We start from the raw sequence: 72,089 nt of genomic DNA, 5'->3' as shown, positions 1-72,089 counted from the left end.
ATAAATCCGAACGTCTCTTTCAAATGGAGGCTCACCATCTACATTCTTAAAGACCACAGCTATTTCATTTGCTTGTGGAGCATTGTATCTTCTTTGATCTTGTTTAGGATTTTTTCTAAAGGACAACATTAAATTTATGGTTTTATTTCCTATCGGATTAAGATCTTTTTCAACTTGACGCATCATCTTGAATGTTTTTGCAAATTCATTGCATTGAACCATAAAACTTGACAACTCTTTCATTATTTCTGAATCACACTCCTTATTAGTTTTGTTATTCATTCTATGATTTACAGCTTCTTCTGTATCTAAAAAGTAAAGCTGTGCAAATCGCGGAGCTTGCCCATCCGCTGGGCGCATTGCTGTTGAAGTTAAATGATGATATTGCCCATGAATCTTTAAGCAATAAGGAGCATTGTTCACAACATCCAATGGATTTCTATTTCCCGGCGCACCCATTGAAGCCGTAGCTAAAGCGCTGTTATATGAACGAATATTATTCATAAAATTTTTTGATTTATAATCATTTCCATTATATGATTTTTTAAGAAAATCAGGACAATTTATTGGCTTTAATTGAAGCTTGCCTTTTTGACAACAATATGTAAATTTTCCATCTTTAGATTTTTCACATGCAAAGTTTAACGATTTGCAAAATTGGCATTCTACATTCATTTGGCCAAGTGTATAAACTGGCACATTTATTTCATGGTCCTTGGCAATTAGCGCAATGTAATGATTTAATTGTTTAGCTTTTTGTCTTCCTTGAGCATGTCTCTGGGCATCAGCTTCAAGTCGTTGTGACCTTACATCATCATTTTCGTCGGCCCTCTGCTGAGCATGTCTCTGGGCATCAGCTTCGAGTCGTTGAGACTTTGCGTCATCATTTTCGTGGGTCCTTTGCTGAGCATGTCTCTGAGCATCAGCTTCGAGTCGTTTAGACCTTGCGTTATCATTTTCATTGATCCTCTCCTGAGAATTTCTTTGAACATTAGCTTCAAGTCTTTGAGATCTTTCCTCAAAACTCTCAATTATTCGTATTTTTCGTAAGCGCTTACTTTCGCGACTCACTTTATACAAATTTCCGCCTTTTCTCTTTTGAGGCATACTTCCGATTTTCAATAAATTCGTAAAAAAATTCAGCAAATTTTTCGGTGATGGCTACTATATGTGATTTTTTTAACCCACCCTCGCAACCACCCACGCACCCACCTACGCACTCATACATTTGTTAACCGATTTTCAATAAATTGGTCCCAAAATTTCGCTAATTATTCGGGGATGGCTACTATATGTGATTTTTTTTGTTTTACATCTTCACCCACGCACCCACCCAAGCAATCACATATTTGTTAACCGATATTTTCGAAATTGGTAATAAAATTTTCGATATTTTTAAGGGATGACCATTATGGTTATTTTAAAGTTTTGCCCACCCACGCAACCACCCACATACAATGTTTTGGAACACCCTAAACACATTGGCGTAAATGGCGTAAAAATCTGTGAAAAAATTATTTTCAGGAAAACATACCCTCCTCTATGAGAAAAAAAAATTTTTTTTAAAAATTAAAATAAACCCCACAGCAGCCACCCCCGAAAAATTTGCAACATTTTGGTACTTGTTTCACAAAAATCGGTCCACAAATGTGGAAGGAGTTCGCGTACATACAGACAGACAGACAGACAGACGGACGGCACTTATATATATAGATGTTGCAAATTTTTCGAAGATGACTACTATTATTTTTTTTTCACTCCCTGATATTGTATTTTGCGTCTTGTTTTGCATAAACTTAAATATTTATAATTAAAATTTTGTTTGCTTATATTAATTTTTTTTGTTATTTTAATTTCCACACAATTTAATATGTTTTAAATCTGAAACATTAGTTTAGTAACTCTCTCTCTCTCTCTCTCTCTCTCTCTCTCTCTCTCTCTCTCTCTCTCTCTCTCTCTCTCTCTCTCTCTCTCTCTCTCTCTCTCTCTCTCTCTCTCTCTCTCTCTCTCTCTCTCTCTCTCTCTCTCTCTCTCTCTCTCTCTCTCTCTCTCTCTCTCTCTCTCTCTCTCTATATATATATATATATATATATATATATATATATATATAAAAGATTAATAATCTAAATTTCTCTCTCTCTCTTTCTCTCTCTATCTTTAATAAACAAATACAAAAATTTCTATCTTTCTCTCTGTATCTTAACAATATTTTAAAGACCGAAGTGCAGGAGTTACAACGGCAATTGGCCGCAGCTTTGGCCAAACAACAACCACAGCCAGTAATGGTGTTGACTGAGACTGATGAAAATACACAACCTGCATTGGTTGGCTGCTAAAGATAATACACAGCCTGCAATGGTGGTGCGTGGGTGGTTGCGAGGGTGGGTTAAAAAAATCACATATATAGTAGCCATCACCGAAAAATTTGCTGAATTTTTTTACGAATTTATTGAAAATCGGTGAACAAATGTATAAGTGCGTTGGTTGGTTATTTGGGTGGTTGCGTGGGTGGGCTAAACCCACGCAACCACCCACATACAATGTTTTGGAACACCCTAAACACATTGGCGTAAATGGCGTAAAAATGTGTAAAAAAATTATTTTCAGGAAAACATACCCTCCTTTTTGAGAAAAAAAAAATTTTTTTAAAAATTAAAATAAACCCCACAGCAGCCACCCCCGAAAAATTTGCAACATTTTGGTACTTGTTTCACAAAAATCGGTCCACAAATGTGGAAGGAGTTCGCGTACATACAGACAGACAGACAGACGGACGGCACTTATATATATAGATATAAAAATGTAATATATAAGTTATATATGGGAAAAAAACTAATTATTTGTTTTTACAGATGCTTGCATTATTTCGGTTCGGAAGACAAGTTGCAGTCACATACAGTAGACTGCGGAGAGATGAATACTGCGCTATCCGGTTACCGAGCGATAAGGACAAGTGGCTCAGCTGCACCAACTACACTAGGAAAGAACGGCTTCCTTTTGTCGTATACGCTGACCTCGAATGCATACTGACAAAGACGGAAGAAGAAAAAAACTTTCAACATCACCAAGTATTTAGTATAGCATATTATGTACATTGCTCATATGACGATTCATTATCCGAGTATTATTCTCGTCGTAGTGTAGATTGCGTTTCGTGGTTTTCCAAACAACTACAAAATTTAGCGATACGCGTAAAGAATATTTTGGCAACTAACGTCCTTATGGTAAATTTAACATCAGACGAGTGGGAAAAATTTCATAGCGCGACACATTGTCATATATGTGAGAAACCATTCACGCAAGATGACGATACACGCGTACGCGATCATTGCCATCTGACCGGGCGGTACAGAGGTCCAGCACATTCAAATTGCAACTTAAATTATAAAAACTTTTTTTGTATTCCAATAGTATTTCATAATTTATCCGGTTACGACTCACATTTCATAATTAAGGAAATAGCTACAGCTTTCGAAGGGGGAATCGATTCACTTCCAATAACTAAGGAAAAATATATATCATTTACAAAAACTGTCAATAGTACCAACGATGACAAAGATTGGAAAGCTTGCATAAAATTACGATTTTATCGATTCATATAAATTTCTCAATACTAGTCTCGACAAATTGGCATCATTTCTAAGTAAAGAAAAACTCAAAATTTTACATTCGGAATTTCAAAATTTATCAACCGAAAATTTCAATCTATTAACACGGAAGGGCGTCTTTCCATACGAATATATCAACTGTTTTGAAAGGTTGCAAGATACGTGTTTACCGCCCCGCGAATCATTCTACAGTTCCTTGACCGGCGACACAGTATCCGAGAGCGATTACGCGCACGCCGAAAACGTGGGAGCGGTTCTCCATTCAAACGCTGGGCGAATATAGCGACTTATATTTAAAAACTGATGTCTTGTTATTAGCTGACATTTTTGAAAATTTCCGGGATAAATGTATCGAGAGTTATGGGCGCGACCCCGCGTATTATTATACTCTCCCCGGGTATACGTGGGACGCCATGTTAAAGCATACAAAAATTACGTTGGAATTACTTACAGACGTTGACATGATAATGTTTATCGAACGGGGTATAACGGCGGTCTGAGTCAATGTTCAAACAGATATGCACACGCTAATAACAAGTACATGCAGTCGTACGATCCATTGAAACCATCTTCGTATCTAATGTATTTCGATGTAAATAATTTGTATGGATGGGCAATGTGTCAACCATTGCCTTATGCTGATTTTCAATGGGTCGACGATGTATCTAATTTCGACACATCATATATCGCGCTCGATTCACCCACAGGCTACATCCTCGAGGTAGATTTAGAATATCCACGACATCTTCACGACACGCACACTGACCTACCGTTTTGCCCGACACGCGACAAGCTGTCAGGCAAGCGGGAAGATAAGCTTCTCGCAACGCTATATGATAAGAAGCGATATGTGATACACTACCGACCCTAGCAATGTACGCGTCACGGCCTTCGCGTTGCAAAAATACATCGCATATTACAATTCGCGCAATCTCCATGGCTTCGAAATTATATCGAACTTAATACGCAATTTAGAACACACGCGAAAAATAATTTTGAAAAAAATTTATATAAATTTATGAATAATGCAGTATTCGGCAAAACGATGGAAAATGTGCGTAATCGGGTTGATGTAAACCTTACACATTGGGAAGGAAGATACGGTGCAGAGGCAATGATTGCGAAATCAAATTTCCACAGTAAACGAGAGCGAAACATTTTTCTTAATATTTTTTAAGGAAGAATGCAACGTATCGGCGCCAACGTTCGGCTGCTTTGTACCCTCGCAGAAAATCGGTCGTAAACGAGAGCGAAACATCTTCCTAAATATTTTTTTAAGGAAGAATTGCGATAATTTTGAGAGGGATGGGGGTTGAAACTTATGAAGAGAGTCTGTCTCCGCGTCAAAAAGTCTTTAGCATTCGTATAGCACAGATCAGAGTAAAAGAAATGGATGAAGATATTATTATGATTAAGGATAGTGATAATGACGAGGAAGTAATGATAGTCGAAGAAATTAATAATAGAATTGTAAATGTGATAAATGAATCTGATGATGAAGAAGTGATAAATGAATCTGATGATGAAGAAGTGATAGAGCCTCTTGAAGACTCTGATTATAATAGTGATGATTGTGAAGACTTTGCCGAAACAACTATACAATTTGTGGCACCGGTTGAGATGCTTACTATAAATGCATCGTTGAAAATGTGCGTTTTAAATTTGTTTTATGTACCTTGGGATAATATTAAACTGTGCACTAGCTGCTTTATAAGAATGTGGAACTATTTCCAAACATTTGTGTTGTACGACAACATTATACGAGAATGTTTAACATAATAGAACAAGAATTGTGCAGCGTTTGTCGTGCCCCGCTATGTATGATATTTAGCCGGAACATGTGCTCGGTGTGTACGCATTGTAAGTATCAGTTTCTTATTTTTTTGAAATATATTCTAAAATAAATTATAAATTATTAAAATAATTAATAAAAATTTTCTGTTATGCAGGAGTCCCCCGTCGCCTCCGCTTCTCACAGCACCTAGCATTCAGCCGCCTCACCGCCTCGCATCCACAATCGTCGGCTTTACCATAGCCACCTCCACCACCGACAATTTTTATATATTATGATATTCATTTATATTTTCATCTTTATATTTTCATCTTTATATTGTTATCTTTATATTCATTTATATATATTTTTAAAAATTTTATATCCATTTTATATAAACATTTATATATTCACATTTATATACATTTATATCCATTTATATTCTTTTAAACACACACACACACACACACACACACACACACACACACACACACACACACACAAATGTATAATACACATTTATTCATAATTAAAAATAATTAATATTAAATTAATATATTCATTTAAAAAATTCCTCTTCTTTTCCTTCACTGCGTCATCTCTCGAATGCGCCTCTCGCTATCTCTGTCTCTCGCGTTCACCTCGCGCTCTCTCTTTCTCTCCTAAGCGCTATCTCTCTAGCAGTCCCTAACCTCGCGTCATCTCTCTCTCTCTCTCTCTCTCTCTTCTTCTCTCGGTGAGTAGTCGTAAACAGACGTGTTTTATTTCGCTCCGCGGCTATTACCGATTTTTCTGCTGTTTCGTGCCCTCCGGGGCCTTTTTCTTTCTTATAGGACAGTGTGTCAAGGGCTCTTTTACTTGATTTTCGATACTTGTCTCACCCCTGCTTTGGTCAGTCTCGGCTGCTTGCGAATTTCCGGACTTGTGGAAGGATTTTCGACTCGCTCCTTGTACATCTTGTAATCGATCGAGGCATTGTTTACTGGGAATCAAAATAAGGTCGTTTGAGATGGATTCTGGTGTGGGCGCCGGCGGGCATGCCGACAGTGGCGTAGGAGGAAAGGGGCTTTCAAGGCAGTCATCCGCCGCATCTATGAACTTATCAGGTATGTCAGAGAGAAATTTGGATGTGATAAATGCCTCTAGAGTAAATGCGCTTAGGGCAATGATAAATAGACATAGCGATAGTGTGTCCAAGATTTTGCTTGGCGGAAAGGAGACGCTGGAGAGGCGTGCGACTATCGAGGCCGCGTGTCGGGCGTGTAGAGATGCTTTTACGGAGGTATCGGTGGTTCTTATAAACCTTTTAGATGAAAAGTCGGCATGCACGGAACTGTCGGCGGGAAACATGAAAAGGATGGTGGAGGAGGCGTTGGATGTTTTCGTAAATCGCGACGAAACTTCAGGGGGCGGGGGCGTCTGCAGAGCGGGAGCGTTGCATGGTGGCGCATCCTACGCGTCGGTGGCTGGCTCTTCAGGATCAGAGGTTCGGGTTTCGGGTGGACCCACCATTGAATTGTCGGGCACCTCTAGCTTCCTGGTACTGCCGGGGAAGAGCAGAATGGATGAATTCGGATCTTCCAGTAGAACTAAGGAGACCTTGTACAAGGTCCTCAAACCTGCTGAATGCGGTCTCAGAGTGAAGAGGGTGACATACGCGCGAGACAACGGCGTCAGGATCGAGGCGTTCTCTCCAGACATTGAGAGAATTAGGGCACATCCGGGCCTCACGGGAGCAGGACTCACAGTGTGTGATAATGTGAAATTGAATCCTAGATTGATTGTGCATGGGATTCCTGCAGAAATGTCAGCGGTAGAAATAAGGGATGAGCTCATAGCACAGAATTTGAAGGATGAAGTAGATGGCAATCTTAAGGTCGTTTATTTATTTAAGCCAAAACTAAATAGAAGCACCACGAGTTGCATCCTTGAGGTATCACCTGAAGTGCGGAAGACCTTGCTGAGATATGGGAAGATTTACTTGCGCTTTACTGTCTGCCATTTTGCTGATTACGTGAGGGTCATACAATGCTATAGATGCCTTAAGTTCGGGCACATAGCTAAGGATTGCAATGGGGAACCTGCGTGTGGTCACTGCGCTGGACTGCATGATATGAAAGATTGTAAGAACAAGGATCAACCCCCTAAATGTTATAACTGCGAGCGTTTGCACGGATCAATTAAAAATCAAAAGCATACGGCCATGGATGCGGCTAAGTGTCCGATTCTTGGCAGGAAAATTAAGGACAGAATTTTAAACATTAATTATGATTGATTCGTCAAATGACCTTGAGGATCTTAATATATGCCATGTAAACTGCCAGTCCCTCTTCGCGCACTTCGATGAGTTTCGGCATTTCTTTAGCAAAGCGGATTTTCACATTATATGCATGTCGGAAACGTGGCTGCGACCGGAGATCTCGGACGATATGGTCAGGTTGCCGGGTTTCTCCCTTTTTAGGTGGGACAGGGTCAGCAGGCATGGCGGCGGAGTGGCATTCTATCTGGCGGACTATCTTCGTGCGTCAATCCTTGACGTCTCTGCAATGCCTCTGGCTCCTAGACCGGAGTTCATGATAGCTGAAGCCATTTTCAAGGACTTATCTAAGCTTCTGCTGGCGGTGGTTTACCGGCCGCCGAACACGGGATATCTGAACGAGTTTTTTTATATGTTCTTAGAGCATCAGGTGAACTACAGATACTCGGTCATTCTCGGCGATTTTAATGCCGATATGAATCTGACTACCTTCGATAGTCAACAGTTGACCACTTTCATTTCGTCTTCAAGCCTATATCTGGTTCCGTACCGGCCAACTCATCATCTCAGAAATTCCAGCACGCTGCTTGACCTATGTATTATCGACGATGTAGACAAGCTTAAAGGATATGAACAGCATGAAGTGGCATTTTTGTCAGCGCATGACCTTATATCTGTGAAATACGCGATCAAACTGCAGCGTCGCCGGGGAAGATTGGTTGTCTGCAGGGACTGGAGCAACTTTAATGCAGCTTCCTTTAGTGACGATGTTGGCGGTATTGACTGGACTGATCTGCTGGTTTCCGATGACATGGACGACAAGATCACCGTTTTCAATACAAAATTACTGCAAGTTTTTGACTTACATGTACCTTTGAAGAGACGGTACTTCAGAAGTCTGCCTGCTCCCTGGCTCACGGATGTTATACGCTCGGCGATGCGAGTCAGAGATCGTGCTAGAAGAATTTGGCGCAATCACAGGCGTGAGGCAGACTACAACCGTTTCAAGGCGCAACAGTGTACAGAATCTTGTGCGCTCCGCGAAACGTGCTTATTACATCGAGGCTTTCAGCCGCGCCGGCAGCGCCGATGAGGTGTGGAGCAGACTGAGAAATTTGGGACTGATCAAGGCAAGAGGCACCGGAGTTCATCTATCGCATGGGGTTGACGAGCTGAATGAGTTTTTCAGTCGTAGTGAAGAGCATTCTAATGATGGAGGAACGCTTGAAGATATACTTGAAGGGACCTATAACGACGAAAGTTTCCATTGGAGCTATGTAACACCATTGATGGTTAGGAAAATGATTGTCAGAATCAAATCTAATGCGGAGGGACTGGACGGCATTTCCATGAAACTCTTGAAGCTCACAATGAATTGTCTAATGCCGATCTTGGAGCACCTATTCAACTTCTCTCTCATGACTGGAGCCTACCCTACGCAGTGGAAGTCAGCTCTCATCTGTCCGATGCCGAAAACTAAGCATCCTACTTCGGTACTACATTATCGCCCGATTTCGATTCTTCCGGCGCTGTCGAAGGCTCTTGAGCGGATTGCCAGCGAGCAGATACGCCAGTATTTGGAGGATTGTGGCTTGTATGATCCTTGTCAGGCCGCCTATCGGGGCGACCACTCAACACAGACATGCATGATACGGATGCTGGATGAGATCAGACAAGCGGGGGACCGAAGAATGGTCACCATCTCAGCATTTTTTGATTTCTCGAAGGCCTTTGATAGGGTAGATCATTTAAGGCTGATCAGGAAGTTAAAGAAATTAAATTTTTCGGATAGTGTTTTGAAATGGATGCATTCTTATCTTGTGGGACGAAGCCAGGCAGTTAAGGACAATATAGAAGGCACTATCTCATCTCTGTCTCTGGTCGGCTCAGGAGTACCTCAGGGCTCAGTCCTGGGGCCGATATTATTTACGCTCTATCTGTCGGATTTTAGACAGGTTCTAAAGCATTGCAAATACAACTTATATGCCGACGACCTTCAGGTATACATGCATTGTGAGCCCCGAAATTTGGCGCAGACCGTCCGAGAGATCAATAACGATGTTGAAGCCATCCTGGACTGGACCACGGAGAACAATCTCGTCTTAAACGCTGATAAGACTCAGGCCATCATCATGGGTACCCAGAGATACGTTAAGGTTATCGACCTGACCACTATACCCAGTATTAGGGTTGATGGAATCGAGATCGAATACTCAACATCTGTTAAGTATCTCGGAGTAATTATCACCAACACTTTGTCTTGGGAGAGACAAGTTACTGGCATAACAAAGAAGATCCACACGGTTTTATACCAACTAAAACTCTGTCGACAACTCTTCCCAGAAGCCCTCAAAGCTAAATTGGTAATCACACTTATTCATCCTCACATCGACTACTGCTGTGCAGCATTCACGGATATGACAGCTGAACAGAACTTGAGAATTCATAGAGCTCTAAATTCGTGCATAAGGTTCATTTTCAATGCAAAAAGGGATGAACATATAACACCATACTACCAAAGGCTCCGCTGGCTTAAGGTCGATATGCGCAGACACTATCTGGTTGGATGTCTACTATTTGGTATCTTGAAGAAAAAGAAACCGTGTCTTCTCTATTCAAATTTTGAGCGTAGGGTTCTGACATCGGATAGGGCTACCAGAGCACCGAGTGACACGCTAGTTCTACCGCACTGTAGAACTGAGCTGTTCAAACGATCGTTCCGGCTCACGTCAATCAGGTTATGGAATGAGCTTCCTCCTAGTATTCGTAATGTGGACACACTATCGGAATTTAGGCGTGGTTTCTATGCACGCTTGTTGGGGGGTCCGTGATTAGTTGAAGGGGATATACATGTCGAGGCTTTCTTTTTCTCTCTGACATACCTATACTATTCTGTCACTTCTCTACCGGCTGTATATGTATATGTAAATATTTCTATTCGTTTCTTCATTATAATCAATTACTGCTTGCGCGGGCGCTCGCGGACGCGTCATTTCTATACTTTCACTTACTCATACTCAAACACACACACACACACATATATCACCTCATGTACATACACTTACATGCGTAATACATACATGTTAACATGCTTCAATGCATTCACATATAAGAAATTGTCACACGACTAATCGGCGAGAATTTAAATTTATGTATTGTTTTTATGCGCTTGAGGGGATTTATCCCAGAGCGCTCAATAAATATAACTTTCTCTCTCTCTCTCTCTCTCTCTCTCTCTCTCTCTCTCTCTCTCTCTCTCCTCGCCGCAACATCTCTCTCCTTCACGTTCGCCTCACGCCCTCTCTTTCTCTCGCGTTCACCTCGCGCTCTCTCTTTCTCTCCTAAGCGCTACCTCTCTCGCAGTCCCAAACCTCGCGCTGTCTCTCTTTCATGTACCTCGCCGCAACATCTCGCTCCTTCACATTCGCCTCGCGCTATCTCTATCTTCTCTCGCGCTACCTCTCTCGCGATCCCTAGGATCACGTTCCCCTTCCCCGCATGACGTTATCCCCCGCAAGGATCGCTACAAGCTTCGTATGAGAGCTAGGGAACTGTTTACGGGTGAGAGAGTGCGGATTGGAAATGCGTGCAAAGAAATTACATCATAATTTAAACTTAAAATCTCTTTATTCTTCTCTCTTTTACATTTTTTTTTCATGCATATTATGGAGTAAAAACTAAAGTACCACCTCGCAATCGATGAGCTGATGCTTAGTGAAGGCGTCGCTAGCGCGTATTATATTTGGTATTTTTTTTATTATCCGTTACATTAGACGCGATATTTGAAAATTGTGTAAATTTAACATCGACTGTCTCGGTAATTTTAACCAATCGATCAAAAGATACATCAATGCATGGATCGAGATCGAACATACGGTGTAACGTCGATTCGATCATCATCATGCATACATTTGAAGATTCGAGACATGAGTTTGACGTTGTTAATCGTATGAACTCGCATTGTTAGCGGTACAACGATTATAAAACTGTGGACATCATTAGAGTCATTCCGAAGAAAATTTTAAAGTATCATCGAATATGAAATTCTTATGCTTTTATTCCATATATTTCTACAATTTTTGAAGATCTTACATTGAAAATTATTGTACGGAATTCACAAATTTGACATAATAACTTTATAAAAGCGTATTTATTTCGTTCTTAAATCGGATTTTTTTTTTATGCAAAGAATAATATAAAATCGTAAATCCCCTTACTAATCTTGATCATTGAATAAATCTCACCATTTATCTACATTTCCCTTCAATCAGAAATTTATATAAATTTAAAATCATACTATATTATCGTATGCAATTAATTACAACTGCGATTTAGTGCGATTATATATATATTTATAATAAAAATGGAAAAATGTTTATATTTGTTTTATTTGAATATAAATGCATAACGAGAAGACTAGAGGAGACCGGGGCTAGTAGCCTCAGTTCAAAGATATTATAAAATACCTCTTTTGTTATAAAATATATTTTTTTTTGTTTTGAACACGCGTTTAGATTGGTCATCACTAATTAAATAAAAATATATTATATAACTAATTTTTATCACATCTATATTGATGTTTTATTTCTTCTAATATAACAATATTGATATGTGTGCAATTGAAAACTATTAAAATCATCAAAAAAGATCTCTAAAAGTTAATAAATTATATAATTTTTTCCGTGATTCACGTATATGGCACCACTGTGCGACATCTCTCTCGCGCTATCTCTCGTAAACACCTCACGCTCTCTCTCTCTCTTTTAAGCGTTCTCATGGTCCTTTCCGCAGGTATAAACAAAACATCGTATTGCGTATAGCATTACGATGAGCGCTGATGTCCAACCGCTCGAATTTATAAACAGATATTTATTACTACGATTTATCTGAGGGGATGGGGCTGAAGTTTATGGAGAGAGGATCTGTCTCTGCGATGTTCATCACAAAGTTTAAAGCAGTCGCCGAGCTAAGTATCGCTAAGTGTCGTCGAGCTAAGTTATTAAGTGCAGTGCAAAATGCCTTTTGGATCGGCAGACATTTTGGGCCCAAATTTTTTTTTTTAACAAGAATGTCCTTAGGACTTCATGAAATAATAGACATAATATCTTGGAAGACCCACCTGCTAGAAAATTTATTGAGGACTCTGTTCCTTATATTCACAATGCCGGTAAGTTTTTATTATTATATAATAAATTTGTTTATTAATATTATCTACCAAATTTGTCGATTTTCAGAAAATAACCGAGGAATCCATCCAAATCGGATACCTTAATCATCGGCATATAGAACAAGTACGAAATTATCGGTGGTGCGATCGGCGGGAATTGACCGAGCTATGGGACGACGCGGAGGGGATCGTGGAATGGGCACAGGATTACTAGTGAGATGACGTCTTCTGCCTCAGAAAATTGTTCGGCGAGGAATTATATCCTTCCGAACCTGTCAGGGAGGAATTATGGGTCTAGTATCTCTTTTTAATTTTAAATTACCTCATGATTTAGTTGCTCAATTTTTTCAATTTAATAATCAAAGATTAAATAATTTTAACTTCAGAACAAAAAGTAATATTATTAAAAAATTCAATAATCTTAAACAGAAACAACATATTGGTTCGAACCCGTTTGAAAATAAAGATAGTTCGAAATGGTTACTAAATATTAGTTCAAAGAAGATTCCCGAGATTGTTTCCGGATTTTTGAGCTTGGGTGACGGTTTTGCTTTACCGTTACAATCGTCTGATAAGAGGGACCGACTCAATTACACTCTTGAAGTCGTAAAGAATTTTGAGTCTAATTTTCAGTGCGTCCCGGCAGATTCATTGGAGACCACTAGAATCGCTATAGCCAATTCATTACAAAAATTTTTATCGAAAAAGAAACATATAAGTTATCTTGATAGATTTATCCATAATGCATTTTCTTTATCTAATAAATATTTACAAAATAATAAAGACTTAATTGTCACAAAAGCTGACAAAGGTCAGACTACAGTTGTTATGAATAGGAATGAATACTTGCAAAATATGGAACTCTTGTTGCACGATTCCGCTACATATAAAAAATTAAATAAAAATCCTATTAAGAAACTGACTAACAAAATAAATACACTAATTAAGTCTTGGCAAAAAAACGACATCATTGACGACTCCACATATAAGTATTTGAACTGTACTAACGGGAATTTACCGCGTTGCTACGGACTTCCAAAAATACACAAGATTGGTTATCCATTACGAATCATTGTGTCATCATTGGGCAGTCCACTATACAACATTTCTAGTTACATTCACAACATATTACTTAATTCTGTTAAAAAACCAAATTCCTATGTAAAAGACGGGTGGACCTTTGTAAAAAACATCAAAAATATAACTATCATTGATGATGATACAATGATCTCGCTTGATGTCAGTTCTTTGTTTACCAATATTCCTAGAGAATTGGTGTTCACTGCTATCAAAAACCGCTGGAGTGATATTGGTGAAGCAACTAAATTAAACCTTCAACAGTTCTTATATGCGGTTGAAATGATATTGAGCTCAACCAGTTTTCAGTTTAATGGACAATTTTACGAACAGATTTATGGCAGTCCTATGGGGTCCCCACTATCACCTATTTTAGCTGATTTAGTAATGGACGATTTAGAGACAAATTGTTTAAGTTCATTAAGTTTTAAAGTTCGGATTTTTTACAGATACGTGGACGACATTTTTGTTATTTTACCAGGTTTCAAAATTAATGAAATTTTAACAACGTTTAATAACTATCATGAGCGCTTGAATTTCACTCACGAAGTTGAAATTGATTCTTCTATCAACTTTTTAAACTCCACAGTCATTCGTAGAGGGAATAAACTTATAACTAATTGGTATAGGAAACCTACATGTTCAGGCAGATACATAAACTTTTTTTCGGGTCACCCAATATAATATTAATACCATCTATAATTTAATAGACCACGCAATTTTACTATCTGATGATCAATTTCACCGGACTAATATTGAGACTGTCAAAAATATTTTAATCAATAATAGTTTTCCTAAACACCTTATCAATAAATATATAAATAGAAGAATCAATTTTTTAAAAAATGACGGCAACGATAGTTTTCTTGAATCTGCTAATAATGTTGGTTCTAACTTGCATCAAAAAAAAAAGCACGTGTTATTCCGCTTCCATACGTTGAAGGTGTTAGTGATGATATTAAACGTTCACTTAAAAAAGTGAACATAAATGTCGTCTACAGCCTACCTAAGAAATTAAATACGTTAATCAAGCGCGGAAAAGACAAATTAAGTAACGAGGTTCGAACTAATGTAGTTTATAAGATTGATTGCAAGGATTGTGATGCGTCTTATATTGGCCAAACAAAGAGGCATTTATGCACGAGAGTTAAAGAACATTTTAATAACATAAAATTGCATGTGACTAATCACTCCGCAATCAGTAAACATAAATGTGAATTTGGACATGAATTCAACTGGACATCACCGATCATCTTGCATAACGAAAAACATATAAGAAAGAGAGAGATCGCTGAAATGTTTTTGATTAAGAAGCATGACAATACAATTAATTTGCAACAAGACACAGAAAATCTGACAAATATTTATGATAAAATTATAAAGGTCGTATAAACATCTTTTTGACTGTTAATTTAGTTGACTGATCATCATAGCTATGAGACGTGTTTTCTTTGATTGTCTCTATTTACATTTTATTACTTAGATGATTTAGATTTATATATTTATAATTTAACCACCACATCGTTTATTAATTAAGTAAGTTCTTTTGTAATTTCAGTTTTATTTTATTTTTTATATGCGTTTTAAATGTAAAAATTACTTGTCAATCCTTTGTTATAGTGTTTTTCATTTGATAAGGACCACAACCAAATGGTCGAAACGTTGTGAATATAATTGAATAAACCTTTGCTAGTTACGTCGAATTTAAGTCTACCAATTTATATTTACCACTAGCGATATATACTATTCCTGAATTATTTAATTTTAAATATTATTAAAATAATAAAATAATAATAAAAATTTTAAATTTTTTAAGTTGTTTTTATATCGCTAGTACAATAATCAAAGGGGTAGTTGTAAATTAATCGACCAAACTAGCCAAAATTTGTTTATTTAATAGAAGTTACAACGCTTCGACCATATGGTTGTGGTCCTTTTCAAGTATAAACTGAAATAATAATTAATTTAAAAAAAACGGTTTGAATTCAAAAAGCAGTAATATACATAAATGGATTTGCTATAAAATTTTGAGTACACATGTTCTTATTGAAACACTTCACAAATTTGAGTTAAAACAAATCGTTAACATCTTGTTGAATTTTAAAGAGAGAGAAACATTGTATCAGTATGAAACTTTGTCAGTGAGTGAAATATAAAAATAGGAAACCAAGCTAAACGACCTTTATTATTTTGTCATAGATTTTATTTAAGCTATCTGTGTCCTTTGTAAGTTGATTGTATTATTGAATTTTTTAATATACATTTCCGCGATTTCTCTCTTTTTCACATATTTCTCATTATGTAATATATTAGGTTTTGTCCAAATCAAATTCATGTCCGAATTCCAACTTATGTTTACTTATAGCGGAATGATTGGTTTCATGCAATTTTATATTGTTAAAATGCTCTTTCACTCGAGTACGTAAGCGCCTTTTTGTTCGGCCGATATATGACGCATTACAGTTTTTGCAATCTAATTTATATACAACATTAGTTCTCTGATCATTATGTAAACTATCTTTACCACGTTTAATCAATGTATTTAGTTTTTTTTTTTTGTTATTTTATAGACGTTGAATGCCACGCATAACACGACATAGATCATAACTCACATCTTTAGCATATGGCAATGAAATAAAAGATGTTCTGTCAGATTGTCCACGATTCATATCACAATCATTATTGTGATTACGATTTTTTTAATACATTAATTCTTTTTTTGTATATGTCGTTTGATGATGGGTTTAGGGAAACAATTATTAAGTAAGATATCATTCACCATCTCAATGCTTTTATGATGGAAAATGTCATTGGATAGTAGAATGACATGATCAACCAGATTATAAATAGTATTAATTTGATATTTTAAAGGGTGGTTAGAAAAAAAAAAGTTTATATATCTTCCTGAAAATGTAGGTTTCCTGTACCAATTAGTAATGAGTCTATTGTCAGAACGAATGATCGTTGTATAATGGAAGAACTGACTTCAATTTCATATGTGAAATTCAAGCGTTGGTGGTAATTATTAAAAGTCATTAATATCTCATCTATTTTTGTACGTGGCAATATAGCAAAAACGTCGTCTACATATCTATAGTATATGGATACAGTGACACTTAACTAACATAAACATTGTGTCTCCAAATCATCCATCACAATATCTGCTAGGATAGGAAAGAGAACCCATCGGGCTGCCAAATATTTGTTCATAAAACTGACCAAATTTTCACAGTAGAAGCATCTTTTCGGAAAATTTAATTGCCGTAGAATTACGTAAACTCGAAGTAAAATTTAACAAACCAATCTATGTTGGTATGTGTATACTCGACATATCGAAAGTGTGTCTGTACGAATTTCACTACGAGTACATGTCACCGCTCTATCGTGAAAGATGCCGGATAATGTACACTGACACCGACAGTTTAATATACCATATTAAATGCGAAGACGTGTATGAAAATATGAAACGCGATATCGCTAGATTCGATACGAGCGATTATCCAATTGACAACGCGTACGGTATAGCGCATGCAAACAAAAAGGTGCCAGGCTTGATGAAAGACGAGAATAACGGCGCGATAATGACCGAATTCGTCGGGCTCAGAGCAAAAATATACGCTTTGCGAGTGGATGGCAAAAAGGACACTAAAAAAGCAAAAGTAACGTTGTTGCGAGAACGATAACATTCGACGATTATACGCGGTGTTTGAATGACGAGATTGAAATGACACGTCAGCAGTCATGTATAAGATCGAAATTGCATGAAGTGTATACCATCTGCGAGACAAAAATTGCTCTAAGTCCGTACGACGATAAGCGGTATATCATACCTGATTCGACCGACACATTACCATGGGGACATTACCAGATACCCTTATAAAATATAATGTAATATAATGTTATGTAACATATGTGTATGTATTTCATATATTGGAACGGAAAGGATGTATTAATAAAGATTTTGTATTTCACATATTTCATGTATATTGTAATATTTCAAATACTTTTATATGTTGTACACATTATATATTTTTTAATTTTTGAGTAATTAATAAATACAATTTGTATGAATTAAATTGCATTGTCCTTATGTATCCAAGAGTTGTGCGAATTGTCAAATCCCAGCCATTTTACGTAAACCTCGTCACCCCTCCTGCGCAGTACTTTCTCCACGAGATATACGTCCGGATAATTCGCGCTATGCAACTCGTGCTCGTAAAACGCTCCAGCGACAGATGTTTTGCGATAGTCCTCGAGTAGATAGGTTACGGGATTAGTACGCTGCACTTTAACAATTTTAAATACTTCGGTTGTCCAATTTGATGTGTAACCCTTCTCAAAAAGTTTCTTGTACTTGCTAACGCGTACCGGGTCACCTACTTTGAACTTTGCCGGAGTGGCAATCTTTATGTTACTATATACTGTTTTTAAAAGTTTATCAGCGATCGCGGGGGTGACGTCGGCGGGTCGCATGCCGATCGTTCTATGCTTGCGCGCGTTGTAATCCGATACGAGTTCCGCCAACGCGTCGATCCACTTGTAAGTTCCGTTCAGCGTAAACATCTTCCACATGTCGTTCTTCAGCGTGCGATTGAATCGCTCTACAACCGATGCCTTCAATACCGAATATGTAGAATAGTGATTGATGTTATGTTTCCGTATAAGCCGTTGCACGTCGGCGTTATAAAATTCTTTCCCTATATCGGTTTGCATGTTTCTCGGGCATCTCTTGCTATCTCGAATTATCTCGGCGATAGCGTCAGCCGCCTCGCTTCCACCTTTACTCTTGAGTGGTATGGCCCACGCGTACTTGCTCGATGACGGTGAGTATGTAGTGGTAACCTCTGTTGAAACGAGAGTACGGACGCATCTCGACGATGTCAGCTTGCCACAGGTCATCGTATCCCCGCACTATGACGTGTCTTCGGGGAAAATTTTTCCTTGCCGGCGCGTGCAGTTCGTTCACCAACTGCCGTTTCTCCAAACTATGTTGTTTCATCGCTTCGTCGGTTTTTCTCGATCGCCGTTTGTCGCTCGTTTTATGATTTATTTTCGTTTGTCGTTCTTCAATAGCCGTTCGTAGCCGTTCCTGACCCGTTTTTGAGCCGTTCGTAGCCGTTCCTGACCCGTTCTTGAGCCGATCCTGACCCGTTCGTAGCCGTTCCTGACCCGTTCGTAGCCGTTCCTGACCCATTCTTGAGCCGTTCCTGACCCGTTCGTAGCCGTTCCTGACCCGTTCGTAGCCGTTCCTGACCCGTTCGTAGCCGTTCCTGACCCGTTCTTGAGCCGTTCTTGAGCTGTTCTTGACCCATTCGAAAATCGTTCTTGATTCGTTCGCTGCCTTGTTCACAGTCGTTTCTAACCCGTTCGTAGCCTCTCCTGACCCGTTCGCAGCCGTTACTGACCCGTTCGCAGCCCTGCTTGAGTTGTTGGTAGCCTCGTTCGCTGTTGCTAGGCCGTTCATAGCCTCGTTCGCAGCTGTTGCTAGGCCGTTCACTACCACTCATTGTAGTTAGATAGTAGTTCGATAATCCTTCGTAGCTGTTCGATAATTGTTCGTAGCCGTTCGATAATCCTTCGTAGATGTTCGATAACCGTTCGATAGCCGCTCCTAACCCGTTCACTGCTGCTCATTCAGGTTGATAGCCGTTTCTGAGTTAGCGTTAGCCGCGCGTTGAAGTTCGTTTATCACAATCTGTATTGCCCGCACATCCTTCTCGAACGAAGTCAGCTTCTCATCTGATTCTTTCTGTTGATTCATCAATCTTTTAACGCAGGATTCCACATACAGTTTGTTGACGGCATCGGTGTCAGCCTCAGGTTGCGCTACACGACGAATCTTCCTCGACCTTGCGTCATAGTCCGTAACGACGCGACACAGAGCGTTTTCGTGCACATAACTTTTCACCAATCTATCCCAAGAACCGCTTGTGCCGGTTGCATCATTTCTTGGTTCGAATAATCCAAATTTGTTGATAGGCATTTTTTTTCGCCGATACGAGTGACGCTGATCGACTGATTAGATTTGTCGAGACACCATTCAATTTATAATAATGCCTGCTTCGCGAAGTTCCTCGATGATCGACAGGATCTCATTGTCGTGAGCGTTGTGGCCAGCTCGGCGCGAAGCGTCCAGCAATCGTACCCGATCCACTAGCTCGTTGGGGTCATCCCAGTGTATGTAATCGATATTATTGTCGGTTAGCGCCATCGCGTGAGGCATGAATACTCCCTTTCCAGATTTTTTCTTTTCAATCGATATCAATGGTGCGATTATATGTTTGTACTTGTATCCCCTGTTGCTTCGTAATTGGCCTTGTGTGTCATAATTGCGTTTATGCGCGTTCGTCGCCAATAATATGCTCTTGTATTTACGCATATCATCCTCCGTGTAAATGTCATCATCGGGAATTCTCTTGAAGATCAATTCGTATAATCCTAGTGTACCAATGTACCTCACTTTGTCTATAATTATAGAGTCATATTTGTCAATGTCGAATCGTTTGTTACCGAGACGCATTTCATCCTTGTCGAAATAGACACCGTATACGTGATCGATTTTCCTTTTTTTGTCGCCACCGAGGAGAGTGCTCATGTACTCTTGTCCCAGTGGTCCCAAGTGCTTTCGCAACATTTCTTGACCTTCCAGCGTTTGTAATGTGTTTCGAACAAACGATGTTTCGAGCGTGCTGCCCGAGGTTTCGAAAACATTTTCGTTTGCGAGTGTTTCGGGTATAGGTTGTACGATTCTCGTTGTCGCGAACGGTGTAGAGGTTATCATCGGTTCATCCAGTAAAGCATCCGATGTACGCTGTGTCGATGAGCGATTCGGGTTTGACCGTTTCCTCTTTTTCGGTGTCGCATCATCCTTCTCCTCTTCCTCTTCCTCCCCCTCCTCTTCCTCCTTGTACCGCTTGATGGGTAAGATTTTAATCTTTGCGGTACTTTCCGGCTCGTTTTTCACCGCGATCGAGTTGTCGACAATCTTTTGTAGCGGCTCAATAATAGGTCTAAAATGGGTCTTGATCGCGATATCGTCATCGATCTTACCAGTCTTCAAAGCGCGATGTTTCTTGCGGATTGATTCACTAGTTTTCGCAATCTCCTTCGCTATCTTTTCACGCTCGTGAATATTATCGTTCTCAGCCATGTCGGTAGAGTGTCGAACGCTCGTGTTTCATCTCTCTCGACAGAACATCGGCAACGACTAATTGTTTTGCGGTATCGCGAACACGTTAAATCCGTTTCTGTATCGGCCATTCGTAAGCGAGCTATCCTTATTTATCACGAAATCCATACTTTTGCTGCCAACAAGTACGACATAATTCACTGAAATCCTCGTATGACATGTCAGTATTCACGTGATCATTGTACACATGTTTCAAGTTGGTACCATCCTGTTTAAACAAGATTAGCAGGTTTGCGTAGTCGCGTATAAGATGTTTCGGTATTCTTGCGTATGTTTGACAGATATAGAAGCAGTCGACGTTCGAGTGGCGTCCCATTGAAAAGTATTCTCTTATCGTATTTTGTTTGTCGCACGCCACGTCATCGAAAACGAAAATCGAGTTTGGACATGCTTCGCTCGGTGGAATGACGTCACTGTTATTGGAGAATGTAAAATAGCCGATTTCATCGATCGACGTCAACAAATTCTCCAGATACTGATATTTTGGCTGTTGCAGTGACTTTGAGTACACGTACACGTTTTCAAAGCGGACCACGAATCGCTCAGTAACGAAAAATGTTTGTCTTGCTATCAAGTCCTTACGATATTTGTAATTTGAGCGCCGAACAGCTACAATTTGTGTCGAAAACAGTTTTATTGCGAATGTGTGGCAATTACGTCCACTGCGTGTGAGACAAGCTTCCGGAACATATAAAGGCGGATTTGGAGGTTCAAACTTATCGCCGCTGTTTCGAACATTACAATCGACCGTGGCAGCAGACGCACATCGACGGTCCAGCGCCGATGATAAAGGATTGCAGCGAATGTCAACGAAAATAGTAGAGGCCTATTAAATCTCGCGATAAACGCACTTCCGATCGAATTCCATATCCCCGGCTATCAGTTTTGCGGTCCGGGCACGCGACTACAAAAGCGATTAGCCAGAGGCGATCGAGGTATCAACCCATTGGACGCAGCGTGCCGTGAACACTATATAGCGTACTCTCGAAGCAACGATCTCATCGAGAGACACGCGGCAGATAGGATACTCGCCAAGGAAGCGCAAACTCGCATCGTTGCGAGAGATTCGACTCTCGGTGAGAGAGCCGCCGCCACAGCTGTCTGGGCAGCGATGAAAGCCAAGACGAAGTTCGGTATGGGCCTGAAGACGACAAAGACGAAGACGAAGAAAAAGATGGCGAAGAAGCGAATACTTCCGGTAGCGAAACGTGGGGGTGTATTGCCGATTCTACCAATGTTGGGCACGCTCGGATCTCTGGTCGGTGGAGCGGCTGGTGTAGCAAAGATGGTAAACGACGGAAAAGCCACACAACGTCAGTTGCAAGAGATGCTACGTCACAATCGCGCCATGGAAGGTCACGGATTGTATCTCGCTCCATACAAACGCGGACGAGGAGTTTCAACGAGAAAAAAGGGGAAAAAAAACGTCAAAGAGACGCTAAAAATGCCACAGGGCGTAACTACCAACATACAATTGCTACAACTGGCAAAACGTATGCACATTCCGTATTTTAGAGGTGTTTTCATGCGTGATTCATTACCGATCGGTGGTATATATCGAAACGAGAGCGGCATCGTAAATTTGGATAACGCTAAAGGATCGAGTACTCATTGGGTAGCGTATGCAAAGAGGGGGGATCGCGCTATATATTTTGACAGTTTCGGCAATCTTCGACCGCCGAATGAATTGGTGCGATATTTAAATGTGACAAAGATACAATACAATTACACACCTGTTCAAACTTACAATCAAAGCATCTGTGGACAATTGTGCTTACAGTTTCTCCGAGCGGTCGATGCATGTGAATTTAAAGACTGACATTGCGCTATTTAACTCAGTATTCGTTAAACAGTTTTGCCGATATGTCTATGACATTCACACTGACCGGGAAGAGTAGTGTTCTCGCGGCAAACTACTTTCCCGCCGTAGATTTGAGCGACGATGAATACGAGCTAGGTCTAGCGGATTTTGAGACTTATCACACGATATCGAACGTGAATTCCTCGAATAATAAATTTTACTTTGGCAAAGATGACGCGGAAATTACGATTCCCGAGGGATCGTACGAGCTGCAAGCGATACATGAGTTTTTGAAACATGCAATTTTACGAAAACGTCCGCGACACGCTGTTCATGACGATGATAAAAAACACGCTGACCCCACGCATATTCGGACGAATGACGACGGTGACTTTGAAGATGGAGCGCCGACGATCGACAATTTTGTACCCACGTTAGTATAATTTTATTACGGAAGCGCCGATGTCCGGCTGCTCGAACTTGTCAACGGAGCGTTCTAGAATCCATAAAACTATGTTTTTCATTTTATGGACATTTTATCATTAGGAAAGAAATGAAGATTTTAGGGCCGACGCTGCGACGAACATGTTGAAACGTGATTAGGTGCAAAAGCGTTGACGTTCGGCAGCTTTGTACACTCGCGGAAAATCTCCCATAAAAACGAGAGCGAAACATTTTTTCTTAATATTTTTAAGGAAGAATACAACGTATCGGCGCCAACGTTCGGCTGCTTTGTACCCTCGCAGAAAATCAGTCGTAAACAGATAGCGCTCGATTTTATTACTATGATATTCCTTTGCGATAATTTTGAGAGGGATGGGGGTTGAAACTTATGGAGAGCGGGTCTGTATCCACGATGTTCATCACAAAGTATTCAGTATTCATATAGTAAAGAGCTAAGTGTCCTGTGCGAAGTGTTAGTGGCATAGTAGTGAGAAAAAAAATGGAAAATGATAATAATTTCGAAGCGATATTAGACGAGTCGTCTGACGAAGATCATGCGCTGTCGGATGACAGTAATTATATTAGTAATTGCAGTGAGAACCTTATGGATATTGACGACAAGGTAGTGGACAATTCACAAATCCTTGCGCTAAACGGACGTACAAAAGTTTGTACAATATACTTTTATTATTCAACGGGTACTGATCAAGCTCTATGTATTACATGTATGATCTCTATTCAAGACTTCGGGCACATGTATGCTGTTCGGAAGCATGTGATTCAATTACACGACGCAGTGGAGAGTCGATCGTGCTGCAATTGTATAAATCCATTGTATATAATAATTCCGTGCAATATGTGCCCTATTTGCACACAATAAACTTTGGGAGATTGTGCTGGGACACTTAAAGTGAGAATTCTGAAAGTGAAGATGGCGTCTCAGGAAAGATTGAAGAACATTCCAGTGACTTCGATGGTGCATTATTTAAGAAATCGCGAACTTGATGTGCAAAAACCTCAAGCAAGAGATGTGACCCATTTTCTGCAATTTCATGAAAGGAAATTAATGGGAACTACCGTATGTAACTGCGTCACATCATCTAAACACAATCGAATCGCATGTTTTCAGCGTCGATATCAAAAGGTATTGCATTTTTTAAGTGGACAACCGAAAGTTTGGAGGAACCCAATGAATATGACATTGCCATCATGGCCATTATTGCTATTACCATCCAACTCAGATGTGTTGCCATCCGAATCGGAGGAGTCGCCAGAACATAATATTCTGAACTCAGACTTAGAAATCGATGAGTCGGATGTGAGGGGCGAAGATTGAGAGTGTGTTGTAAGTATTTCTTTTTAATTTAAAAATTAAAATAATTAATAAAAATTTTTTTTTCTGTCACAGAAGGGACCCCTCGCAGTAGTTCCACGGCCGTCGTCTTGCCACCCCCACCATCGTCGGCACAGCCGCCCGACCGCCTCACCACCGTTGCCGCCACCACTGCCCAGCCGCTGCTCCTCCGCTTGCCGCCGACGCATTAAAAATTTTTATATATTATAATATTTATATTCTTATCTTTATATTCTTATCTTTATATTCTTATCTTTATATTCTTAGTGTTTATACTCTTATCTTTATATTCATATTATATTATTATATTCTTATATATTCTTATATTTTAAATTTTAAATTCACATTCATACGCACGCACACACACACACACACACACACACACACACATACAATTATAAATATTACGCATACTCATTTTAAGAATAAAAAATTATTTTAAATATTAAAAAATATATAGTTTAGAATAATTCCTCTTTCCATCTATATTAAGAATATTATTATAAAAGAATTATTATATATTAATATTATTATAAAATAATTATATATTAAAATATTATTAAAAATTCTCTCGCGTGCGCCTCACGCTATCTCTCTCTCTCCTCGCTGCGCCTCACGCTATCTCTCTCTCTCTCTCCTCGCTGCGCCTCGCGTCATCTCTCTCTCCTCGCTGCGCCTCACGTCATCTCTCTCTCTCTCTCTCCTCGCTACGCCTCGCGTCATCTCTCTCATGGTCCCTAGCCTCTCGGTCCCTAGCCTCGCGATCCCTAACCTCTCGGTCCCTAGCCTCTCAGTCCCTAGCCTCTCGGTCTCTAGCCTGGCGTTCCCCCTTCCCCGCATGACGTCATCCCCCGCAAGGACCATGCAACGAGCTACGTATGAGAGCTGGGACTGCTTACGGGTGGGAGAAAGATGGAGAATGGAAATGCATGCAAAGAAATTACATCATAATTTAGACCAGTGCTGGGATTTACTTGCCATTTACGGCGAGATTTCGAGACGCACGCCTCTTGCCCCCCACTCCTCGCTCGCGCCGTAACAACGCAGCGCCGGCCGCTCGTAACTATGGAGCGCGGCACATAGTCTCAGGAACGTGCGTATCAAACGCAATAGCACAATTAGCATTCTAATAGCAAAAGAACACATATACGTGATTAATAATAGAATAATAACTATTTGTATTATTAATACAAAATAAAAGATTGAATAGAAAATTTTAATAATAACTTTTGCTATTAGAATGCTAATTGTGCTATTACGTTTGATACGCACGTTCCTGAGACTATGTGCCGCGCTCCTTAGTTACGAGCGGCCGGCGCTGCGTTGCTATGGCGCGAGCGAGGAGTGGGGGGCAAGAAGCGTGCGTCTCGAAATCTCGCCGTAAATGGCAAGTAAATCCCAGCACTGATTTAGACTTAAAAACTTTTTATTCTTCTTTTAAATATTTTTTTTTTTCTTACATATTATGGACTAAAAACTAAAGCTGCCAGCTCGCAATCGATGAGCTGATGCTTGTTGAAGGCGTCGCTAGCGCGTATTACATTTGATACTTCTTTAGGATTCGTTACATTGGACGCGATATTTGAAAATTGCGTAAACTTGATATCGACTGTATTGGTAATTTTAACCAATCGGTCAAAAGTTACATCAATGCATGGATCGAGATCGAACATACGGTGTAATGTCGATTCGATCATCATCATGCATACATTTGAAGATTCAAGACTTATTAACTTGGCGTCGTTAATCGTACGAACTCGCACTGTTAACGGTCCAACGCTTATAAAACTGTAGGCATCTTTAAAATCGTTTCGAAGCAGATTCTGAATATTGTGACGTTGCTCGTAGAGTCCTTTCCACGCTTCGAGAGATAGTATCAGTTCCTTTCCTCGATGATCTCCTCTGGCGATTTCCAACTCGGTGGATCCACTTTGATACCAATTTCGAGGAATTTAAATTCCGTAGCTGTCAATGCGTATCGTCTGCCTAGTATACGAACCGCACGATGCTCCAACGAAATACTGTAAAAATGAATATACTGTAAAAATGAAATTAGTTTGAAAATAATACAATTTGTAAAAAAATATAAAGATAGAAAGAAGTTAAACTTACTCGTCACATTTATTCTCAAACGATGGAGTGTCATCACGACTCGGGACGTAATTATTCACACGTCTGCCGGAGCCACTGCTTCTTTTAGCGTAGTACATATTTCCAGATTTTAAAAGTGAACCACCAGTATGAACGGTTAACGCTACACTGATCGTATAAAATTAAGACTATACGTGACGCTTATTTTTAAAAGTAGTGGGGTAAATGTGGTGGGAGATTCTAGAATACTATTGGCGCTATGAAATTTAGGAGAAGGGGAAACGGCACTCGGATAAAAAGAATTCTTAGAAACGATTCGTGAGGAAAGGATTGGGGAAGGGGAATAAGAGATAAAACACATTAATGGTTAAATATTTTATTTTTCCAAATCTTGCAATTCTTTCTGGCGTTGCGACCACCAGTTAAATATTTTGAATACATTTTGTAATGCGCAATTCTTAACATGTTTTCCACATCGCATAGTGTTTTTAACATCTAGATTATTTAGAGACTCGATATCATCGTAATCAGCATCCAAGGTCTCAATAATGAAACCGTTTCCCGCATCATCCAATATATCGGCTAACCATTCTCGCTTCTCAAGTCCTTTTACATATACGAGAATGGATTCTTCTTCTTCTTCATGTGGTCCACCAATGATAGCTGTTGTAATCAAACGCTGAGCCATGCTGTATGGAACGTTTCCATCTTCCCATTGCAATCCATGATGATTTCGAATCAACCATGAGGCTTGGTGTCTCTCCGATTTTATGAGTACACTCCATGGTACAGGACATGCGAAAAAATAATGTGACAAAATAAATCCTCTTCTCAGGATTGCCGCTTCCTTTACAATGAATTGTTTATTGAGGATAAACCCCTGTAGATCCACAAACGTTGGTACGGACATGAAGAGATCTCTCTCTTCTCTTTAACTCTCTTCTCTTTAACTGTATCAGTTAAAAAGAAGAATGGCAACTATCTCATAACACTTTGATTTATATTCTGCTATGCTTCCCCCTCTCTCTAAATTGTTGGTGTGTTTAGGTGATTTTGCGCACAACGTTGGTCAACGGGTTGTACTGGATCACGCGATCATGTATGATGAGACAGTACGCAGTGGTATTCATCGGCACATTCTCCTTACACTCGAATTCCAATCTCACATCCACGGTTGCGCTCTTGACCGATTCGTTTTGTCGAGAACAATCGATGATCACGAACGGACCGTTACGTAGAAACATTGAGACGGTGAGACTCGGCTCGAGATACTCGTATCCATAATAGTTCTTGCAGAAACGCGCATACGTATCGTACAGAATCGACCATCTGTTTTTATCGAAATCCAGATTCATATCGTCGTACGGATAACATTCCGAGTTCATATAGCGTTTCACATTGGTCATCTTGCAATCGTCGAATCGACTCATATCCTCAGACATGATGTTTTTCCGACCTGTCTGCAGAGCGAAGATAACATATCGTGGCTTCTCCAGCTGAGTCGCTGTCTTAATGGCCCATGAATGCTTGGTTGTACGCTGCAATAGCGGATACTCATACAGATCCCACGAGCGAAAACCCATGCTGAGGTAATGTCCGCTTTCCAGAGCGCGCAGCGTCGACAGCTTCTTAATCTCGCTCAACAACACATGCGGCATTCGCCATTGTATCTTGAATATGTTGATCATAGGCTCCAGCGTCGAATCTCCAATCAGACAATTGTTGTCGTTGCGCGATCGTATTAAGATTAACTCATGACGAGCGTTCATCACCACTCGTCTGTAATCCTCGCAAAATCCCAATAACATGTAGAGCGGTACGCAAAAATTGAAGTTTCCATTCGCAGTAGTCGGATCAGTCCAGCCGGCGTTTCTCATAATCACGCTTCTATCGGATGATATCGTTACATAGTTTTTGAGCAAACTTGTTATTCCCACGTTTCTATTGCGATCAATCTCCACGCCATCGAGTTCGTATCGAATCTCATCGAACATGAATGCGACACAATTATTTCCCAGTATCACAGCAGATCCTTCGGCTGGTTTATTTATCTTTAGTTCTCCCTCGATGTATAGGAAACTTTCATACGGCAACATATACAGATCCTGTTGTTGTATGGGTATTCTTATCTCATCACTGTGACCGAATGTTGTGTTAGCGAACGGGTTGTACGTGTGAGTCTCGATCTTGACGATGCGATCGTCGAAGATTGGCTCGTCTCCAATGTTGAGGATGTCGGTCATTGTTCAGATGTTTCGCACCGCGAATCCCAAAGATTGTAAAAACGCAACGTTTGATGCGCTCAGTTTCTTTTTCTTACTGCAACCGGATGATTGGATATTAGTGAATGTCGACGTTGTTGTTGTCGCTGGCTCCGTAAAGATTGTGTTATCTCTCGTATCTTTCGATCCGTTCAACACGAGCATCTCATACGCCGCACACGTACGTTATCGCTGTCGTACGTGCAATCTAATGGTGATCTCTTCTCCTCGAAAATCGAGCAATCGTCTGTCCTGGTCGACAACGCGTAACGTTAAATCCGTAATGCTCCGCACGATGATCGGCAGGTAAATGATGTGCGCCGGTGTTTCCGATATCTTATATCCTGGTGGTACCCTCGATGAAAATTCATGTATCGTATGAACGAGTTTGCCGTTGCTGTACGCGCCCGCGGTCACATTACATTCTACGCGGATAATGTTCACGTTGATAATATTAATCGGCATGTCCGACTTATACCATTTTCGCGGCTGCAGTATACGGTTCGAGAATCCCAGCAGCGATCCAATGTTGTTAGGCTTGCTAAAATTCATTCTGTAGGCGCATTTGATCTCGCTCCTCATCGTATTATAATTAGCGCGGAGCACTATCGGATATTCTCCATCTTCAAAGTCACCGTCGTCATTCGTCCGAATATGCGTGGGGTCAGCGTGTTTTTTATCATCGTCATGAACAGCGTGTCGCGGACGTTTTCGTAAAATTGCATGTTTCAAAAACTCATGTATCGCTTGCAGCTCGTACGATCCCTCGGGAATCGTAATTTCCGCGTCATCTTTGCCAAAGTAAAATTTATTATTCGAGGAATTCACGTTCGATATCGTGTGATAAGTCTCAAAATCCGCTAGACCTAGCTCGTATTCATCGTCGCTCAAATCTACGGCGGGAAAGTAGTTTGCCGCGAGAACACTACTCTTCCCGGTCAGTGTGAATGTCATAGACATATCGGCAAAACTGTTTAACGAATACTGAGTTAAATAGCGCAATGTCAGTCTTTAAATTCACATGCATCGACCGCTCGGAGAAACTGTAAGCACAATTGTCCACAGATGCTTTGATTGTAAGTTTGAACAGGTGTGTAATTGTATTGTATCTTTGTCACATTTAAATATCGCACCAATTCATTCGGCGGTCGAAGATTGCCGAAACTGTCAAAATATATATAGCGATCCCCCCTCTTTGCATACGCTACCCAATGAGTACTCGATCCTTTAGCGTTATCCAAATTTACGATGCCGCTCTCGTTTCGATATATACCACCGATCGGTAATGAATCACGCATGAAAACACCTCTAAAATACGGAATGTGCATACGTTTTGCCAGTTGTAGCAATTGTATGTTGGTAGTTACGCCCTGTGGCATTTTTAGCGTCTCTTTGACGTTTTTTTTCCCCTTTTTTCTCGTTGAAACTCCTCGTCCGCGTTTGTATGGAGCGAGATACAATCCGTGACCTTCCATGGCGCGATTGTGACGTAGCATCTCTTGCAACTGACGTTGTGTGGCTTTTCCGTCGTTTACCATCTTTGCTACACCAGCCGCTCCACCGACCAGAGATCCGAGCGTGCCCAACATTGGTAGAATCGGCAATACACCCCCACGTTTCGCTACCGGAAGTATTCGCTTCTTCGCCATCTTTTTCTTCGTCTTCGTCTTTGTCGTCTTCAGGCCCATACCGAACTTCGTCTTGGCTTTCATCGCTGCCCAGACAGCTGTGGCGGCGGCTCTCTCACCGAGAGTCGAATCTCTCGCAACGATGCGAGTTTGCGCTTCCTTGGCGAGTATCCTATCTGCCGCGTGTCTCTCGATGAGATCGTTGCTTCGAGAGTACGCTATATCGTGTTCACGGCACGCTGCGTCCAATGGGTTGATACCTCGATCGCCTCTGGCTAATCGCTTTTGTAGTCGCGTGCCCGGACCGCAAAACTGATAGCCGGGGATATGGAATTCGATCGGAAGTGCGTTTATCGCGAGATTTAATAGGCCTCTACCTATTTTCGTTGACATTCGCTGCAATCCTTTGTCATCGGCGCTGGACCGTCGATGTGCGTCTGCTGCCACGGTCGATTGTAATGTTCGAAACAGCGGCGATAAGTTTGAACCTCCAAATCCGCCTTTATATGTTCCGGAAGCTTGTCCCACACGCAGTGGACGTAATTGCCACACATTCGCAATAAAACTGTTTTCGACACAAATTGTAGCTGTTCGGCGCTCAAATTACAAATATCGTAAGGACTTGATAGCAAGACAAACATTTTTTCGTTACTGAGCGATTCGTGGTTCCGCGCAGCTATAAATAGGCAAGCGTTCGATTCAATCGGGGAGTGGGAAAATGAGATTCGTGCGACAACCTTTCGCGATACGCGTGACGAATTACGACGCCAGATTACGATCGATGGGGGACAACGCGGAGATGCGTAGACACGGTACGATACTGCCGACTACTATACGCGCGATCGTTTGCGGCCCCTCGAATTGCGGTAAAACTAACGTGTTGATTAGTTTGATAGAAAGTCCGCACGGCGTCCGCTTTGAAAACGTGTACGTGTACTCAAAGTCACTGCAACAGCCAAAATATCAGTATCTGGAGAATTTGTTGACGTCGATCGATGAAATCGGCTATTTTACATTCTCCAATAACAGTGACGTCATTCCACCGAGCGAAGCATGTCCAAACTCGATTTTCGTTTTCGATGACGTGGCGTGTGACAAACAAAATACGATAAGAGAATACTTTTCAATGGGACGCCACTCGAACGTCGACTGCTTCTATCTCTGTCAAACATACGCAAGAATACCGAAACATCTTATACGCGACAACGCAAACCTGCTAATCTTGTTTAAACAGGATGGTACCAACTTGAAATATGTGTACAATGATCACGTGAATACTGACATGTCATACGAGGATTTCAGTGAATTATGTCGTACTTGTTGGCAGCAAAAGTATAGATTTCTAGTGATAGATAAGGATAGCTCGCTTACGAATGGCCGATACAGATTGATATCGATTGAAAAGAAAAAATCTGGAAAGGGAGTATTCATGCCTCACGCGATGGCGCTAACCGACAATAAGATCGATTACATACACTGGGATGACCCCAACGAGCTAGTGGATCGGGTACGATTGCTGGACGCTTCGCGCCGAGCTGGCCACAACGCTCACGACAATGAGATCCTGTCGATCATCGAGGAACTTCGCGAAGCAGGCATTATTATAAATTGAATGGTGTCTCGACAAATCTAATCAGTCGATCAGCGTCACTCATCGGTGGAAAAAAAAAATGCCTATCAACAAATTTGGATTATTCGAACCAAGAAATGATGCAACTGGCACAAGCGGTTCTTGGGATAGATTGGTGAAAAGTTATGTGCACGAAAACGCTCTGTGTCGCGTCGTTACGGACTATGACGCAAGGTCGAGGAAGATTCGTCGTGTAGCGCAACCTGAGGCTGACACCGATGCCGTCAACAAACTGTATGTGGAATCCTGCGTTAAAAGATTGATGAATCAACAGAAAGAATCAGATGAGAAGCTGACTTCGTTCGAGAAGGATGTGCGGGCAATACAGATTGTGATAAACGAACTTCAACGCGCGGCTAACGCTAACTCAGAAACGGCTATCAACCTGAATGAGCAGCAGTGAACGGGTTAGGAGCGGCTATCGAACGGTTATCGAACATCTACGAAGGGTTATCGAACGGCTACGAACAATTATCGAACAGCTACGAAGGATTATCGAACTACTATCTAACTACAATGAGTGGTAGTGAACGGCCTAGCAACAGCTGCGAACGAGGCTATGAACGGCCTAGCAACAGCGAACGAGGCTACCAACAACTCAAGCAGGGCTGCGAACGAGGCTACGAACAAGTCTTTAAAGGCTACATGCCAGGCTACAAACAACTCAAACAGGGCTGCGAACGGGTCAGTAACGGCTGCGAACGGGTCAGGAGAGGCTACGAACGGATTAGAAACGACTGTGAACAAGGCAGCGAACGAATCAAGAACGATTTTCGAATGGGTCAAGAACGGAAGTAAACAACACAAGAACGGCTCAAGAACGGCTCAAGAACGGGTCAGGAACGGCTACGAACGGGTCAGGAACGGCTACGAACCGGTCAGGAACGGCTCAAGAACGGGTCAGGAACGGCTACGAACGGCTCAAGAACGGGTCAGGAACGGCTATTGAAGAACGACAAACGAAAATGAATCATAAAACGAGCGACAAACGGCGATCGAAAAAAACCGACGAAGCGATGAAACAACATAGTTTGGAGAAACGGCAGTTGGTGAACGAACTGCACGCGCCGGCAAGGAAAAATTTTCCCCGAAGACACGTCATAGTGCGGGGATACGATGACCTGTGGCAAGCTGACATCGTCGAGATACGTCCGTACTCTCGTTTCAACAGAGGTTACCACTACATACTCACCGTCATCGATGTGTTGAGCAAGTACGCGTGGGCCATACCACTCAAGAGTAAAGCTGGAAGCGAGACGGCTGACGCTATCGCCGAGATAATTCGAGATAGCAAGAGATGCCCGAGAAACATGCAAACCGACATGGGGAAAGAATTTTATAACGCCGACGTGCAACGGCTTATACGGAAACATAACATCAATCACTATTCTACATATTCGGTATTGAAGGCATCGGTTGTGGAGCGATTCAATCGCACGCTGAAGAACGATATGTGGAAGATGTTTACGCTGAACGGAACTTACAAGTGGATCGACGCGTTGGCGGAACTCGTATCGGATTACAACGCGCGCAAGCATCGAATGATCGGCATGCGACCCGTCGACGTCACCCCCGCGATCGCTGATAAACTTTTAAAAACGGTATATAGTAACATAAAGATTGCCGCTCCGACAAAGTTCAAAGTAGGTGACCCGGTACGCGTTAGCAAGTACAAGAAACTTTTTGAGAAGGGTTACACACCAAATTGGACAACCGAAGTGTTTAAAATTGTTAAAGTGCAGCGTACTAATCCCGTAACCTATCTACTCGAGGACTATCGCAAAACATCTGTCGCTGGAGCGTTTTACGAGCACGAGTTGCATAGCGCGAATTATCCGGACGTATATCTCGTAGAAAAAGTACTGCGCAGGAGGGGTGCCGAGGTTTACGTAAAATGCGATTTGACAATTCGCACAACTCTTGGATACATAAGGACAATGCAATTTAATTCATACAAATTGTATTTATTAATTACTCAAAAATTAAAAAATATATAATGTGTACAACAAATAAAAGTATTTGAAATATTACAATATACATGAAATATGTGAAATATAAAATCTTTATTAATACATCCTTTCCGTTCCAATATATGAAATACATACACATATGTTACATAACATATCGCACATACATTATATTACATTATATTTTATAAGGGTATCTGATAATGTCCCCATGGTAATGTGTCGGTCGAATCAGGTATGATATACCGCTTATCGTCGTACGGACTTAGAGCAATTTTTGTCTCGCAGATGGTGTATACTTCATGCAATTTCGACCTAATACATGACTGACTACGTGTCATTTCAATCTCGTCGTTCAGGCACCGCGTATAATCGTCGAATGTTATCGTTCTCGCGACAACGTTACTTTTGACACCTTTAACCTTTTTTGTATCTTTCTTCCCATCTACTCGCAAAGCGTACATTTTTGCTCTAAGTCCTACAAATTCAGTCATTATCGCGCCATTATTTTCATCCTTCATTAGACCTGGCACCTTTTTATTCACAAGCGGTATACTGTACGCGTTGTCAATTGGATAATCGCTCGTATCGAATCTAGCGATATCGCGTTTCATATTTTCATACACGTCTTCGCATTTAATATGATATATTAAACTATCTGTATCGGTGTACATTACCCGACATCTGTCACGATAGAGCGGTGACATGTACTCGTGATGAAATTCGTACAGACACACTTTCGATATGTCGAGTAGACACATACCAACATAGATTGGTTTGTTAAATTTTACTTCTAGTTTACGTAATTCTACGGCAATTAAATTTTCTGAAAAGACGCTCCTGCTATGGAAATTTGGTTTCGCTATCATCGCCTCTGCTCCGTATCGTCCGTCCCACTTTGTCAATAATTTTACATCTACATGATTACGCACATTTTCCATCGTTTTGCCAAATACCGCGTTGTTCATCAATTTGTACAAATTTTTCTCAAAATCATTTTTCGCTTGTGTTCTAAATTTTGTATTTAGTTCAATGTAATCGCGGAGCCATGCGGATTGAGTGAATTGTAATACGCGATGTATTTTTGTAACGCGAAGGCCGTGACGCGTGCACTGCTGCAGGTTGCGGTAGTGTATGACGTAACGCTTCTTATCATATAGCGTTGCGAGAAGCTTATCTTCCCGCTTGTCGGGCGGTTTGTCACGTGTCGGGCAAAACGGTAGGTCAGTGTGCATGTCGTGAAGATGTTGCGGATATTCTAAATCTACTTCGAGGATATAGAATGTAGGTGAATCGAGCGCTATTGACGAGATGTCAAAATTAGATACATCGTCGACCCATCGAAAATCGGCATAAGGCAGTGGTTGACACATTGCCCATCCATACAAATTATTTACATCTAAATACATTAAATATGATGATGGTTTCGATGGATCATATGACTGCATGTACTTGTTATTAGCATGCGCGTATCTTCCTGAACATTGACTTACAAGGGGAGGTCGCGGTTGACTCTTCACCGATTTTGTTCTCCTTTGGTATGGTGAATCTACATTGAAAAAAGTTGCTCCGTGTTCAAGCTTTTCGTCCAATGCGCCTTGTAAAAAAAATTTGTTTTTTCCCGAAGTTTAGAGAAATTGTCAGGTTCGTTACGAAGCCTAAAGAAAGACACACTTTCGATCGGTGCCGCTAGTGCAGCGGCAGAGAACAAGAATAGTAATCCCGGGATCCCAGGTTCAGAACTTTGGGCTGTCATAATTTTTTTTTAACGTATTATTTATTATGATAAATAAATATTCGACATATTTTTATCGTTAGTTATGTATATATCTTTTTATATATTTAAAATTAATAAAATGATCGTAATATAAGTAAAATATTTTTATAGAGAAATATTTTTAGAAATATTTTTACTTTTTAAAGATTTATACATTTTTTCAAATTTTCTTTAATCTAATAATGTTAGAATACACACTTTTCACAGCTTTACAAAATTCGGATTTTCTACTTGCTGTGAACCGCTGGACAACCAGCGGTTGCATCCAGCAGTTCACAGTAGGTAGAAAATCCGAATTTTGTAAAGCTATGAAAAGTGCGTATTCTAACATTATTAGATTAAAGAAAATTTGAAAAAATGTATAAATCTTTAAAAAGTAAAAATATTTCTAAAAATATTTCTCTATAAAAATATTTTATTTATATTACGATCATTTTATTAATTTTAAATATATAAAGAGATATATGCATAACTAACTAGATATATGCATAACTAACTAGATGAAAATATGGCGAATATTTATTTATCATAATAAATAATACGTTATTAAAAAAAAAAAAAAAAAAAAATTATGACAGCCCAAAGTTCTGAACCTGGGGATCCCGGCATTACTATTCTTGTGCTCTGCTGCTGCACTAGCGGCACCGATCGAAAGTGAGTCTTTCTTTAGGCCTCGTAACGAACCTGACAATTTCTCTAAACTTCGGGAAAAAAAAAATTTTTTTTACAAGGCGCATTGGACGAAAAGCTCGAACACGGAGCAACTTTTTTCAATGTAGATTCACCATACCAAAGGAAATCAAAATCGGTGAAGAGTCAACCGCGACCTCCCCTTGTTAGACCGCCGCGTATACCCCGTTCAATAAACATAACCATATCGATATCGGTAAGCAGTTCGAAATTTACGCATGTATGTTTTAACATGGCGTCCCATGTATACCCAGGGAGAGTATAATAATACGTAGGGTCGAGTCCGTAACTCGCGAGTGTCGCGAAAGTTTTCAAATATATCTGCCAACAACAAGACATCAGTTTTTAAGTACAGATCGCTGTATTCACCCAAGGTTTGAATGGAGAACTGCTGCCACACGTTGACGGCGTGTGCGTAGTCGCTCTCGGATACAGTGTCACTGGTTAAAGAACTGTAAAACGATTCGCGTGGTGGTAAACGCGTGTCCTGCAGCCTGTCCACGCAGTCAATGTACTCGTACGGAAAGACACCTTTTCGCGTTAATAATTCAAAATTGTTAGCGGATAATGCGGAAAAATTGGAACGCAAAATTTTTAACTTATCCTTATTCAAAAAAGATGCCAATTTGTCAAGACTAGCATTGAGAAATTTGTATGAATCGATGAATCGTAATTTCATGCAAGCTTTCCGATCTTTATCGTCGTCGGTACTATTGACAGTCTTCGTAAATGAAATGTATTTTTCTTTTGTTATTGGAAGCACATCTACGCGTCCTTCATACGCGGTAGCTATTTCTTTTATGATAAAATGTGCGTCATAGCCGAATAGATTATGGAAAACTACAGGAATGACATAAGAGTCTTTGTAGTTTAGATTACAGTTTGAGTGCGCGGGACCCCTGTATCGCCCGGTCAGATGACAATGATCGCGTACGCGTGTATCATCCGGCGCAAACGGTTTTTCGCAAATGTGATATTGCGTGACGCTATGAAATTTTTCCCATTCATCTTGCGTTAATTTTGTCATGTGGACATTATCAGACAAAATACCCTTTACGCGATGCGCTAAATTTTTAAGTTCTTCGGCGAACCATGAAACGCAATCGATACTACGGCGAGAATTATACGTGGATAACGAGTTGTCGTACGAACATTGCACGTAATACCCAACGCTAAATACCTCGTGATGTTGGGAGTATGACGCATGTTCCGGCGTCTTCTTCAGCACACACTCCAAGTCGGCGTACACCACGAAGGGAAATCGCTCCTTTCTGTTGTAGTTGTCGAAGTCGAGCCACTTGTCTTTATCGCTTGGTAATCGGATAGCGCAGTCGTTCATTTCTCGACAGTCCGCAATGTGAGCCTCCAATTTTTCGCTCAAATTAAAGAAGTGCAAGCATCTGTGAAAAAAAAAAAATTACAATTTTATTTACAATTTTATTTAAAATTATTATATAATTTGCAATAAATATACATACCGATCGCAGATATATTTCTTGTGGTCATGTTTGCTCAGTTGCGTGCTGACAAGCCGGGATAGATTTTTTATATACGCGAAATGTCCAACGTTGTCGTCCTCCTCCACATACAGCATATTTACATGTTTTTCTCTCTTCCGATCAGTGAGCTGTATCGGAAGAATAGATAATTCCTTCTTCCTCTCGATGCCGTAGACGTTGATTGAGATGTTATTTGCCAGTTCAAACTTTTTAATTTGGTTTAACGTCATCGGAAACTCAATGTCCTGAAGATTTAACACTGTCGTGTAATGGGGATATGAAAATTCTCGTTCCACATGTCTTTCTGCGGGGTACAGAGCGGCCACCACTGACCATGCGAAACATGCATTGTCCGTTGATCGCACGTTCACCACTGCTCTCTTCGTCATAATTTCTCGCGGTAAGTTTAGATAACACCCCGCGCGCATAGGATTGCACTTGTTGACGTTGACCGTAAGATCAAGGATTCGTGACAATGCCCATCCGCTATCACGTTCCTGAAACTCTTCGAGAGACGCCAATGTGGATTCGATGACATGCCGCTCATACCACTCGTGTAAATCGGACGTGCGAAAGAGTTCATAATTTCGCGTGTTAATGCTTTTGTTGGAGCGCATATCACCTGTCACAAACTCACCGTTGAACACGGTATTTACTTTTGCACAGTTGTGTATTTTTATAACATCTTGCACTTGCTCGAGAACTACACTACTAGCGTCTTCCAAAAATTGTCGCGGTTCGATATAGTCTGCGTTAATCACCGCACCTGTCAGTATCCGATTTTCGAACGCGATATCGATCTCTCGCCAAACGAGTCTTCCCGTGTTATTATCGCCACTGTAATTACCGCCACTGTAATTACCACCACTGGGTATAAACTGTCTCTGCAATCGAGTCTTTGCACCCTCGAGTCGCGCGATTCTAGCAACCAAAGATTGTCTATATCCAATGGAGAGTCGCGGACGCTTGACACGACTGTGTTCTTCGAGCAGTTTGATAAAGTCCTCGCAGCGCAGCGCCCATTCAAAATATTCGCCCAAGGTGGTGATTTGATGGGACCGCTCCAACAGGTCGCGTTCGTTCTGCTCGATGTTTTCCATTATTTCTTTTATTCACTATTATACCACTAACACTTCTAATACAAGAAAGTAACCACTAAACTTTTTTCACCGCTGCATCTATGCGCTTTCAAATCGTACTATGGTTTGACGCGCTCTCATCCTCCTTATATATATTTCACCTAATTCTATCTTCTTTTCTAACATTTGGCGTATCTCAAAAGATAGTTTCCCGAGATATCGGTTTTATGGATAGAGGAGTAAGGACACAAGCTGCCGAACGTTGGCGCCGATACGTTGCATTCTTCCTTAAAAAATATTAAGAAAAATGTTTCGCTCTCGTTTTATGGGAGATTTTCCGCGAGGATACAAAGCTGCCGAACGTCAACGCAAATAGGTAGAGGTCTATTAAATCACGTTTAGACATGTTCGTCGCAGCGTCGGCCCTAAAATCTTCATTCCTTTCGTAATGATAAAATGTCCATAAAATGAGAAACATAGTTTTAATGAACTCTAGAACGCTCCGTTGACGAGCAGCCGGACATCGGCGCTTCCGTAATAAAATTATATTAACGAGGGTACAAAATTGTTAATCATCGGCGGAAGTTACACTCGCCCAAACAGACCGTTGTTTCAATCAATTACCCGTACTCCGGGAAAATCGAACATATTATTTAACACCACAAACTCACATATTATTACGACAAGGTACACAAACAACATGTAATACGTTAGCACCCGCCATGTATCAGTTGGGAGATTCCTGGTATAAATTTATGCCGAGACCGGTGGATACCATACCGCCCATTATCATGAAACCTTTAACCAAACCGGTATGGAAATACATCAGCCCGGGATCATTGGCTACTAGCGGCATATACTCAGAAACGGACTTAAAGGACCTAAGAGACCATATAATGTTCCCAGCTGAACGACCTGCAGTTCTTAACTCTTTGGCAAGAGGAATAATGGGCAGAACAATCTCTCTAGAAGAAGGGTCGATTTCCAACTTATTAGACGCAAAAACCATAGAAAAAATAGCAATATCCGCTTGGCAAAAATTCTGGAGTAAATTTTTAATTTTTGGAAATTTTAGCGCGGGACTGTTAGGAATATACATGGCCATTAGGGTCGTGAAATTAAGAGCCCATAATTAGATACCATAGTCCATGGCTACGCCCTACACACCGTATATGGGTGGTCCTTATACCTGATAGGGGCCCTATGGGACTCCCTGACCAACCTATTATTGCACTTAAAAATGAGACGACCAATGAAATCGAAACCAACCGCCCCAGACAGTGAAACGCTTGAACTCCATAATGGTGAAGATAATACAACGACAACAGTCTATCCCCTCCTCCCCAGAAGAGAAGATAACACTTACTCCTTCGAACTCAAGGAAACCAAATATTGAACCACTAATACCTTACATCTTATCAGCTTTATAAAAAAAAAATAAAAAAATAATAACAATCAACACCGTACAACTGTTGGAAAAACCAATGTTAATATAATTAAAATTTTTCTTTTCTACAGAGAAAAATGGATATTCAATTTTTAAGAACCGATCTCCTCACACGCAACCGCCTAGAAGCGACTGTAATAAAAGTAAAGTCACCACACCTCTTTTGGATACAACTCCAAAACAGCGCAAAGGACCTAGAGGACTTAGAAGAAGAATTAAAATTCAGAATGGACAGAAAATCCTCATACCTCCATTTATGGCCGAATGCCATGCAAATAAACCTAGACGTCGCAATTAAAGAAGGCGACAGTTGGAAACGAGGATTTATTAAAACAATAAACGAAGATACCCTAACAATTAAAGTCATCCTAGGAGATTGGGGACGACTCGTACAGCGACGCATGTGCGACGTATTCATACTCGAGGACAGATTCAAAGAATTGACTTGGCATCTCTGTGGATTAGCACACACAGAACCCGTCGAAGAAACCAAAACATGGCCAATACTAACTCGAAAAATATGTCAGACAATGCTCGAAGGCAATAAAGGATGGATAAACATAATTAACCCCCCACGGGATGGAGTGGCCTTCGTAAAATTAGAAATACAATCAAGAAACAACATCTTTCCCAATTCTGTATACAACGTCCGGGACACACTGATTCAAATGGGACTCGCAAAAATCAGCGCTCAAGCCGATGCTAATATTAATCCATCCATATAAATAAATATATATATATCCTATAAAATTACAACATAATATAATCCACTCTTACTATCAATTATATATTTAAAATCATAAGGCATACCGCCGGATTTCTCTATACATAGACAACAATTTCATTACCACTTTAACATATTAAATATAATATCTACTACAGAAATGGAGATCCAGTACATCGAAACGGAGTTCCTGACTCGCAGCCGCCTAGAAGTGACAATACTGAGAGCGGATTCACCACTCCTCTTCTGGGCACAATTAAAAAACGGCGAAGCAAACCTCCAAGAGATGGAAGAGGAGCTCAAGTTTCGAATGGACAGGAGAGCAAAATCGTTATATATTTTACCCGAAAACCTGAAAGCAGAAATGGAGGTCGCAATCAAAGAAAAAGAAACGCTGAAACGCGGCTTCATCAGAAGCATCAACAAAACTACCTGGATGGTCCAGGTAGTACTAGGCGACTGGGGCAGGACAACCTGGTACCACGCGAACGATGTCTACATCCTAGAAGATAGATTCAAAGAATTGCCATGGCAGGCCATTATCTGCGGGTTAGCCTATACCAAGGCCCCCACCAACAAAACCACTTGGCCCAGGAGGACACGCCACTTATGTCAACTCCTTCTAGAAAAACAACAAGGATGGATTAACATCATACATCCCTTGAGACAAGGAGCGGCACTCGTAAAACTACATATGAAAACCGACAGCGAATTCAACAGAGCATACAACGTTAGAGACGTGCTTGTCAAACTAGGACATGCAGAGCTGCACACAAAAATCACAGCCGACGTCGAACCCGCCGTATAAATAAAAACATATATATATACGCATATATATACGCAAATATATTCATCCGTAATCTTAAATTAAACTATTGTATTTTCTTTATAACCTCGTATACTCTATATTACTATTCATATATTATATTTCGTTAAATACCTTCTCTTTATACATATATATTGTGCAGTTTAAGTGTGCGAATTGCGGTGTAGTGCGCGGACGCGAGTGCGAGAGAGACAGTACGAGAGAGACAGAACGAGAGAGACAGAATCGAACGACACAAAAGAATGTTTGACACGGCACTATATTTACAGTTAATGTACAGAGATTTATACAAGGCGATTGCGAGAAGTGCAATCGCTGCGCGAAGCTTGTTTATCAGCCGGAAGTGCGATATAACAAAGGAAACTTGTTTGCGAACTGCGATCTATCGGTACGAACGACGTCAAGACGAGTGAGAGCGATCGGCGCTAAACGGGCAGCTTTATCCTTTTCGACCTTCGAGAAAGTACCAAAAATGAGATCATCAATTTTTGGTCTCGTGACGGAGCGATAAAGGACTCTCTCGCAAGCCGGAGGACAAAGCTGTTTGTTTTCCGCGCGTTTGTTTTCTCGCGATGATTCGAGCGGCCGGTGTTTCGAACGAGCGATGTTTGACGACGCGCTAGAGCGAGAGCGCGCGATGTTTGACGACGCGCTAGAGCGAGCGCGCGCGGGCTTGCGCCGACGCACCGGCCGGCAGCTCGGATTTATTAGCCGTCGCGTTATAGATGATCGCCAGAATTGCATATTTCTTTAAATAGCACATTATGCTCGCCTACCCACACACACACACACACACACACACACACACACACACATATTTGCGACATCCCGCCCGCCTCGTCGAGATGCGAACGACGACCAACCTCGCGATTCCTTTCTCATAAATGCATTCTTCGCGGCGATATGTCTCGAATTGATCGTATCGATGTTGCGATCGAAATCAAGGGGCGTGCAGTCGCGCGTTTGACAGGTGAGGTTATGTGCCCCATGTGCACCGTTGCGACGTGATACGAGAAACGGGCGAGTGTTCGAGCTGACAAGTTCGGGACCGGACAACGCGACAATTATGCAAGTGAGTGAACGTACGACTTACAATGTTACTGAGCGGAAACGAATACGTGTGTAATTGAGTGTGCATCTTTTTTCAGGCGCGATTGTACGCGTGGCGCGGAGGAGATCGAAGCGCGATGAATTACGCGGACGATTCCGGATCCGCGGCGTCTGTCGTCGGCAGTGGCACAATCTTGACCACTGGGCGGGTCAGCTCGCCGACGGCGGTCCGGACATCCACCACGCGCACGTGGCCGTCCTGTCCCGGGTGCAGGCGAGTGACTCGCGCGAGCGGCCAGCGGCACGGCGGGGTGTTCTCGCCCTTGATGAGGCAGAGCTGGCCTTCCCTCAGGTTCCCTCGCGTGGCCCACCACTTGGGCCTTGGCGTAAGTCCCTGGAGGTATTCGCTGGTCCAACGTTGCCACAGGTGGTCGCGCATCTGCTGAAGGAGGCGCCAACGACTCAACCGACCTGGCCGCGCGTCCAGGAGCGAGGGCTCTGGGACTGCGTTGAGCGGACCGCCAACCAGGAAGTGTCCAGGCGTCAGGGAGTCGAGATCCTCCGGGTCATCGGACAAGGCCTGAAGTGGTCTTGAATTGAGACATGCTTCGACCTCGGCGAGGAGTGTTGTGAGCTCCTCGAACGTGAGCTTTGTCTCTCCGATGGTCCGTCGCAAATGGTGTTTCACCGCTTTGACCGCCGCCTCCCAGAGTCCTCCGAAGTGGGGGGCAGCCGGCGGATTGAAACTCCACTTGATGCCGTCGTCTGCCAGGTGTCCGGCGATCGACCTCATCTCTCGGCCAGCGGCCTTGAAGAGCTCCCTGAGTTGGTTGTCGGCGCCGACGAAATTAGTCCCACGGTCACTGTAAATGGTCTCGCACAGCCCTCGGCGCGACACGAAGCGACGGAAGGCAGCTAGGAAGGCGTCGGCCGAGTAATCGCTTGCGACCTCCAGGTGGACAGCGCGGGAGCTGAAACATATGAAGACGACCAGAAACCCCTTATATGACTTCTGGCCGCGACCCTTCGAAGTCCGAAGCCAAACGGGGCCCGCGAGGTCCACCCCGGTATGCATGAAAGGCCTGCTTGGAGTGACACGTGCCCGTGGTAGAGCACCCATCATCGGCTGTGGAGTTGCCGCCCGTCATCGCACGCAAGTAAAGCAGCGATGGATATGTCGGCGAACCAGCTGACGTCCCCGCGGGATCCAGAACTGCTGCCGGATGCTAGCCAAGGTGGCCTGGACTCCCCCGTGCAGCGTGCGTCGGTGACAGGCGTCTATCACCAGGTGAGTTAACCGGGACTCCGGTGGTAGTATTGTAGGGTGGCGTTGATCGTTGTCTAAAACGGAATGTTTCAGCCTTCCTTGTACCCGCAGGATCCCTTCGTGGTCGAGCGTCGGAGCCAGCTTACGGAGTGGACTTCGTCGAGGCATGGCTCTCCCGGCGCGGGCATCCTCCAGTTCCGGATGAAAGTGCACTAACTGCACCACCCGGATCCAGCGGCGCATTGCCGCTTCCAGCTCTCGTGGCTCCAAGAGTGCCGGACGCGCCGTGCCCATTTTGATCTCTGCAGATTGGTGGTATCGGCTCCGCCAGCGCCACATCCAGGCGGAGACGCGGAGTAGATGACGGAGACTCGAGAAACGGCAGAGTTCTTCGGGTTCCCGAACGTCGGCAACCACGAGACATCGCAGCGGTCGCTGCTCCGGGATGTCATCGGCGGCTTCCAGACTGGCGTCCTTTGGCCAGGCTTCCGGGCTTTCGCAGAGATAGTTCGGCCCCCTCCACCAGAGAGGGTGTGAGAGAAGCTCCCTCGGTGATACTCCTCGGGATGCGCAGTCGGCTGGATTTTCTCGGCCAGGTACGTGTCGCCATTTTGCTTCTGGATTTGCTCGCTGTATTTCGCTCACACGATTTGCTACGTATGTGGTCCATTTTGTAGGGTGTCCACGTACCCAGCCGAGCGTAACTGTGGAGTCCGTCCAGAGGTTCACCGCCGACACTTTCAGGCCCAGCGTAACCCGTATGTGCTCGGCTAGTTTGGCTAGCAAGGTCGCAGCGCACAACTCCAGGCGAGGGAGCGATATTCTTTTCAACGGGGCGACCTTTGACCTGGCAGCAACCAGGGAGATGCTAGGTGTATCGTCGGCAGTGGATCGCAGGTATACCACGGCGGCGTAGGCGCGCTCGGAGGCATCCGAGAAGCCGTGGAGCTCCCAGGCACTCGCGGAGACGTCGCTGCCAAACCAACGCGGTAGTCGAACTCCTTCTAGCAGCGGCAGCTCTTCCTCCAGCATGGTCCACGACGAAGCTTCTTCTTTGGCCAACGGTGCGTCCCAATCGAGCTGCTGCAACCATGCAGTTTGGACGAGCAGCTTCGCTCGCACGATGAGTGGCGCCATCCAGCCTAGCGGATCGAACAGTCTAGCGGTTTGAGATAACACCGATCTCTTTGTAGGCGTGGTGTGGGGTGTTCTCCGCACTATTAACGCGAAGTCGTCACTGTCCGGATTCCATCGGAGGCCCAGCACGGAGTGGTCGTCCGTCGGCAGGCTGGCGTCGGCTGAAGACGTCAAGCGGTGTTCGAGCGGGACTTCCTCCAGGAGGGCCCGATGATTTGCGGCCCACTTTCGCAGAGGGAAACCGCCCGCCCTGCAGAGAGCTGACACCTGCATCAGACGCTGACGTCCCTCCTCCAAATCACCCGCTCCGGTGAGTATGTCGTCGACATAAATGTCTCCTCTCAACACGTCGGCGCCCAACGGGAAGCGGCTCTCCTCGTCCGCGGCTAGCTGGCGCAGCACGCGGATGGCGAGGTACGGTGCGCTTGCCAAGCCGTAGGTGACGGTGTTGAGCTGATAATCTAACGGCTTGTCTTTCTCTCCCCACAGAACCCGCTGCAGGTCTCGGTCGTCCTGGTGCACCAGGATCTGCCTGTACATTTTTTCCACGTCTGCCACGAAGACGTAGCGGTGACGTCGCCAACGGATCAGAACGTCCGCGAGCGCCGGCAGCAAATTCGGTCCGGTGTGAAGAAAGGCGTTGATTGAAGCGCCGGCCGCGTTGCGTGAAGAGCGTTGAAGACCACGCGGATCTTGGCTTCGGGCCCGGAGCCCCGCAGCACTCCGTGATGCGGCAGGTAGCAAAGCGGAGTCTTCGACGCAGGCGACGGTCCGACGGCTTGCGACATGTGACCGAGTGACAGGTATTCGGCCATGAAGAGGTGGTACCGCTCACTGAAGTCGCTGTCGCGCACGAATTTTCGCGACATGACGTCCAGCATACGGTAAGCGGCGCGACGTGTGAACGAAAGGTCAGGCAGATCCGAGCGCACGGGCAATCGCACTTGATAGCGACCGTCGCTAAGTCTCTCGTGCGTGTGCGCGAAGTGCTCCTCGCACGCGAGTTCGTCGGCGGTCAACGGCAGCGCGACCCGAGGAAGCTCTTCTGCTTCCCAGAAGCGTCGCACCAGCCTGGTGAGCTCTTCCACAGCGGAGCACTGCAAAGACGACACTTGAGTTGCAACGTGACCGACGCCTGCGGCTCCCAGCAGCACCCAACCTAGCTGAGTCCGCTGCGCGATTGGTTCAGAGGGTTCTCCCCGTCGGAGGTCGGGCATCACGATGCTGGCGTAGGCGTCCGCTCCCAACAGCAGTTCCACGGGATCCTGGCGGTGGAACTCGGGATCAGCGAGCTCGAGCCCGTGAACATGAGACCACGACCGAGTCACGCCGTCTGACGCGCCGTTGTAGATCGTCAGCCGCGGCAACACCAAGGATGACACGGTGAGCGAGAAGTGTCCAGTTAACGAAGACACGGTGACCGCGACTCGACCTCGTGAAGAGCCCGTCTGAACACCTCCGACCCCGAAGATGGCCACTGACGACGGGGTTCGCGAGAGGCGTAGTCTCTGCGCGAGAGACTCGGCCATTAGTGAGGTTTCGGATCCCGGGTCCACGAGCACGCGGACGATGTGACGGACTCCGACGCGATCCGTTACCCGCACACGAGCTGTCGCGAGTAAAACCGGTCCGCACTCCGCAGGTGGCTGCTTGGCGACGTGCACTGTAGCCGACGCGGATGGCCCGGCGGTGGGCACAGCGGTGAAGGCATCGTGCAAAGATGTGTGGTGACGAGCTGAGCACTTGACACATACCTTGGCGGAGTTGCACTCTCCAAGTAAGTGGCGGCCCAAGCAGTTCCAACATCGTTGGTGAGTAGTGACGGCCTCGCGTTTCTCCTGTGCCTCTTCCTCTTGTATAGGTCACAATAAGCCAAAAAGTGTTCCCTTTTGCACAGGGGGCAGCTGCGGTTCGAGTCCGGCCCTTTACCTCCTACTAGACTGGAGCGAGCAGGTTTCCCGGATTTCTCCATTGACTTGCCGGACGACTCGGCGCTGATCGTCTGCAGCACCTCCTGCGTCATCAGTTGCTCCTGCAGGAACGTGCGAAGCTCCTCATAGGTCGGTGGCTCAGATGATTTTCCAAGAGAGCTCTCCCACTCGCGCCGAGTCTTCGGATCGAGAAGCTCGACCACTAGGTGGACGAAAAGATCCGAGGAGGCTCCGATCGGACGCCCGATGCCCTCCAGAGCGCCGACGGTGGAGAGCACACCGTGAAAAATGCGACGAAGACCTGACGCGGAAGCAGTCTTCATTCGCGGCAGTGATGTGAAGGCCGACAGGTAGGATCTCACCAAGAGTCTCTTGTTCTCATAATGATCGTTTAGCGTGGCCCAGGCGCGCTCAAAGTTGTCTTCTGTTGTCGGCAGGTTCCGGATCAACTGCTCGGCGTCGCCCTTCACGCTTGTCTTCAAATAGTGTATCTTCTCTACTTTGGACAAGGACGGCTCCTCGACGACGATCGACCGGAACAGGTCGCGAAAGGCTGGCCACTCCTCGAACCGGCCGGAGAATTGAGGCAGCTGGATCCGAGGCAGAGTCTTGCGCGACAATGTAGACTCGATTCGCGCGGGCTCCGACGTCGTTGCGGCGGAGAGCGACCTTTCGAGGTCCAACAGCGCGGCGCGTTGCCGTATGTACGCGTCTTCGACGAAACCCGCCAAGTCTGAGGTGATGTAATCGTCGCCTTTTAGCTCATCGCTGTATTCGGAGTACAAGTGTTCATGCTGCTCCTCAAATTTCGTCCATTTTGTTTCTAGGACCTTCCTCGCAGATTCCGCCAAGGAGGCGGTCAGCTTGGCGGAACCCATCTTCTTCAAGTTCTCATAGATGCGGGCGATGCGCCTGTGGAACTCGCGCTGAGAGTTGATTAAACCCTCCATTCTGTTTCAGAATGCACGAACACTTCACCACTGCGTCACTGGTTCACCGAAGTCGCGACAACTGCGGGTGCCGGGTACCACTAGGACGCGAGAATCCGGCTCGAAGGACCAGAAAATGTGCAGTTTAAGTGTGCGAATTGCGGTGTAGTGCGCGGACGCGAGTGCGAGAGAGACAGTACGAGAGAGACAGAACGAGAGAGACAGAATCGAACGACACAAAAGAATGTTTGACACGGCACTATATTTACAGTTAATGTACAGAGATTTATACAAGGCGATTGCGAGAAGTGCAATCGCTGCGCGAAGCTTGTTTATCAGCCGGAAGTGCGATATAACAAAGGAAACTTGTTTGCGAACTGCGATCTATCGGTACGAACGACGTCAAGACGAGTGAGAGCGATCGGCGCTAAACGGGCAGCTTTATCCTTTTCGACCTTCGAGAAAGTACCAAAAATGAGATCATCAATTTTTGGTCTCGTGACGGAGCGATAAAGGACTCTCTCGCAAGCCGGAGGACAAAGCTGTTTGTTTTCCGCGCGTTTGTTTTCTCGCGATGATTCGAGCGGCCGGTGTTTCGAACGAGCGATGTTTGACGACGCGCTAGAGCGAGAGCGCGCGATGTTTGACGACGCGCTAGAGCGAGCGCGCGCGGGCTTGCGCCGACGCACCGGCCGGCAGCTCGGATTTATTAGCCGTCGCGTTATAGATGATCGCCAGAATTGCATATTTCTTTAAATAGCACATTATGCTCGCCTACCCACACACACACACACACACACACACACACACATATTTGCGACATATATATATATAAAAAATTTTTTATATAGTCTCAAATACATAAAATATTGTCTTTTTATCTCTAGATTAAAATAAGTTATATTTTGTAACTTCAGTAGTAAGAAGAGAGAAGGAATTTACCTATATACATATATATATCTATAACCAACACGTATACACCAATATTTTAGTTTAATATTCTTCGTAATCGTGAACGTGGAATCATTTTCCATTCTATAGAAAAACTACCTGATCGTCAGTTCCAGTATAACAATGCCAATATATCATCAACTCCAATGGACTCCTGAAATAACAGAAGAAATACGGCAAGGACCCATCGACGGAGACCACAAGATCACCCTGAAACTTATTTAAAATTGATGAAAATCCGATGTGTCATACAAGCACGGGGGAACATCTATCAAAATACTGAAGACCACTCTAAAATCTGCCAAGAATGTTATAATAAAATACCAACCAAGGAGGAGTATATGACACTACCACCCCACAATCTAGTCCATAAGGACTCAGCAGACAACCAATCAAACTGCACTAAGTGCGAAATAATAATCGTACTAATAAAACCTGCAGAAGAATGTATCGAATGTATAGAAGAATTTCTATACGTCAACTACGAACACCTGGTAGACGGATGGGGCTAAGCTGTGTTTCCCAGAGGGAGAGAAGAACAATAAAAGGAAAAAGATTCCACGCGCACCTTACCAGTAATAAAATAAAATTAAAAAAAAAATATAATAAAAAAAAAAAATGTAAGAAAAGAACGAAAGAATAAGGAAGGGGTTTTGGTGGTCGCCTTTTTCTTTCCTCCTTTTCAAAAAAAGGAGATACATGTTAACTAAAGGAAGCACAATTAACCAACAGGTTAAATGTGGTTCTTTCTACCGATATTCGTAAATCGCGGCAAGAAAAGAATCGAAAATTTTTTATTTCTTTTTTGCAAATGTTGTGTTACACCCCCAACATTTATCTAAGACGGGGGGTGTTACGTCCTGTGGACTGCACGATTCTTTTCTCCTCCCCGATTTACGCAGATTCGCGTTCCGCGAACATATTAATTATAAGACCGAAATTAGTTATAAGAATTAAACGGAGAAAGACAGTGATTGTGAAACAACTCGATCGGTGAGATTACGAAACCTACACTTTGATCAATAAGTCATAGGTAATGTTGAAATATCACGATCGACACACGCTATCAGTAGACCAAAGATCGGAATTAGGAAAGAACTCTTCATACAAGGAAGCAATACGTTGCGCAAAGGGGATTAAACACCGAACGTATGACTATGAGTCACAAGAAAAGAGGACGCCCTTTGCCCTATAGGAAGGGCAGACGAATAGTATAAAAGCAGCGAATCTTCCAAGAACGCTATTAATTCCGCCTACATCGTGGCAGTTACACACTTCTGGATCCTCGCATTAAACATACATTGTGACCATCGAGGCTCAACAACCAGCTATCAGTCAACCTACACCTTCGCCCACACCACTCGAAGGAATCATCGATCCTGAGGATCAACCTATAGCTGCCAATCCGCTCACCAAATAATATACAGCCAACAGTGAGTACTTTCATTCTTCTACGATCACGGAAGTGAATAAATCCCCGGAATCGCGACTAAACTTAATAAGTAGTGGAAATCGCTGCCCGTCGAGCATTGAAACGCGCTCTCCGATTGAAACGGGACGATCAAAAGCCAACGCGAATTCTCAACCGCCTCATAGCACATCAACGTTACACACACACTCATATATAATTGTTTATACATGTCCACAAATTCAAATGTCTAATTCTCCGAATATTATTAAGATTTTATTTTTTTTTGAATAAATGATAATTATTTACATTACGCGAATTTAAAGTCTTATTTAAACCCCTGCGTTCCTTTATATATCCCCCGAGATCGCACAAGGTCCTATCCCGCGTAAAAGGGATTTAATTCCCTTACCGAAAAGGACCGACGAACGGACCCCTGAAATAAGCCAGGTAAAAGCGACTATCCAGTCGTTGACCTGCAAAAGGGCCAGACAGTCCGTTCGACCTGAAATCACTCCGATTTCGGGAAAACGCTGTTACGACCTTCGAGCGGCCTTTCCTTCGTGCAGGCCAGGACGTAACAATACGTAAAATGAATCCGCGCAGTATGGGATCCGCGGTTTAAAAATTTTAATTTTTATTGTATAAAGCGAGCCAAAAATTATTCTTTCATATATTTTAACATTACATTGACTGCACATTATGATGATACCATCAGCATACAAGCGTACAAACTTTTTCATCTAATATATGTAAAATGAATCCGGGTCGTATGGGATCCGCGGCTTAAAATTTTAATTTTCAATATGTTAAGACGCGCCAAAAATTATTCTTTCATATATTTTAAGAGTACATTGTCTACACATTATGATGGTACCATCAGAATACTAGCCTACAAATTAGATATTAAGTATAAGTACAATCTGTTTAATTGCTAGCGAGCATGATACATTATGTTATTTTATTACGCGATGTTAAACTTGAATAAGCTATATTCATAATTGCAAGAAATATTGATGGACGATCATTGGAATATTACTTAATACATGCAATCGCGATTAATCTTTTATTAGTCTTTCGAATTTTATTAAAATTAATATGTATGTATGTCAAGTTTCTGTACACACACGTTGTTCATTTCACCCGCGACGTTCTCGTGTAGAACGGTCAACGGGATTCACTTAACAAGACCGGTTGCTCGATTACTGAGATCGGAGTATAGCGAAAGAGTGAGAGAGAGAGAACGAGAAGGAAATCGGAGATGCATTGAAAATAGAGTCAGAGGTCACTAAACTTTCCACATTTATTACGTGATAATCACTTCGGGATAACAATGATTAATGTTCGCACGCAAGCGCGTAAACGATGGATATAACCGAGCTAGCGCGGGGTTATTCGGCACGTTCTCGGCGATTCGATATATTTCGCACTCGAAACTGAGTATCAGTCGGCTGTCGCAAGTGTTATCGTTCCGAGGTGAAAAACAGACTAAAGTCGCAAAAGTCGGGGTTCTCGGTCGTCGCTTCCCCGGCTCCCCATCCCCCTGCTCTCCAAGCTACTCGGTCCACCTAGACGCGAGGGAAGGGCCCGAGAGCGCTAGAACCAAACAGGCGCGAGGAATAATAATCGGGGCAGCGCGTTAGATTTCGGCAATCTCTCAACATATACCGCCCGCCTCGTCCGTTGGGACGAAGATTCGTTTACAAAATGAGATGCCGCCCGCCATGAGGTGACGGCTGTAACAACTATAGTATAGCAATTAGAGAGATGCAACGACTTGTGGGACAACAATGCAAAGGCGCGGTTTGATCGCAATGGAATCGATATCAGTTGTCGTGTTCGAGTTCCGGGTCGGCTTGCGGTTCAACTTGCAGCGGTACGATCTTAGCGATCGGTCGTTTGAAGGTAGCGGTGGCGGTTCGTACACTGACTACACGGACAAGACCATCGGCGCCAGGGTGGAGCTCGATGATGCGAGCCAATGCCCATTTTGTCGGGGGCTGCAGTTCATTTTTCAATAGCACGAGACCGCCCACCGTCACGTTAGGTGCTCGTTTCGTCCATTTCCGGAGCTGCTGCAAGTGGTGAACGTATTCTGATGACCACCTCCGCCAGAAATGGTCTCTCAAAGCCGAGGTTAAGGCCCAGCGCGACGTCAAGCGATTGACGTCGACGTCCGCTCTTGACGGCTCCGGTAAGTTTACGGTCGCTTCCCCCATTATTAAATGACCGGGGGTGAGAGCGCTCAGGTCTGTCGGGTTACTGCTGAGCGGATATAAGGGCCTTGAGTTGAGGCAGGCCTCTATTTGCGCCAGGAGCGTCGCCATCTCCTCGAAGGTGAGGCGGGTGTCTCCGATGATACGCCTCAAATGGAATTTGACTGCTTTGACTCCGGCTTCCCAAAGGCCTCCGAAGTGAGGAGCCCCGGGCGGGATGAAAGACCATTGGGTGCCGCTGTTGGCGAGAGAAGCTGCACACTCCCTATAGAATTCAGAGGCGGATCGGAACATAGACCTCAATTCCTGGGCAGCGCCCCGGAAATTAGTTCCGTTGTCACTCATTAGCAGCTCACAATGGCCTCTCCTTGCCGTAAAACGTCGGAAGGCGGCTATAAAAGAGGTGCTCGAAAGATCAGAGACCGGTTCTAAGTGAACGGCCTTGGAGGAAAGGCATATAAAAAGACTAATATAGCCCTTGGTGGCCTGGTGACCTCGACCCTTCCAGGAACGGAGAGGCACCGGCCCAGCGTAGTCCACCCCAGAAGACTGGAAAGGGCGTGAAGGTCGCGTACGCTCCGCCGGCAGCTGACCCATTTGCTGTTCGGCGGTGGCTGCTCGGAAGCGCGCGCATCGCACGCAGGCGTGAATCACCGATCTCACTAACTAAAGAGTTGGCTTGTAGGATCCAATACCGCCGTAGAAGCAGACTCCGGGTGAGCTGGGGGCCCCCATGAAGTGAGGCGTGCTTCCCTTACAAGGAGCAGCGATAAGCGGCTGCCCTTGTGTAGGATTAACGGGTGCTTCTCCGCGAACGGGAGCAAAGCGTTTTGGAGACGGCCTCCCACTCGCAGTAGTCCATGTTCGTCCAATAGAGGCCTCAACGCTAGGAGCGGAGACCGGGTAGGCAGCGGCCTCGCACTCTCTAGACGAGATATCTCCTCCGCGAAGTCCTGTCGTTGAGCTATCCACACCCAGCGGATGCGAGCTGTCTCCAGCTCATCTCGAGACAGGAACCCTGTCCTCCTCGGGTTACGACGACGTACGTGATCAAAGAATCTAAAACAGAATGCTGTTACTCTCAGCAATTTCAGCGTACTTGAGTACCTGGTTAGAAAGTCGTTGTCCTCTTCGGCTGGACGCGCAAGGTCAACCACCACCGCGCGTGATTCCTGCTCCTCCAGTCCGTCCGTGGGAGGGCTCGGCTCCGTTGAGTGGATTCCTGGCCAAGCGAGCCAAGGCGGACCAGCCCACCAAAGTTCCAAAGCGGCTAACTCTAGCGGCTTTATTCCTCGCGTAGCAGCGTCAGCAGGGTTGTCCGTGGTCGGCACGTATCTCCAGTTTTGAGGCGGCACGAGAGATTGTATCTCCGCCACCCTGTTTGCAACAAATGTTTTCCAACGCGCCGGGTGGCCCCGAATCCAGGCAAGCGCTACGGCAGCGTCAGTCCAAGCATAGACCGGCATGTTCTCCATGTCGAGGCCCTTGAGTGTGCAGCGGATTAACCTCGCTAGTAATAAGGCGCCGCATAATTCCAACCTCGGTATGGAGATCTGTTTGACGGGCGCTACCTTGGTTTTAGCGACCAAAAGATGGGTGAAGATGACCCCCGAAGGGCTTGTAGACCGCAAGTATATAGTGACCGCATATGCACGGCTCGAGGCATCGGAGAATCCGTGCAGTTCGACGTTCTCTGCTCCGTGGAAATGAACGAATCGGGGTATCGAAAGCGTGTCCAGTTCCGGCATGGTGTCTGCAAACTTCGTCCAGCGCGATTGTAGTTGATCTGGCAGAGGTTCATCCCATTTGAGTCCAGCCATCCATAAATCTTGTATGAAGATCTTGCCGAAAATAAGTACAGGCGACGCCCATCCTAAGGGGTCGAAAAAGCGAGCCACGTCCGACAAGACGGTCCGTTTCGTGCAATTTGCTTTATTGGTCACCGAAGCCACTCTTAAAGTAAAGGTGTCGTCGGACGGTTGCCATAAGATGCCAAGCGTGCTCACACCCTCCCGATCGTGGAATAGCTTATCGGACGGCCCATCATCTGGACATAGTTGTAGGACGTTGGCTGCTCATTTGCTTAGGTTGAATCCTCCTGCAGCAAGAATCGCGACCAGCTGACGCCGAACTTCCGTTGCCTGTTCGAGAGAATTGCCTCCGGCAAGGATATCGTCCACGTAAGAGTGGTTGCGGATGGCGTCTGCCCCTAAAGGGTACCTAAGTCCCTCGTCGTCTGCTAGCTGGAGTAGAGTCCGCAGAGCCAAGTACGGAGCTGAGGTAGTCCCGTAGACCACTGTTATCAGTCGGAAGTCCTGAACTTCTTGCGCCGGATCCGAACACCATAAAATACGCTGTAGCTTTGTGTCTTCCGAGCTAACCAGAATTTGTCTGAACATCTTGACGATGTCGGATGTAAATGCGTAAGGATAGAGACGCCAGCGGGTCAAGGTTACCCAAAGCGCCGACTGCAGTTTAGGACCTGGCAGCAGCAGGTCATTGAGCGCGTAGCCGGAAGACGTGCGGTGAGACGCGTTGAACACGACGCGTATTTTATCCATTGGACCCGATTTCTTGTAGACGGCATGGTGCGGTAGGTAGTAGGCATCCTCGCTATGAACCTCCTTCGTTGGAATAGGAACCATGTGGCCAAGACGCTGATACTCTTCCAAGAACATGGTGTAATGTTCTCGTAGTAACGCATTGCGCATCAAGCGACGTTCTAAGCTAACCAGCAGTTGAAGAGCCTCCTTGCGGTTATTCGTTAGAGGCACAAGAGAATCCGTGCGTTTTGGTAGGCGAACGATGTAGCGTCCATGCGGGTCGCGAGCGTGCGACGCCGCAAATAAACGCTCGCAGTGCTGCTCCTCCGGTCCCAAAATCGGCTCCGATGGTACCTCCTCTAGTTCCCAAAATCGTTGAAGCGTCCGGTCCACTTCAGTACAAGACACTGTAGCGTGACAAGCTGACACGCTAGGCGACGAGGGCGTCGTCGTAGTGTGACCCATCAACACCCAACCTCAGGAGGTCGCCTGAGCCGATGGAGATCCAGCAGGTCCCCTTCTTAGGCCTTCTCTAAGTAGAAGACCGTATGCATCAGCTCCTAATACGGCGTCAACCGGCGCGGGTCGATCGTAGTGCGGATCAGCCAACTCCAGTCCAGTTAGGTGAGGCCAATCGCCACGTCGGACAGCGTGTGAAGGCAGCGCCGAAGTCAATTTCGGAAGTACTAACACTGACGTTAGATGATGACGCACGGCAGGATCTCGGAGTGGGCTGATCCCTAAATCCACGGAGTACGAGGCAACGCCGGAGGAAGCTCCCTGTATGCCCGACACAGGAACATGTACGCGTTTACGAGGCAGTCTCAGAGCTCGTGCCACTCGTTCAGTGACGAAGGTGGCCTCAGATCCTGAATCCAGCAAGGCTCGTACCACTAGAGAGTCCCCCTTGCTGTTTGAACAGGATACTTGAGCAGTAGCCAGAAGAATCGGACCCCTGGTCGTAAGTACGAGAGCGGCCAAGTTGGCGTTCACCGAAGAGTCCGTTGTAGCTTTCCCACTGGCACTCGAGTGGTCCGTGACCGGAGCCTTATCGGTATGATCGGAGTCCGCTGTCGAAGAGCTTTCTTTAAGATGTAAGAGAGTTTGATGTTTACCCTGACAATTGATACATCGAAAACCGGAAGGACAGCTCGACACCGAATGATTATCCTTGAGGCAATTAAAGCACACTCCCTGCTTCTTTACGTGTTCTCGACGTTGCGTCACCGTAAGTTCCTTGAAGCGGGAACAATAGTTAAACAAATGGTTACCTTGGCATACCGAACAGCGTTTGCCACGCTTCGATGGTCCAGAAGTCGACGTTGTTAGTGTGTTTACTTTCGCCTTTCGATCCTGCGATTTAGCCGAAGAGGTCGCTGCTGTGGGAGCTGGCCTTGAATTGGCAGCTTCTAGTGCACGAATACGTGTCTGTAGAAAGTCCTCCAGCTTGCTGAGCTGTGGAAACTCGGTGCTGGTCTGAAGAGAGGCCTCCCACAGGAGTCGCGACGATGAGTCCAACTTTTCCAACCACGTGGACAAACCAATCGTCCCAGTGCTCGACGGGACGTCCGAGAGACTCAAAAGATCGACGCGTTTGTAACGCCACGCTGCTCAACCGCTTGAGCTCTGTTGCTGACGGTTTAGTGATAGGCGTGCTGTTCAAGAAGGTACGCATATGAGCCGCAAGTAAGACTCCCTTATTATCGTAGCGTGCCACCAGCTCCGACCATGCTGTCTCATAGCCCTTATTTGTCAATCCGATGTTGGCGACGACAGCTGCAGCTTCCCCTGTGAGACTGGTTTTAAGATACTGCAACTTCTGAACTGGAGCTAGTTCTGGCACATCACCCACGAGTGATCGGAATAAGTCTCGAAAACTTTCCCATGCTAGCTGGTCTCCCGAAAAGTTTGGCAGGCCTATCTTAGGCAGCTGAATGTGTTTCAAAAGAGACGTCGTCGCGCGGGCTGGATCTTGGTTTTTACTAGATGATATTGCTTCGAGCTTTTCTTGTATCCGAGTCTTGGTTGCCACATAGTTATCCTCGGTTTTCGCGTAAACGTGCTCGTTTAGATATTCTTGAATCTCCCTTACATTTGTCGTGTCGTACTCGTGCAGTTTATAGTGGCCATCTTCGAACCTCTGCCAATAGGTTTCAAGCAAAGCAAGGCGGGTCCTCATATACTCATACGTCATCTTTTCCTTGCCTGCTTTGGCTAGGTTTTCCCAAAATCGCTCGATAAAGCCCTTGGTCGTGTTGTGTTTCTTTAACAGGACCTCCATGTTGGCCATAGTTTCTAAGCACTTGATATGTAGCCGCGGAAAAGCGGAACGTTAAGCGAAAATCCGTGAGCGCGGGTAGCGCGACGCGGGGCTAGAGATTGTGGACGCAGGTAGCGCGCGGCGCGGGGAAAATCCTTGTTGACGCGGGTAGCGCGCGGCGCGGGGAAAGTCCTTGTTGACGCGGGTAGCGCGGCCGCACGCGCGAATCACGTGATCGACGGCGCGGGTTGCACGTGATCGTGCAGCGAGAGTCCGGAATCGCTTTTAATTATGCAACTTGGTTTGCAAAGTTACTTTACAATTCACTCTTGATGCGACACTGACGGTTGCACCATATCGAAACTCTGTCTCATTCCCTGCGGATGCAAGGTCGTCTGTATGATCACGCGGCACGAACCCCGATATCCACGTAGCCTCTTCTCTTTTCTCTCCACTCGAACTATCCGGCTCGAAGGACCAATGTTCATTTCACCCGCGACGTTCTCGTGTAGAACGGTCAACGGGATTCACTTAACAAGACCGGTTGCTCGATTACTGAGATCGGAGTATAGCGAAAGAGTGAGAGAGAGAGAACGAGAAGGAAATCGGAGATGCATTGAAAATAGAGTCAGAGGTCACTAAACTTTCCACATTTATTACGTGATAATCACTTCGGGATAACAATGATTAATGTTCGACTATGGTTGATAGAATAACTAATGTTCGCACGCAAGCGCATAAACGATGGATATAACCGAGCTAGCGCGGGGTTATTCGGCACGTTCTCGGCGATTCGATATATTTCGCACTCGAAACTGAGTATCAGTCGGCCGTCGCAAGTGTTATCGTTCCGAGGTGAAAAACAGACTAAAGTCGCAAAAGTCGGGGTTCTCGGTCGTCGCTTCCCCGGCTCCCCATCCCCCTGCTCTCCAAGCTACTCGGTCCACCTAGACGCGGGGGAAGGGCCCGAGAGCGCGAGAACCAAACAGGCGCGAGGAATAATAATCGGGGCAGCGCGTTAGATTTCGGCAATCTTTCAACACACGTATAAATGACACACTTGAAATTACAATCGCAGTGATTACGAAATCGAAATATTGAATAGTATATAATATAAATTTAAATACACAGTAATAATTTAGACGATGGTTCAAGTAAGTCAAAGTTACAGCCTATTATGGTTTTTGAATTTGGCGCGCGGCGTGCTGAGTGTCGACTTACGTAGTTACTACGTCACGTTCTTCATCCTTCGCGTCCTCGCGCTTGTCATGGTATCGCGCTCAATCGGCTCCGCATTTTTCACGCGTTTTTCCCGTTAAGAATGAATTCCGCGTACAAACAAATGTCGAGAGTATTGAATCGTGCCACGGGCAATTAGCAGGAAGTATGAATTATCTCGTGCGATCGCGGTTAATCAATTTACGACAGTCTGCAACCGCCGGGCTATGCCGCTTTTTCTCCGAATCGTTCGATCTCATTGAACATTCTGTTTATAAAGAGGTATGTATCATTTGGCGTAATTTATTTGTACGAATTGCATCGCATTCAAGCTTTTGTGCTTTGGGAAAACTATATTTTGGATGTGAGATATTTAATTAATACATAATTTATCGTTTTCAGATGATTGTGTCGCGCGCGAACCGCGCGAAGTTTGTTGCATTACGTCACGATATACTACGTCACAGCGTACTACTTCACTACATATCAGTAGGGATACTATGAGAGTTCTAACCCATGGGGCTCCGAGGGTGGCGCGGGGTGCGGGGGTTCTCCGCGGCGAGGGGGTATGACGTCACGCGGGGCGGGGGGGATCTTGTAGGCGAGGGGGATGACGTCACGCGGGGCGGGGGCGCTTATCGCTGTGCGGGAGACGCTTATCGCGTATTGTTTTTCATAAACAAAATAGCGTATTGTATTACTTTGAATTATCTAACATGTTTTATTATAAACAAAACACCGCAAAGTGAGCGCCGACATTCGGCCACCCTCGCGATACCTCCCTCACCCCTCCCCCATAAGGCGACGCGCTTTGGCGGTACTTCCACCCTCCCCCTCCCCTGCCCATATGTGACGTTTCTTCCTCATTGTTTAGGAAGAATTCTTTTGCGATAATTTTGCCGGCATTCGGCCGCCCTCGCGGTACCTCCCCCTCCTCTCCTCCATCTGAGGGGATCTTGGGAGGTCGCGCTTATCGCAATGAACACGTCGGGACGTGTTTTTTTCGCGGTAAAAGACCGTGTTGCATTACGCGCCGATATTCGGCAGCCTTTGCTGAACCTTTTCCCTCCCCTAAGCGGAATTCTTTCTCATTGTTTAGGGAGCGCCGATGTCCGGCCGCTTGAATTTTTATAAACAAAAATGAGCGCCGATGTCCGGCCGCTCTGTGTCAAAAGCGATAACGCGATGAAGGGAGATTACCTTTCTGATATGTAATTAAACAATCCGTTAATCATGAAGAGGGGAAGAAATGATTAGACGAAATATAATAAGGACTGCTATCACTTCAAATCATAGTACGTAATTTGCAAGCGCACAGATACGTCGGTCGAAAAAAGAATAGCTGGTGCAAGTGCTCTATAGAACGTGATATTAAAAAGTGTGGAAAAATGGAAAACATTGAGCAGACTGAACGCGACCTGTTCGGTCCCATCAAATCTCCACCTTGGGCGAGTATTTTGAATGGGCGCTGCGCAGCGAGGAATTTATCAAACTGCTCGAAGAAAACAGCCATGTCAAGCGTCCTCGACTCTCCATTGGATATAGACAATCTTTGGTTGCTAGAATCGCGCGACTCGAGGGAGGTCTCTGCAAAAACTCGATTGCAGAGACAGTTTATATCCAGTGGTGGTAATTACAGTGGTGACAATAACGTAGGAAGACTCGTTTGGCGAGAGATCGATACCGCGTTTGAAAATCGTATACTGACCGGTGCTTAACGCAGACTATATCGAACCGCGACAATTTTTGGAAGATGCTAGTAGTGTAGTACTCGAGCAAGTGCAAGACGTTATAAAAATACACAACTGTGTCAAAGTAAATACTGTGTTCAACGGTGAGTTTCTGACAGGTGATAAGCGCGCTAACAAAAGTATTAACACGAGAAATTATGAACTTTTTCGCACGTCCGATTTACGCGAGTGGTATGAGCGGCACGTCATCGAAACCACATTGACGTCTCTCGAAGAGTTTCAGGAACGTGATAGCGGATGGGCATTGTCACGAATCCTCGATCTTACGGTCAACGTCAACAAGTGCAATCCTATGCGCGCGGGATGCCATATTAAATTACCGCGAGAAATTATGACGAAGAGAGCGGTAATTAAGGTGCTATCAATGGACAATGCGTGTTTCGCGTGGTCAGTGGTGGCCGCTCTGTACCCCGCTGAAAAATATACTGAGAGAACATCTTCATATCCGCACTATACGACGGTGTTAAATTTACAAAACATTGAGTTTCCGATAACGTTGAATCAAATAAAAGGAAGAAGGAATTATCAATTCTTCCGATACGACTCGCCGATCAGAAAAAAGAAAAACATGTGAATTTGCTGTACGTGGAGAAGGAGGACGACAACGTTGGACATTTCGTGTATATAATTTCGTGTATAAAAATCTGTCTCGCCTCGTAAGTTCGCAACTGAGCAAACACAATGGTCAAAAATATATCTGCGATCGGTATGTATATTTATTGCAAATTATATAATTGTAAATAAAATTGTAAATAAAATTGTAAATGAAATTGTAAATAAAATTGTAATTTTTTTTCACAGATGCTTGCACTTCTTTAACTTGAGCGAAAAGTTGGAGGCTCACATTGTGGACTGTGGAGAAATGAATGACTGCGCTATCCGGTTACCAAGCGATAAAGATAAGTGGCTCGGCTTCGACAACTACAACAGAAAGGAGCGGCTTCCGTTTGTAGTGTACGCCGACTTGGAGTGTGTGTTGAGGAAGACATCGGAACACGTGTCATACTATCAACATCACGAGGTATTTAGCGTTGGATACTATGTGCAATGCTCGTACGATGAAACATTATCCGCATACAGATCTTATCGCGGTGCCGATTGTGTCGCGTGGTTCGCCAACAAACTCGAGGAATTAGCGCATCGCATAAAGGGTATTTTGTCTAATAATGTCCCCATGATAAATTTAACATCAGACGAGTGTGAAAAATTTCATAGCGCCACGCAATGTCACATTTGTGAAAAACCGTTTGCGCCGGACGATAATCGAGTACGCGATCATTGACATTTGACCGGGCGATACAGGGGTCCCGCACACTCAAACTGTAATCTAAATTACAAAGACTCTTATGTCATTCCTGTAGTTTTCCACAATCTATCCGGTTATGATGCACATTTTATCATAAAAGAAATAGCTATCGCATACGAAGGATGTGTAGATGTGCTTCCAATAACAAAAGAAAAATACATTTCATTTACAAAGACTGTCAATAGTACCGACGACGACGACAAAGATCGGAAAGCTTGCATAAAATTACGATTCATCGATTCATACAAATTTCTCACAATCAGTGCTAGTCTTGACAAATTAGCATCTTTTCTCGATAAGAATAAGTTAAAAATTTTACGTTTTAATTTTTCCGCATTATCCGCTCACAATTTCGAATTATTGACGCGAAAAGGTGTCTTTCCGTACGAGTACATTGACTGCGTGGACAAGCTGCAGGACACGCGTTTACCGCCGCGCGAATCGTTTTACAGTTCTTTAACCGGTGACACTGTATCCGAGAGCGATTACGCGCACGCTGAGAACGTCTGGAATCGATTCTCCCTTCGAACTCTTAGCGAATATAGCGATTTGTACTGAAAAACTGATGTCTTGTTATTAGCAGATATTTTTGAAAATTTTCGCGACACTTGCATCGCGAGTTACGGACTCGATCCTGCGTATTATACTCTTCCCGGGTATACATGGGACGCGATGCTAAAACATACAAATATTACATTTGAATTGCTTACCGATATCGACATGGTTATGTTTATTGAACGGGGTATATGCGGTGGTCTAAGTCAATATTCCAACAGATACGCGCATGCTAATAACAAGTACATGCAGTCATATGATTCATCGAAACCATCGTCGTACCTTATGTACTTCGATGTAAATAATTTGTATGGATGGGCAATGTGTCAACCATTGCCTTATGCCGATTTTCGATGGGTCAAAGACATTTCAAACTTTGACGTTAACGCGATCGCTCCGGATTCGCTCACAGGTTATATTCTCGAGGTTGATCTAGAGTACCCACAAAATAAACACAACACACACATTGATCTACCGTTCTGTCCGACGCGCGGCAAGCGGGAAGATAAGCTCCTCGCGACGCTATATGACAAGAAGCGTTACGTCATACATTATCGCAACCTGCAGCAGTGTACACGTCACGGTCTTCGTATCGTAAAGATACATCGCGTATTACAATTTACTCAATCATGGCTCCGCGATTACATCAAACTCAATACAAAATTTAGAACACAAGCGAAAAATGATTTTGAAAAAAATTTGTACAAATTGATGAACAACGCGGTATTCGGCAAAACTATGGAAAACGTTCGAAATCATGTAGATGTAAAATTATTAACAAAGTGGGACGGACGATACGATACGGAAGCGATGATCGCGAAACCAAATTTCCATAGCAGGAGCGTCTTTTCGGAAAATTTAATCGCCGTTGAATTACGTAAACTAGAAGTAAAATTTAACAAACCAATCTATGTTGGTATGTGTATACTCGATATATCAAAAGTGTGTCTGACGAATTTCACTATGAGTACATGTCACCGCTCTATCGTGAAAGATGTCGGATAATGTACACCGACACCGACAGTTTAATATATCACATCGAGTGCTACGATGTGTACGAGAACATGAAACGCGATATCGCTAGATTCGAGCGATTATCCAATTGACAACGCGTACAGTATAGCGCATGCAAACAAAAAGGTGCCAGGCTTGATGAAAGACGAGAATAACGGTGCGATAATGTCCGAATTCGTCGGGCTTAGAGCACAAATGTACGCGGTGAGGGTGGACGGCAAAAGAGACACTAAAAAAGCAAAAGGTGTCAAAAGTAATGTCGTAGCGCGTAGTATAACATTCGACGATTATACGCGATGAAGAGATTGAAATGACACGTCAGCAGTCATGTATTAGATCGAAATTGCATGAAGTGTATACCATCCGCGAGACAAAAATTGCTCTAAGTCCGTACGATGATAAGCGGTATATTATACCTGATTCGACCGACACATTACCATGTGGACATTACCAGATACCCTTATAAAATATAATGTAGTATAATGTGTGTGTGTGTGTGTGTATGATATATTGTTATGTAACATATGTGTAATATATTGTAACGATTAAAAGAAAGGATGTATTAATAAAGATTTTGTATTTCATATATTTCATGTATATTTTATTATATATTTTATACGTTGTACACATTATATTTTTCTTAAAATAAATAGTCTATATGAATTAAATCACATTGTCCTTATGTATCCAAGAATTGTGTGAATTGTCAAATCCCAGTCATTTCACGTAAACCTCGTCACCCCTCCTGCGCAATACTTTCTCCACAAGATACAAGTCCGGGTAATTCGCGCGATGCAACTCGTGCTCGTAAAACGCTCCAGCGACAGATGTTTTGCGATAGTCCTCGAGTAGATAGGTTATGGGATTAGTACGCTGCACTTTAACAATTTTAAATACTTTGGTTGTCCAATTTGATGTGTAACCCTTCTCAAAAAGTTTCTTGTACTTGCTAACGCGTACCGAGTCACCTACTTTGAATTTCGCCGGAGCGGCAATCTTTATGTTACTATATACCGTTTTTAAAAGTTTATCAGCGATCGCGGGGGTCACGTCGGCGCGTCGCATGCCGATTGTTCGGTGCTTGCGCGCGTTATAATCCGATACGAGTCGCGGCAACGCGTCGATCCACTTGTAAGCTCCATTCAGCGTAAACATCTTCCACATGTCGTTCTTCAGCGTACGATTGAATCGCTCGACGACCGATGCCTTCATTACCGAATATGATTGATGTTATGTTTCCGTATAAGCCGTTGCACGTCAGCGTTGTAAAATTCCTTCCCCATATCAGTTTGCATGTTTTTCGGGCATCTCTTGCTATCTCGAATTATTTCGGCGATAGCGTCAGCCGTCTCGCTTCCACCTTTACTCTTGAGTGGTACGGCCCACGCGTACTTGCTCAACACATCGATGATGGTGAGTATGTAGTGATAATCTTTGTTGAAACGAGAGTACGGACGCATCTCGACGATGTCGGCTTGCCACAGATCATCATATCTTCGCACTATGACACGTCTTCGGGGAAAATTTTTTCTCGCCGGCGCGTGCCGCTTCGTTCATCAACTGCCGTCTCTCCAAACTATGTTGTTTCATCGCTTCGTCGGTTTTTCCCGATCGTCGTTTACTGTTGCTTGTTTTATCGCTCATTTCCGTTACTGACCCGTTCCTGAGCCGTTCGTAGTCGTTCTTGAGCCGTTCGTAGCCGTTCTTGAGCCGTTCGTAGTCGTTCTTGACCCGTTCTTGAGCCGTTCATAGCCGTTCTTGCGTTGTTTACTTCCGTTCTTGACCCATTCGAAAATCGTTCTTGATTCGTTCGCAGCCTTGTTCACAGTCGTTTCTAACCCGTTCGTAGCCGTTCCTGACCCGTTCGCAACCGTTCCTGACCCGTTCACAGCCGTTCCTGAGTTGATAGTAGCCTTGTATGTAGCCTTTAATGACTTGTTCGTAGCCTCGTTCGCAGCCCTGCTTGAGTTGTTCGTACGCAGCTGTTGCTAGGCCGTTCACTACCATTATCACTCATTGTAGTTAGATAGCAGTTCGATAATCCTTCGTAGCCGTTCGATAATCGTTCGATAACCCTTCGTAGATGTTTGATAACGGTTCGATAGCCACTCCTAACCCGTTCACTGCTGCTCATTCAGGTTGATAGTCGTTTTTGAGTTAGCATTAGCTATACGTTGAAGTTCGTTTATCGCAGTCTGTACTGCTCGCACGTCCTTCTCGAACGAAGTCAGCTTCTCATCTGATTCTGTCTGTTGATTCATCAATCTTTTAACGCAGGATTCCACATACAGTTTGTTGACAGCATCAGCTTCAGGTTGCGCTACACGACGAATCTTGCGCGATCTTGCATCATAGTCTGTAGCGAAACGACACAGAGCGTTTCCGCGCACATAACTTCTCACCAATCTATCCCAATGATCGCTTGTGCCAGTTGCATTATTTCTCCGTTCGAATAATCCAAATTTGTTGATAGGCATTTTTCGATGCGAATGACGTCGATCGACTGATTAGTTTTGCCGAGACCCCGTTTAATTTATAATAATGCCTGCTTCGCGAAGTTCCTCGATGATCGACAGGATCTCATTGTCGTGAGCGTTGTGGCCAGCTCGGCGCGAAGCATCGAGCAATCGTACCCGATCCACTAGCTCGTTGGGGTCGTCCCAGTGCACGTAATCAATTTTATTGTCGGTTAGCGTCATCGCTTGAGGCATGAATACACTCTTTCCAGATTTTTTCTTTTCAATTGACATCAACGGTGCGATTATTTGTTTGTATTTGTATCCCCTGTTGCTCCGTAATTGACCTTGCGCATCATATTTGCGTTTATGCGCTCGTCGCCAATAATATGCTCTTGTATTTTTGCATATCGTCTTCCGTGTAAATAACATCATCGGGAATCCTCTTGAAGACTAGCTCGTATAATCCAGGTGTACCAATGTACTTTACTTTGTCTATAATTATAGAGTCATATTTATCCATATCGAATTATCCATGTCGCCTACAGTTTTATAAGCGTTGGACCGTTAACAGTGCGAGTTCGTACGATTAACGACGCCAAGTTAATAAGTCTTGAATCTTCAAATGTATACATGATGATGATCGAGAATCGACGTTACACCGTATGTTCGATCTCGATCCATGCATTGATGTAACTTTTGACCGATTGGTTAAAATTACCAATACAGTCGATATCAAGTTTACGCAATTTTCAAATATCGCGTCCAATGTAACGAATCCTAAAGAAGTATCAAATGTAATACGCGCGAGCGATGCCTTCAACAAGCATCAGCTCATCGATTGCGAGCTAGCAGCTTTAGTTTTTAGTCCATAATATGTAAGAAAAAAAATTTAAAAGAAGAATAAAGAGTTTTTAAGTCTAAATTATGATGTAATTTCTTTACATGCATTTCCATTCTTCATCTTTCTCCCACCCGTAAACAGTCCCAGCTCTCATACGTAGCTCGTTGTAAGGTCCTTGCGGGGGATGATGTCATGCGGGGAAGGGGGAACGTGACGCTAGAGACTGAGAGGCTAGGGATCGCGAGGCTAGGGACCGAGAGGCTAGGAATCGCGAGGCTAGGGACCGAGAGGCTAGGGATCGCGAGGCTAGGGACCGAGAGGCTAGGGACTGCGAGAGAGATAGCGCTTAGGAGAGAAAGAGAGAGCGCGAGGTGAACGCGAGAGAAAGAGAGGGTGTGAGGCGAACGTGAAGGAGAGAGATGTTGCGGCGAGGTATATGAAAGAGAGATAGCGCGAAGTTAGGGCCTGCGAGAGAGGTAGCGCTTAGGAGAGCGTGAGGCGCAGCGAGGAGAGAGAGAGAGAGGCGAACGCGAGAGACAGATAGCGAGAGGCGCACGCGAGAGACATAGATAGCGAAGGAGAGTGTGAGGTGTTCGCAAGAGAGAATTTTTTTTCTATTAATAATAATTTTTATTCATAAAATGTGTGTGTGTGTGTGATTAAAAATATAAAAGCAATGTAAAATTTAAAAATAGATATAATATAAAAGATTATAAAAGAATACGATAAAATGTAAATATAAATTAATATAAAAGAAAATTAAGAATAATTTTATCGGCTCTCAATATCAAAGATTTAAGTATGAAATTGAATGGATAAAAGAAAATATAAAATAAAAATGAAAATATATGAATAAAAATTAATATAAAATATAAAATGAAAAAAAAATGCTAGCGGCAACGGCAGCTGTGAGGTAGTCGGGCGATGAAGGTGGTTACAGTGACTGCAGCGATGACTGGTGAGGTAGTAGAGTGGAGGCTGCGTTTTATACTGAAAATAGAAACAGTGAATTTTACTTTTGTTTTTTTCAAATTTTTTAATTTATTATAAATATAAAACGGATACTTACAATGATTACAAAGTGGACACATGTTCCGCGTGAATATCAGATGCAGCGGAGCGTGACAATCGCTGCACCACTCTTCTATAATCACTTCATAAGAAGTGGTACAATGCACGCGTATGGCACAAATGTTTACAAATAGTTCCACATTTCGTACTACACAAGCAGTGCATAATTTAATATAATCTTCAGATATATAATATGAATATATAGCGCACACCCTCATTACAACATTTATGTTGCTGATTACAGGCACCCCCAATAATTGTTCAATTATATCCAAGTCCCCGCCGTGCTCGCTACTATAATCGGAATCTGTTGATTCACTCACTATGTCATTTTCTTCTCTATCACTATCTTCTGCAATATCTATAATATCTACATCAACATCGCTATCTTCCACATCTATAATTTCTGTCATTATCACTATCCTCAATCATAATAATATCTTCATCCATTTCTTTTACTCTGATCTGTACTATACGAATGCTAAAGACTTTTTGACGCGGAGACAGACTCTCTCCATAAGTTTCAACCCCCATTCCTCTCAAAATTATCGCAATTCTTCCTTAAAAATATTAAGGAAGATGTTTCGCTCTCGTTTACGACCGATTTTCTGCGAGGGTACAAAACTGCCGAACGTTGGCGCCGATACGTTGCATTCTTCCTTAAAAAATATTAAGAAAAAATGTTTCGCTCTCGTTTTTATCGGAGATTTTCCGCGAGGATACAAAGCTGCCGAACGTCAACGCTTTTACATTTGCACCCCTATAAATAACGTTTGACATGTTCGTCGCAGCGTCGGCCCTAAAATCTTCATTCCTTTCCTAATGATAAAATGTCCATAAAATGAAAAACATAGTTTTAATGGACTCTAGAACGCTCCGTTGACAAGTTCGAGCAGCCGGACATCGGCGCTTCCATAATAAAATTAACGAGGGTACAAAATTGTCAATCATCGGCGCTTGTTCTATACCTTTTTGGGGAAAATGTCTAAGAATCCTCATAAAAAAGTCGTAAAGATACCACCTACAAATATTGCACTCAGAAAACTCCTCCTCCTTTGTCGAAGCATCCCCCTCCACCCGCGTGACGTCAGCCCCCGCACCACCGAGATACCCCCGCCCCGCGTGACGTCATACCCCTCGCCCCGGAGAACCCCCCGCGCTCCGCACCCCCCTCAGAGGACCTGAGTTAGAACTCTCATAGTATATCTACTGACGTCGATTCAATAAATCAGGCATCGATCGCGAGAGCGGATCACGACTCGCAGGTAGAATTAATGTGCGGAGATTTCCGATATATCGAGACCGCGAGAATAAATCAGCCGCTATATATGGGAGAACGCGACTCGCGCGCGAAAGTGCGAAGGACCAAAGAATCAGCTGTAAAATCGAGTAAATCAATCCGCGCGTAAAATACATTATGTGGCTATGTGTAGAAATTTGACTAGTATTATATTACGGATGAAAGAGATCTATGGAATGACTTCTCTTTGCCCAATTAGAATTTTATAGGAGTCTAGAATCGGAAAAAATATAAAAATGCATTTTTAAATCTTTACACTTGTCAATTTTGATTCACCCAGAGATTAAAAAAAAATTTATTTTCTGTAAAACTTGACATATTTGAACTTGAAAATTGAATTTCTTCGAAAAAAATTTTTTTTTAATACCTTGAAAAAAAAATATTTAGAAAAAGAGAAAAACCATAAACTGAATATAATTTTCATAAACTGAAAGTATAAAGATAAAAATATTTTTTTATTCTAGATTTTAGATAATTTATCGAGGCCGAATCTTGGCTATCATATAAATGTGTATTATTGTTCTTTTGTATTTTAACATGTTTTGCAAATTTTTTATCTGTTTTTTATTATTAAAAAATATCTATTAATATTTTAGATTTTTATTTAGATAATAATTAAGAATTTTCTCTTAGAGTTTAAATACCCTGAAAATCATGGTAATCGTGGGACAATATGGTATGAAAAGAATTTTAAAAATATGTTTGATTAATTTTACCATACTTTTAGTAAATTTTACTATACTTTTAGTAAAATTAATCAAACTTTAAATAAAAATTTTGCACAATAATAGAAAGTATTCTATTTTTTGATTCGCTAGAGAATATAACTTTATAATATATATGTCAGAGATATCTCGTTTTTTCCAAAATATTACGCAGTAAATACTCCGCTAAAATTCGGTGTATTAACGACAATTACAATCATTTGATTCTTATGTATATCGCTGCGATAAAAAAGTCATCTGTAAAATATATCGACCAACGAGGTATCGATAGTCACCTTGAGAAACGTATGTAAAAACGTGAACATAAATCCAAATTAGCAGCAACATCGGTCTTCTCCTTTCTCCTTTTCTTTACCGAGAATGACAATAAATCGTGATGCGAAACTATCGATCGCTCGAATACCACTGATTCTCGTTTTTCGAGGCGGTACCTTTCTCTTCGAACTTAACACTTGAAATAATTTTGAGAAAAAAATCGATCTTTATTTACTATATGTCGTACGATGCCGATCTTGTTAAATAAATTAATCGTAAGATGTGACGTAGGATCGAAATTTATTTCGAGAATTGTAATCGCGAAAAGTCTAAAATTAAACATTGAAAGATTTAAATTGCAAGTAAATTAATGAACTGGATTTAACGTTATATTAATTAATGCTAAAGCTAATTATGATATTGCTACGTCCATCTACAAATTGCATCGATACTAAGAGTCTTTTCTATAGTCGAATAAAAAAAAGAGATTTTTCTATTTAAATGAATGACAGAATGACACAAGGCATATTGATAATAAATAATAACACGCTTCGATGAAAAAATAAGCTATAATATATAAAATCTATAAAATTTTTTTCATCGAATTATTTTGGAAGTATATTGAGTTTATATTGTGTGTGTGTAAATTATTAAATATTTCAGAGTGGCAATAAATAATCACGAATATTAATAAAAGTGTTAATAGTTGATGAACAATTCTATTTAAATAGAATCTAAGATTAAATTAAATGTACAGTTCGTATTTGTTTCGAAAAAAATTTGCGTGATTTTAATAAAACTAGGGAAAGAATAGATTGTTATATTCGCAGTAACTGAACTTTATTATTTTAAACTTCATTGATTTATTAAAATAAAATTTATTAAAAACTTTTCTCTCTTTTTCTCTCTATCGAAAATAATATCTATATTTGCATATATAGACCTAGATAATCTTTAATAGATAGATAAATTCAATCTTTTTAATAAAACAATTTTAGAAAATAAAACTTTTTATGAATTTTAAATAAAATAATAGAACATATTTGTATAATTTCTTAATCATTTTTATTTTAATGCTTCTCTTTTTTTATCTTTTTCTGCCTTTCTTTCTAAACCTTTTGTAAATCTAAATTTAAAATATATATTCTAAATATTCTAAAAAAGTAATATTATATATGAATGTTTATAGTGAAATAAAAAAAGAGCGCAATTAATAAAATAATTAATTCTACTCACGAAATGTGTTCTTGATTTACAATTTATTATAGACATGCATCAAATCATAATTTACCAATAGTGTTAACAATATTTTGAGCTGAGTAATACGTAGATTTTAAAATGGACATAGATGACGTATTGCCACACAGTTGAATAAACAAGGCTTGGCAAGCGTTTCATGAAGAGCACTGAATAACCATTCTTTGGTACGAGAGAAACCTTCTCTCTAGTAACACATAACACATTTCATTCACGAAGACCAAGAGTATCTTATTTCGTTAGATGGCTCTTGCAGTTCGTATCGGCGATGTATTTGCAAAATTTTATCCTTCTTTTTTTAGAATATAGCGTAAATAAATATTTAAATCCTATTTTTTTCTTACGTAAAATATAAGTC

General features: G+C 43.1%; 7 protein-coding genes and 1 long non-coding RNA gene across 9 annotated transcripts; 2 read left to right on the top strand and 6 right to left on the bottom strand.

Annotated features, from left to right (window-relative positions):
• Positions 1-7,769: 7,769 nt before the first annotated feature.
• On the top strand, positions 7,770-10,467 carry LOC145946755 (uncharacterized). Its single transcript, XM_083056507.1, has 2 exons — positions 7,770-8,532; positions 8,618-10,467. Exons 1-2 carry the CDS (start codon positions 7,770-7,772, stop codon positions 10,465-10,467), a joined length of 2,613 nt encoding a protein of 870 aa, XP_082912633.1.
• Positions 10,468-43,479: 33,012 nt separating this feature from the next.
• Positions 43,480-44,457, bottom strand: LOC145946754 (uncharacterized). Its single transcript, XM_083056505.1, has one exon. It carries the CDS (start codon positions 44,455-44,457, stop codon positions 43,480-43,482), a length of 978 nt encoding a protein of 325 aa, XP_082912631.1.
• LOC145946759 (uncharacterized) lies at positions 44,202-45,416 on the top strand. Of its 2 annotated transcripts, none has more exons than XR_014427072.1 (3): positions 44,202-44,625; positions 44,716-45,200; positions 45,282-45,416. It is a non-coding gene; the product is annotated as an uncharacterized LOC145946759 (long non-coding RNA). The 2 variants fall into 2 exon arrangements; XR_014427071.1 differs by having other exon boundaries at positions 44,698-45,200.
• LOC145946753 (uncharacterized) lies at positions 45,053-46,281 on the bottom strand. The gene is made up of 2 exons (XM_083056504.1): positions 45,295-46,281; positions 45,053-45,097 (listed from the first exon to the last, which is right to left on the bottom strand). Exons 1-2 carry the CDS (start codon positions 46,279-46,281, stop codon positions 45,053-45,055), a joined length of 1,032 nt encoding a protein of 343 aa, XP_082912630.1.
• Positions 46,282-46,328: 47 nt separating this feature from the next.
• On the bottom strand, positions 46,329-47,270 carry LOC145946752 (uncharacterized). The gene has a single exon (XM_083056503.1). The coding sequence runs from the start codon at positions 47,268-47,270 to the stop codon at positions 46,329-46,331; it is 942 nt and encodes a 313-aa protein (XP_082912629.1).
• Positions 47,271-52,786: 5,516 nt separating this feature from the next.
• On the bottom strand, positions 52,787-53,521 carry LOC145946750 (uncharacterized). Its single transcript, XM_083056502.1, has one exon. It carries the CDS (start codon positions 53,519-53,521, stop codon positions 52,787-52,789), a length of 735 nt encoding a protein of 244 aa, XP_082912628.1.
• Positions 53,522-53,838: 317 nt separating this feature from the next.
• On the bottom strand, positions 53,839-56,184 carry LOC145946749 (uncharacterized). The gene is made up of 2 exons (XM_083056501.1): positions 55,335-56,184; positions 53,839-55,223 (listed from the first exon to the last, which is right to left on the bottom strand). The coding sequence occupies exons 1-2, from the start codon at positions 56,182-56,184 to the stop codon at positions 53,839-53,841; spliced, it is 2,235 nt and encodes a 744-aa protein (XP_082912627.1).
• Positions 56,185-56,196: 12 nt separating this feature from the next.
• LOC145946748 (uncharacterized) lies at positions 56,197-58,009 on the bottom strand. Its single transcript, XM_083056500.1, has 2 exons — positions 57,239-58,009; positions 56,197-57,195 (listed from the first exon to the last, which is right to left on the bottom strand). Exons 1-2 carry the CDS (start codon positions 58,007-58,009, stop codon positions 56,197-56,199), a joined length of 1,770 nt encoding a protein of 589 aa, XP_082912626.1.
• Positions 58,010-72,089: the final 14,080 nt, after the last annotated feature.

The sequence above is a fragment of the Prenolepis imparis genome, unplaced genomic scaffold (genome assembly GCF_030444845.1).
Source record: "Prenolepis imparis isolate NDT839.2.m4 unplaced genomic scaffold, iyPreImpa1.0 SCAF_20, whole genome shotgun sequence".
Taxonomy (NCBI): Eukaryota; Metazoa; Arthropoda; class Insecta; order Hymenoptera; family Formicidae; genus Prenolepis; species Prenolepis imparis.
This window is presented reverse-complemented; position numbering and strand designations above follow the sequence as displayed.

Excerpts from the sequence above, each read along its gene's own strand:
- LOC145946755 (XM_083056507.1), top strand. The coding sequence starts at position 7,770 with ATGTCGGAAACGTGGCTGCGACCGGAGATCTCGGACGATATGGTCAGG. Across the intron at positions 8,533-8,617 it reads GAAGAGACGGTACTTCAGAA|GCGTGAGGCAGACTACAACC; the intron begins GTCTGCCTGCTC and ends GCGCAATCACAG.
- LOC145946754 (XM_083056505.1), bottom strand. The coding sequence starts at position 44,457 with ATGGGTGCTCTACCACGGGCACGTGTCACTCCAAGCAGGCCTTTCATG.
- LOC145946753 (XM_083056504.1), bottom strand. The coding sequence starts at position 46,281 with ATGTACAGGCAGATCCTGGTGCACCAGGACGACCGAGACCTGCAGCGG. Across the intron at positions 45,098-45,294 it reads CCACAGTTACGCTCGGCTGG|CCCGGAAGCCTGGCCAAAGG; the intron begins GTACGTGGACAC and ends TCTCTGCGAAAG.
- LOC145946752 (XM_083056503.1), bottom strand. The coding sequence starts at position 47,270 with ATGGCCGAGTCTCTCGCGCAGAGACTACGCCTCTCGCGAACCCCGTCG.
- LOC145946750 (XM_083056502.1), bottom strand. The coding sequence starts at position 53,521 with ATGAGTGACAACGGAACTAATTTCCGGGGCGCTGCCCAGGAATTGAGG.
- LOC145946749 (XM_083056501.1), bottom strand. The coding sequence starts at position 56,184 with ATGGGTCACACTACGACGACGCCCTCGTCGCCTAGCGTGTCAGCTTGT. Across the intron at positions 55,224-55,334 it reads GGACGATATCCTTGCCGGAG|ATGATGGGCCGTCCGATAAG; the intron begins GCAATTCTCTCG and ends AACTATGTCCAG.
- LOC145946748 (XM_083056500.1), bottom strand. The coding sequence starts at position 58,009 with ATGGCCAACATGGAGGTCCTGTTAAAGAAACACAACACGACCAAGGGC. Across the intron at positions 57,196-57,238 it reads TTGTCCACGTGGTTGGAAAA|ACCAGCACCGAGTTTCCACA; the intron begins GTTGGACTCATC and ends GCCTCTCTTCAG.